This window comes from Enhydra lutris, unplaced genomic scaffold, assembly GCF_002288905.1.
Source record: "Enhydra lutris kenyoni isolate GAN:26980312 unplaced genomic scaffold, ASM228890v2 scaffoldscaffold23, whole genome shotgun sequence".
Lineage (NCBI taxonomy): Eukaryota > Metazoa > Chordata > Mammalia > Carnivora > Mustelidae > Enhydra > Enhydra lutris.
The window spans coordinates 22,546,555-22,615,841 of record NW_019154107.1 but is presented as its reverse complement, the minus strand read 5'-3'; the positions used below and the strand labels follow the sequence as shown (position 1 = coordinate 22,615,841).

The 69,287-nt window shown below is 44.0% G+C and overlaps 1 protein-coding gene across 5 annotated transcripts; it reads right to left on the bottom strand.

Annotated features, from left to right (window-relative positions):
* Positions 1–16,009: 16,009 nt before the first annotated feature.
* On the bottom strand, positions 16,010–45,626 carry LOC111150416 (DEAD-box helicase 3, X-linked). 5 transcript variants are annotated; one of them, XM_022507844.1, is made up of 17 exons: positions 45,107–45,231; positions 41,844–41,901; positions 40,255–40,302; positions 38,104–38,236; positions 36,995–37,153; positions 36,812–36,911; positions 36,266–36,401; positions 35,097–35,182; positions 34,521–34,619; positions 34,256–34,416; positions 33,714–33,858; positions 33,480–33,624; positions 33,101–33,282; positions 32,895–33,012; positions 32,530–32,683; positions 32,069–32,208; positions 16,010–16,205 (listed from the first exon to the last, which is right to left on the bottom strand). In XM_022507844.1, exons 1-17 carry the CDS (start codon positions 45,149–45,151, stop codon positions 16,150–16,152), a joined length of 1,965 nt encoding a protein of 654 aa, XP_022363552.1. In that variant the 5' UTR covers positions 45,152–45,231; the 3' UTR covers positions 16,010–16,149. The 5 variants fall into 5 exon arrangements, with proteins under 5 accessions (XP_022363552.1, XP_022363550.1, XP_022363551.1 ...); XM_022507842.1 differs by lacking the exon at positions 16,010–16,205 and adding an exon at positions 29,219–31,862 and having other exon boundaries at positions 45,107–45,626; XM_022507843.1 differs by lacking the exon at positions 16,010–16,205 and adding an exon at positions 29,219–31,862 and having other exon boundaries at positions 32,069–32,205.
* Positions 45,627–69,287: the final 23,661 nt, after the last annotated feature.

The window sequence follows — 69,287 nt, the reverse complement described above, 5'->3', positions numbered from 1 at the left end:
AAGAAAGAAAGAAAGAAAGAAAGAAAGAAAGAAAGAAAGAAAGAAAAAGACCAAGAACCCAGTAGGAAAAGGGGCAAAGAATATAAGCAGATAGCATTCACCAAAAAAAAAAAAAATAGAAGTGAATCTTAAATATATGAAAATATTTGTGGGGCACCTGGGTGGCTCAAACATCAAATCTTGATTTCAGCTCAGGTCATGATCTCAGGGTCATGAGATCGAGCCCTCTCTGTCCCCTGGTCAGGCTCCATACTGAGCATGGAGCCTACTTAAGATTCTCTCTCTAGGAGATGTCTGGGTGTCTCAGTTAAGCATCTGTCTTCGGCTCAGGTCATGATCCCAGGGTCCTGGGACTGAGTGCCCTATCTGGCTCCTTGCTGGGCAGGGAGCCTGCTTCTCCCTCTACCTGCCACACCCCCCTGCTTCGGCTTGCTCGCTCTCTCTCTCTCTGAAAAAGAAATAAATAAAATCTTTAAAAAAAAAAGATTCTCTCTCTCCCTCTTCCTCTGCCCTTCCCCCAACTTGCATGTGTGTTCGTGCACGTGCGCTCTCTCCCTCTAAAAAAAAAAAAAGCAAAAAAAAAAACCCAAAACCATAAAAAAAATATTCACCAGCATAGTAAGAGAAATATCCAATAATTCCATTCTCATCACTCACATTGACGAAGATCAAAAACGTTCATAACACTGTGTGTGGCAGGCAGAATTCTAAGATGATCCCCCAAATTCCCACCCCCTGGTGTACAGACAACTTCTCCCCATTCAATCCTCCAACTGTAAGGAACTGAAATTCACCGAAAACAAGCTTAGAAGCAGGTATCTCCCTGGAGTCTCCGGACAAGAAGTCAGTCAGGCCAACACCTTGACTTTAACCTTGTAATACCCTGAGCAGGGAGAATCCAGCCATGCTGGGCCAGACTTCTAATCTACAGAACTGTGCGCTAATAAATGAGTGTTGTGTTAACTCACCGAGTTTGAGGTAATTTGTTAGGCAGCCATAAAAAATTAATACACTGTGTTTAAAAGGGCTGCGTGCATGTATTTCTGCTTGGCATGTAAATTCGCATAACCTCTATGGAGGGCAAATTGGCAATATCTATGAAAATTAAAATTTGCTCATCCCTTTGACTCAGCAGCTCCTTTAAGAAGTCATCCTACAGAGACACTCATACCTGCGCAAGATGATCTGTAAACAAATATATGCATTGCAGCATTGTTTGTAACAGCTGTCTGCAACCTACATATCTACCAATAGTAGGCGAGCCAAATACAGGATGGTACGGCCCCCCAAATGAGGCCCCTCCAGTTACCCTGGTACTGAAAGACCTCCAGGAATGATTTTCAAGGTAAAAATAGAAGGTTTAGATGGTGTAGAGAATACTACTATTTCTATGTAGACAAAAAAAGACAGAACTATATTTAAAACCATACGTCAACATGTATGTTGATAAATGCGTAGGGTACTTCTGGAAGGTACACAAGAAACTGGTCACAGGGGTTAGGTTTGGGGAGGTGATCCATTCACTAAAGGGCAGAAGGAGGACGACGACTGTATCCGTGTTACCTTGTTCTCTCTTTACAGAACAGAGGTGTATTACCAGTTCAGAAAAACAGACACAAACAAAAGAACAAGAATTAGCTCTGCCCTTGTGGGTTCTTGAAGAGAATAAAAATACACTGTTTTAAAGGAAGGAAGGAGAAGGAAAGAAGGGAGGGAGAAAACTAGAAAGAGCTAAGGCGAGCCTTCCTGTTGCTCGCCTTCTGCTCAACCGATTCTATCTCATGGTATCAACGCTATGGTTCACTTTGAAGGCAAAGGTCCACTGGCAAGTGGGAACAGAGACGTGCTCCGTGACAAGGACGCCCTGCCATTTCCTTGTGTTGACTGGACACCCATCTGGCTCCCAGTAGGTGCCCCATAAACACTCACTTCGGGATTAAGGGAATGCCTGATTGCTGCTTTATCTATGTTCTTTCCTTGGAATGTCAGGGTGCCAATGTGGTTTTGTTCCTACGTTCGGCGACGATTTCTTTTTTTTTAAAGATTTTATTTATTTATTTGACAGATGGAGATCAAAGAGAAGCAAGCAGAGAGAGAGGAGGAAGCAGGCTCCCCGCTGAGCAGAGAGCCCGATGCGGGGCTCGATGCCAGGACCCCAGGATCACGACCTGAGCCGAAGGCAGAGGCTTTAACCCACTGAGCCACCCAGGCGCCCCTCTTTTTTTTTTTTTTTTAATTAAAGATTTTATTTTTAAGTCATCTTTACACCCAACGTGGGGCTCTAGCTCACAGTCCCGAGATCAAGAGCCACAGGGTCTACGGACTGAGGTGACCTGAAGCTCCCCCATCGAAGGCTTCTAACCTCTTGCTAAAATGTTGGCTTTTCAGTAGTAGATGTTGTCTTTTTTTTCTTTTTTCCAGGGGGCGCCAGCGAGGTTAGAAGGCTGGGTAGAGGGTTTGCTCACCGCCAACCCGTGAACCCATTCGGAGGTGGCATTGAGTCTCCGGAAGCGCAGGAAGCCCACCCCAAGCCCGGCTGCGCGGGAGATCTGGCCCCGCCCACCTGGCAACTTGCACTTGCGCCCCCTGCAGGCTGGAGGTTCTACTTGCAACTCTCCGTGATTTCTCACACCTACAACCCTTCCCACCTGTTGGCCCCTCCTCGTGGAGCCCAAGCCCTTCTCTGTCTTCTTCACCTAATCAACTCAGGCTTCTCATCTGACTCTGTTCAAGGCTTTTTGTCTGTAGAAATTTGTATGGTTTCTGGTTTGGGGGTCCCTCCTCTGGGCTCCCCCAATTCACAACCCTGTTGTCTTAGTTTGCCCTCCCCACAAAGCAAACCCTCAGAGGAGGATTTAGAGACAAGTAGCTTATTTGACAGGTGACCCCAGGAATCAAAACTGATTTCCATCCTTCAAAGAATTGGTTTTAGGGGCGCCTGGGTGGCTCGGTAGGTTAAGCATCCAACTCTTGATTTTGGCTCAGGTCATCTCAGAGTCTTGAGATCAAGCCCCGCCTCAGGGTTCATGCTCAAGAAGGAGTCAGCTTCTCCCCCTCTCTTTCTTCTTTATCCCCACTCCCCCTCCCCCTCTCCCTGCTTGCTCTCTCCTGAGTGCTCTCTCTCTCTCCGTCTCTGAAATAAATAAATAGATCTTTTCTTAAAAAGAATTATGGTTTTATTCTTTTCAAGTAGGGAAAGTGAGACATGGAGGGAAGCCAATAAAGGTTGTGTTTATGGGTTGATTAGCACCCTGTGCACCTGGGACTCAGGCCTGCTAGGGATCATCTGAGAAGTCGGGGACAGGCCTCCAAACTATTGCACTGGAGGACCGGGAGGCTGGGACATTTCTCTACCAACTTCCCATGCCCTTTTGCTAACCCCCACCCACAATTCCTGTTGTACCTACAGTTTCTCAAGCTGAGAGGCTGAGAAGCAGGCCTCAAGGTAGAGTGCTCACCTGCCTACCACAGCTACAGGTGAGCTCAGGGGCCCAGGGGAGAAGGGACGGGCCATCACAGCACCCTGCAGTCCCAAGCCTAACACTTTCACATGGAATGGTAAACTGTTTTTTATTTTCTCTCTCTTGAACCCTGTAGACTGTATTTTTCATCTCTGCACCTCAAGCTTCAAGCAGCACATAGCTATGCATTTCATGCTCAAAAACTGTGTCTTGAATGAATGAATGAATGAATACATGGATGGATGAATGAATAAATAAATGAGTGAATAAGCTTGAAGTTGATGTCAGTGAGTACTGAGGGAGAAGACTGATTTTCATCATGCTAGGATCAAAGTACAGCGGCTTTGAATGCCAGAATGTTGTCTACGTTAACAGTTTAAGGGAACAACTTTCACACACAAACTCTGGCAGAAAACATAGGAGGTTCAAATCATTCAAAATTTCAAAACAACTTTGGGCGCCTGGGTGGCTCAGTCAGTTAAATGTCAGACTCTTGATTTCGGCTCAGGTCACGATCTCAGGGTTCTGGGATTGATTCCCAAGTCAGGGTCCACCTTCAGCATAGAGTGTACTTGTCCCTCTCCCTTTGCCCCTCCCCCTGCTTACAAGCACACATGCGCTCTCTCTTTCTCTCTAATAAATAAATCTTTTCAAAAAATCTCGAAACACTTGGTAAATGAGACTGTGTCCATATCCACCTTTTGTCACAACGATGAATATATCCCATGAAAAAGTTTGTCGTTTCCGTAATTTCCCGTAGTGACTGAGAATCTCAGGAAGTGATGTCCCCATTATTCCCTCCTCAACCAGGGCCTTAAAAATCCATCCCCAACATTAAGGAGGGCACATGATGTAATGAGCACTGGGTATTATATAAGACTGATGAATCACTGACCTCTACCTCTGAAACCAATAATACAGTATATGTTAATTAATTGAATTTATTTTTTTTTGTTTTTTGTTTTTTTAAGATTTTATTTGTTTATTTGACAGAGAGAGATCACAAGTAGACAGAGAGGCAGGCAGAGAGAGAGAGAGAGAGAGAGGGAGGGAAGCAGGCTCCCTGCTGAGCAGAGAGCCCGATGTGGGACTCGATCCCAGGACCCTGAGATCATGACCTGAGCCGAAGGCAGCAGCCTAACCCACTGAGCCACCCAGGCGCCCTAATTAATTGAATTTAAATTTAAAAAATATTTTTAAAATGTAAATGAATGAATAAATAAATAAATGCCTCTACTGAAAGGAAGGAAGGAAGGAAGGAACGAAGGAAAGAGAAAAAAGAAAATCCATCCCGAAACTTCTCTCTGGGTCCAAATGGAGGGGCTATTTTTTTCATCTCCTTTTTCAGACCAAGTGCTATAGAAAGAAAGTAAGAACTGGGGTGCCTGGGTGTCTCAGTCGGTTAAGTGTCCAACTCTTGATTTCAGCTCAGGTCATGATCTCAGGGTCATGAGATCGAGCCCCTCATGGAGCTCCCCGCTCAGCATGGAGTTGACTTGAGATTCTCTCTCCCTCCCTCTCCTGTCCCTCCCCACCTCAAATAAATAAATAAATCTTTAAAAGAAAAAAAGAAAGTAACAACCAAGACAAAAACTAAAATTACCCCAGACAGGAAGAACAAGAAGAAGCAAGTCATGTGGAAATCAGGGGTTGTGTGCCCAGCCACGGTCGCCCTCGGTTAATTGCCTGACACACCCTCCTGGCCCAGTTCAGGGATCTGGACCGGGCAGGCCTGACCACGCAAGTGACTTGCCCACCCAAGTGACCTGCCCACCCGCCTTTGGGCACTCCCATGGCCTCTGCCACTCTGGCACTCAGAATTGGCCACCATGCCCAGGGTGCAACCTGAGAAGGAAACTGAGTTGCTCCCTTGCCCTCTGGCCAAGAGCCAGGACTGAGGCTCCCTGATGACAGGGAGTACTCCCCTGGGCTACTTAAGGCCCTGACTCACCTCTCCCCTGGCGATAGGTGTGGCACCAGCAGGAACTCTACCAGTAAGGGCCTGGGTGGCCTCCCAAACGGGGACCTGCTCTCCTGTCAGCCTGGGATCCAACAGGAGTATAGTCCTCTCTGCAAAGAGCACATTCAAGGCCTAGAGAATTCGGCCTCCCCATCCTGAAATGTCAGGCGAGTAGAAAGGCTCAGAGGCACACGAGGGACCCAGCTCTTAACACTCGGATTAGCCCAACTTGGCCGCGCCCGGTCAGTGGGCCTGTACCAAGCACTTCCAGAACTGAGCATCTGTCATTGAAGCCGTGGCCTCCCCCCGATTCCTTGACACAGCACTTTGACAGGTTTCCCGCCACACTTCCAGTCAGGGACGGTCTTTGGAACTTCCCTTGGCTGGGGGTGTGTGCAAGCTTCTGACTGAGTCTTCCCTAATTTATGGGTCTCCTCACCCTGTTCGTAAGTGAGCTCACCAAGCTTGGATTCAAGGATCTTTCCTTGAGAGATCAAACTCTAGGTCACCTTTGCGCCACTCTTTCTATATTCCCCAGGGCAGAACATTCTAGGGGCTCAATTTACGTTGACTGCTACATTTCTGCATATAGCCTGACTCCCTCTTCTTGGCCTAAATCCAACCAGAACAGAAACTTCTTTCCAAGCCGTGCAGTGCAGGAAGGAAATCCTGGGCAGCTACACACTCCTCCCCGCTGTATCTCTATTTCATGCTGCATTGCCGAGACTGGCCCATGTGGCCCCCAGTGTGTGTTTGGCAGCAGGGGACAGTGCAGGACACGATCTCCTCTCAGGGTCCTAAATGTGACTATGACGAAAGGCCTTCTGCTTCTTCCCGTTCAACTTCTCCCAGCTTTTCACCCTTTCTCTGGCCATATGCCCAGAAAAGCAACCTTGGGACCCACTGCCACGCCTCTCCTGGCCCCGCCTCCATGTTTCTTCCCACAATTCCCAGGAACCAGATGGGACCAATATTGAGCTTTCACTTCCTCTAGGTCATATCTTCCTCCTCAAAAGAAACAGCCTGACCAATATTGATAGAAGGGGCATTGTCTCTCCATCACGGGGGAACTATTGTGATCTGAATTCTCCAGAATCGATTTTTTTTGTATCAAGGTATAATTGACATACATTACATTAGTTTCAGGTGTGCAACATAACGATTTGGTATTCGTATATGTTATGAAATGATCACCACAGTAAGTCTCGTTAACATCCATCACCATACAGTTACAAAAATTTTCTTGTTCTTAAGAACGTTTAAGATCTACTTTCTTGGCAACTTTCAAATATGCAAGACAGTATTATTAACTATAGTCATTATGCTGTACGTTACATCCCCATGACCTATTTATTTTATAACTGGAAAATTGTACCATTTCAGCCACCCACCCCCACTTCTGGCAAACACCCATCTATTCTCTGCATCTGTGAGCTTGGATTTTTTGTGTGTGTTTTGTTTTGTTTTTTAGATGCCACATATAAGTAAGATAATACGGTATTTGCCTTTCTCTGACTTATTTCACTTAGCATAATGCCCTTGATCCATCCATGTGGTGGTCGACAATGGCAAGATTTCACTCTTATTCCCTTGTATATATGAACATCACATTTTCTTTGTCCCTTCACCCATTGATGGACACTTGAGTTGCTTCCACATCTTGGCTGTTATAAATAATGCTGCAATAAACACGTAGGTTCATGTATCTTTTCCAATCGGGGTTTTGATTTTCTTCAGATAAATACCCAGAAGTGGAATTGATGGATCCTGTGGCAGCTCTGGTTTTCATTTTCTGAGGATCCTCCACACCATTTTCCAGAGTAGCCACACCAATTTACATTCCTAACAAGGCACGAGGGTTCCTTTTTCTCCACATCCTCCCCAACACTTGTTATTTCTTGTCTTTTTAAAAAGATTTTATTTGTTTATTTGAGATAGAGCGAGCGTGAGCAAGAGAAAGAGAGAGAGAGCACGAGGGGGGCAGGGGCAGAGGGAGAGGGGAAAGCAGGCTCCCCTCTGAGCAGGGATTCCCAAGGTGGGGCTCCATCCCAGGACCCTGGGATCATGACCTGAGCCAAAGGCAGATGCTTAACCGACTGAGCCACCCAGGTGCCCCTATTTCTTATCTCTTTGATAATAGTCATCCTATCAGGAGTGAGGTGATATCCCACTGTGGTTTTCATTTGCATTTCCCTGATGATTAATGACATTGAGCACCTTCTCATGTTCCTTTTGGCCATCTATATGCTTTCTTTGGAAAAATGTCTATTCAGATCCCCTGCCCATTTTTTAACTGGATTGCCTGAGGGGGTTGCTATTGAGTTGTATGAATTCTTTGTTTATTTTGGATACTAGCCCCTTATAAGATACATGATTTGCAAATATTTTCCCCATTCAGTAGGGCGCCTTTTCATTTTGTTGACAGTTTCCTTTGTGGTGCGGAAGCTTCTTAGTGCAATATAGTCCCCCTTGTTTATTTTTACAGAGGATTAATTTTTAATTCACTCAAGAAATGCGGAAAAATCCTTTCCTGCTGCCAACCAAATGGTCCTCAGATTGCCCAAGGAGAAGGTGACCTATACAGAAACGCAAGACGGAAAAGCCCACTTGAATTCTCCAAAATGTTCCTCTGTTTCATCTGGATTTTCTCAGTTACTCATGAGGACAACCTCTGGGGTAGTTACAATGGTTCTTTGACTTTTCCCGTTAGAAGAGTAAAACATAGAGAGGTCACGTGACTTGCCCCCCTGTCCCAGAGCCAATAGTGGGAGAGCTGGGATTGAAACCAGGTCTGACTGGGGAAGCAGCCATGGTTCCTCCTTTTGTGTGAACGAGCTTGTAGGCTTCTCTCTGATTCTACTCTTTCCCTCATTCTCCATCTCATGCCAATTTCCTCTTTGAACCCCAAGTTTGATCTTTCATCTCTAACACCTTGTCAAGCCCCTGGTGCAGACCCTCACGATTCTATTTCTTGATTCCTGCCCTAGCTTTTCAATCAGCCTTTGACAGCCAGTCCTTGGCTATAATATGTTTTTTTTTAAAGATTTTATTTATTTATTTGACTGACAAAGATCACAAGTAGGCAGAGAGGCAGGCAGAGAGAGAGAGGAGGAAGCAGGCTCCCCACTGAGCAGGGAGCCCAATGCAGGGCTCGATCCCAGGACCCTGGGATCATGACCTGAGCCAAAGGCAGAGGCTTTAACCCACTGAGCCACCCAGGCGCCCTTCAATATGTTCTTACATAGATGGCAGATTATTCTTCCTAAAACTCTGCTTCTTTTTATCCTTAGATTCCTCTTTGGCTCCACATCTCCTACCCCAGTGCTTCCTGCCTGGCACTCAGGGAGGATCCCAGCCTACTCCTCCAAGCCTGTCTTCCCCAACACCCCCCAAGTTCACCCTCAAGGTCAGTTCAAACAGACCCCAAACCACGCCATGCTCATTCCCACCCCGAGATCTGTGCCAGCAGATCCTGTCTGTGTAAATCTGTCCATCCTCCAAGGATCAATCCCCCCTCCCCACCCACAATCCACCTTGACCCAAACTGCCCTCTATCTCCTGAACTTCTTATGCACTTTCCTCTGGGATCACACGGAATGACACTGAAATTGTCCCTTAAGAGGCTCCCATGTTTCCCCAGCATGACGATGAGCTAGCACTTTGGGGACAGGCGTGATGCCATACACTTTGCCAACCGCTCCCTCAGCAACAGTTAGGGCACTTGATAAAAAGGCAGGTGCCCAGGTCCCATCTCAGACCGGCTAAACCAGAATCTCTGCAGATGGGCCCAGGCATCTGTATTATTTTCGGTAATAACTTAACCAAGGTGTAATTTACATACCATGAAATTCGCCTTTCTACACTGTACCAGCCAGTGGTTTGTGGCATATTCACAGAGTTTTGCGACCGTCACCACTATCTAATTTTAGAGCGTTCTCATCGCCCCAAAAGGAAATTCCAAACCCTTTAGCAGTCACTCCTCATTCTCCACCCCCCACATTCCTCCAGCCTCTGGCAACCACTAATCTACTTTCTGTCTCTGTGCATTTGCCTGTTCTGGACATCGCTTGTCCATGGAATCGTACAACACGTGGCCTTGTGTGTCTGGCTACTTTCACTCGGCCTCACGTTTTCAAGGTCCATCCGTGATGTAGCAGGTGTCAAGCCTTCCTTCCTTTCAATGGCCGAATCACATTTCCCTATGCAGGCCAACCCCATTTTGTTTATCCAAGCACCCATTCATGGACATTTGGGTCTTTTCCTCGTTGGGGCTGTTGTGTTTAATGCCGCTGTGAACGTCTGTGTGCAAGTTCTTGTGTGAACGTGCGTTCTCACTTCCCTTGGCGAGGTACGTAGAAGTGGAACTGCTGGGTCATAGGTTAGCTCTCTGCTTAATCCTTTGAGGCTCTGCCAAACCGTTTTCTACAGCAGCCGCACCATGTAACAATCCCGCCAGCAACGGAGGAGGGTTCCGGTTTCCCCATGTCCTTGGCCCGTGGGTCTCTATCACGTTGCACAGGTGCAACTAAGTTTGAGCACCCTGCTCTGAACTCCAGAAGTCCGACTTGTTTACCCCTCTGAGGTGTGGGGTGGCCCGGGGTTGGATCCCCTTGCACAGAGAGCCCCAGGGTTGGGGACAGCGGGGATGGCATGCTGACGAGGGGAAACGTTACTGAGGAAATGATGGCTCTTGGCAGCCCGGGCGCTGAAATTCGAGGCCCAAGAAACCGAGTGCTTAGAGCGATTTAGGAGCAAGTAGCTGGGGTAGAGGGAGGACAGAGACCGAGCTAGGTCCTGACTCAGACTTTGAGTTGCTGTTTGACCGTGATTGGGTCAGTCAGCCTCCCCCAGCCGGGCTGTGATCGGTCAAGAGAACGAGGATGGTGTCTGCTTCTCACCCCCACCCCCCAAAGGGTGCCATGAGGTTAAAATTAGCTCATTGAAAGCATCTGGTGCAAGTTCATGGTAACTCCTATGCATTATCATGGTATTATCTCGGTCTTGTCCTTGGCTGGGAACAGGAGGGAGTGGTTGATGGGACAAGCGACGCCACAGTTTTCCGGACTGATGCAGCAGCTCTGATTCTTTTCAAGCCCAACAGCCCTGGTTTAAATCCCTGCCCCCCTCCCCCCATGGCTCAGATGGACTAAAATAAACAGGAAGTTTCCATTTCACACAGACCTCACTGAGGCTTGGGTGGCATGTGACTCCTGCTGCCCAGTTCCTTCTCTCTGTGGGAGGATCTTTCGGGCTGGGGTGTGGCTACATTTGTATGCACAACAAAGATACATTCTTCTTCTTCTTCTTCTTCTTCTTCTTCTTTTTTTTTGCCTCTATAACTTCCTGTCCCGCACTGATTCTAGTACCCCCCCATACACACTTTTACAACATCAAGCGGACATATGCCGAAATAAAAGGGCTGGAATTCATATCAAAGTCCCACACCAAGGAGTTTGTTGCAAATCCAGATGAAGCTATCTGTGGGGGCAGAGGCTGACAGTTGTTACTCAGAAGCTCAGTCCCCAGGAACAGGAACAGGAAGAGGGTTGTGTTTGTGGGGTTTTTTTGTTTGTTTGTTTTGTTTGTTTGTTTGTTTGTTTGTTTTGTTGAACCAAGTGAAACCTTAGTCCCTTGAGCAACATGAGGCTGTTTGTTTTCTTGCCTTGCCCCCGCACTTGCTCCCTGTGTTGTAGGGGGGAGGAGAGACCTGGCTTTTCTTGGACCCTGGGCAGAGGTGGGGGGTCTGTTTCCTTTCTGCCGCGCAAAGAACGGCAAATCCCCAAAATGGGCCTACATGGAAATAGTCACTGAGGATAAGCAGCTGTTCCCATCCGACGGTCCTCACATGACAGCAGCTTTCTCCTGCTTCCTGGAATTGTGTTCCTAAGCTGGGGGATAAGCAGATGGTATAAGTTCATTTGTGGGTTTGGAATGTTAAGGCGTGTGTGTGTGTGTGTGTGTGTGTGTGTGTGTGTTTCATAGAAAAATAGAAGAGACAAAATTTTGTCACGCCTTTGTATATTTCTCACGTCACCTTGTCATCCAGACCTGCAGTCATCTGCCTTCAGACAACCGAGTTCCAACCCCTGGAGCCAGTGGAGGAGCTCTGTTTCTGACTGAAAGAGTCCAGAATATTCTCGTAAGAGGACTGAGAACTTCCCAGAACTCTGAGAAACCATGAGCAAGGGTATCCTCGCCCCGTGGAGCCTACTGTGCTACCCTCAAAGAACAGAGGTCACGTAGATGTCTGGACTGTGTCCCCAGGGCTGTGACCTGGGGATAGGTTTGAGGGAGGACTTTGAACTGAATGGCGAAATCCCCAGGAAAGATCACGGGGCACCTGCTCTTTGCTCTAGTGTGCCTATGGTCAGCCCTCAAACCTCACCCAGCCCCAGGTGGGGATGGAGGAACAGTGAAAATTGGACTCCAAGAGCATCCAGAAGCTTCTGCCTGAGGCCCGTTCCAGGCCCCGCTCCTTTGAAGCACGAATGGGTTAGAGGTACCTGTCGTCACTAGGCACCCTGCCCACCCAGTTTCACGGGTTGGGGGCCACTCCCTCCCCAGCGGCAGTTTCTAGCCTGGCTCCAGCATCCCTGGCAACCCTCAGACTCCAGGGCATTGTCCAGAATGTTGATGGTTGGAAGATGACTCTGGAAAATAACCAGAGCTGAAAAATAACTAACTGGTGCCTCCCACGTGGGCCACCCCAACTTCTCTGCCCGGCTGTGTGGAAAGGGGGACGGAGCTTTATTTTCCAGGGAGTCAGCTCATGGGCTAATGATGGAAGCTCCAGAGAGGGAGTGCTGAGAAGGCTGCCCAGAGTTCTGTCAGTCATCCTCTGGTACAAAAGGCAGCAGGATCCTGACCCGGGGGCGGGGGGAGGCAAGGCCCGGCGCCAGGAGTCCATCTCTGAGGCTGTTTCTCAGTGCTGAGGGGAGCAAATAACAGCTCTGCTGTCCTGCGATTGTCATGAAGATAAAAGGAGATGATGTGGGAGAAGCCTCAGGAGTGCTGGAATGTTCTGTAGCCTGATCTAGGTGTGGGTTACCCAGGTGTATATATGGGGCAAAATTCATTGAGCTGGTCACTTCAGATTTATGCATTTGGCTATCTCTAAATAATATCAATAAAGTACCATAGGCAGGAAAAAGAGGGAAGAATGAGGTAACTGATGGGCTCCGGCACTTCATACCTGGTCAAACATTTGTCAGCGCGGATTTAAAAACTTTCAGTGAAGGGATGCCTGGCCTGCTCCATCGGTGGCGTATGCGACTCTTGATCTTGGGGTCGTGAGTTAAAGCCCCACATTGGGCATAAAGATTACTTAATAAAAAAATAAATAATAAATAACCTTTAAAAAAATAAAATAAATTTTAAAAATAAATAAAAATAGGGGTGCCTGGGTGGCTCAGTCGTTAAGCATTTGCCTTCAGCCCCCGCATTGGGCTCCCTGCTCGGCAGGAAGCCTGCTTCTCCCTCTCCTACTCCCCCTGCTTGTGTTCTCTGTCTCTCTGTCAAATAAATAAAGTCTTTTAAAAATATTATTAATAATAATAAATAAATATTAAAAACTTTTAGTGGAACATAACCACTCCCCTGATTTCTAATATCACGGGTTCATTTTGCCTTGTTTTTGAACTTCCTGTAAATGGAATCATACAGTACAGATGTGGGCTTGTTTGCTTTTTTTTGGTCAACATTAGGAGATGCATGCGCCTTGTCTCAAGAGATTCATTCACGTGGCTTATGGTATTCCACTGTCTGACGACATCATTTATTGCTCTGTTCCACGTCAGTGGCATTGGGGTAGTTTCCGGTTTAGGGTTATTAAGAGGAATGCTACCATGAACATTTTTGTCTGGTGGCAAATGTATATTTGCATTTCCCTCGGGGATCTACTCAGGAGTGGGAGTGCTGGGTCAGGGAAAGCATCTGTTCACTTTGGGTAGATACATACAAAACTCTAAGGAGCTCATACATCTTCCCCCCTCTCCAAGACCCCTGAATATAGAGCCTTTACCATGGTTCTCCTGAAGCATACCCCTAGAACTGGGGCGGTGGGGACAGTTGTCACCTCAAGGGAGGCTCTCAGTCAGCATGGGGCTGCCATTACAAAATACCACGGACCACGTGGCTTCAACACTAAAAATGTTCTCACAGTTCTGGAGGCTGGAAATTGGAGCTCAGGGTGCTGGCTTGGTCCGGTTCTGGTGAGAGCCCCCCTCCTGGTTTGCCGCCTTCTCACGGTGTCCTCACATGATGGAGAGAGAGGGAGCTCTCTGGTGTCTCTTCTTCTTTTTTTATAACTAGAGTGCCTAGTTGTGTTTTTATTTTGTGTTTATCCTTTTTTAAGATTTTATTTATTGAGAGAGAGAAAGAGAGAGAGAGAGCGAGCAAGCAAGTGAGCGAGGGGCAGAGGAAGACAGAGACTCTTAAGCAGACTCTGCTCTGAGCCCGGGAGCCCGATGCAGGGCTTGATCTCATGATCCTGAGATCATGACCTGAGCTGAAATCAGGAGTATCAGATAAAAATAGTATCTTTTTTTTTAAAGATTTTATTTATTTATTTGACAGAGAGATCACAAGCAGGCAGAGAGGCAGGCAGAGAGAGGAGGAAGCAGGCCCCCTGCTGAGCAGAGAGCCCGATGCGGGGCTCGATCCCAGGACTCTGAGATCATGACCCGAGCCGAAGGCAGCAGCTTAACCCACTGAGCCACCCAGGAGCCCCAAAAATAGTATCTTTTTTAAGTAAGCTTCTACACCTGGGTGGCTCCCTCAGTTAAGCATCTACCTTCGGCTCAGGTCATGATCTCAGGGTTCTGGGATGGAGTCCTGCATCAGGCGGGAGCCTGCTTCCTCCTCCTGCCTGTTGCTCCCCATGCTTGTGCTCTCTTTTTCTGACGAATAAATAAAATCTTAAAAAAAAAGTATCAGAGACTGGAAGACACCAGGTGACATAATAGCCACATACAATGTGGAATCTTGGGTTGGGTCCTGAAACAGATCAGAAACATTTGTGGAAACACTGGTGACACTGGGATTAGGTCCATAATTTGGTGAATAGCGACATAACTAAATGCAGTTTAGGGGACCCCTGGGATCTCCAGGGATTGAGCTAGAACCCCTGTGTTTAGCAAAGGTGCCCCCAGAGATTCTATTGTTGCATTAAAAAGACTTGCATAGACTTGATAATAGTTGAAGCTTCTTGTGACTCCACGGGGGTTCATCCTATCACTCCTTCTCTACTTTTGTGTTCTTTCGAAAATGCTAGAACCCCAAAGCTCGCTCGGCAGTTGTTTTCAAGAGCCAAATACTAGAAAATGGCCCGAATGTCCAGCAATGACAGAATTCAGTACATTGTGCTATTCACGAATATTACAGAGCAAAGAAAGCTCAAAACCAGGCAAAACCAATATTTAAGGGGCGCCTGGGTGGTTCAGTTAATTAAGCATCTGCCTTCAGCTCAGGTCATGATCCTGGGGTCCTGGGATCAAGCCCGGTGCTGGGCTCCTTGCTCAGTGAGGAGTCTGCTTCACCCTCTCCCTCTGCTTGTGTTCTCTGTCAAGTAAATAAGTAAATAAAATGTTAGGGGGAAAAAAAAAAACCAACTCATAAATGAGCCCATCCTCTGACCCCTAACCCCAGTCCTGGGAATTTATCCTAACGGAATATATTTTTTTAAAGATTTTATTTATTTATTTGACAGAAAGAGATCACAAGTAGGCAGAGAGGCAGAGTGGGGGAAGCAGGCTCCCTGCTGAGCAGAGAGCCCAATGCGGGACTCGATTCCAGGTCCCTGGGATCATGACCCGAGCCAAAGGCAGAGGCTTTAACCCACTGAGCCACCCAGGCGCCCCCTCAGGGAATATTTTTTAAAAGACTTACCCACCATCCAACTTCACAACTGTCAACTGATTGGGTGATCTCGTTTTGTCTGTACCCTGCCCCACTTCTGCCCCTTGGATTATTCGGAAGCAGATGCCAGACATTGTTTCCTTTCACTGATAAACATGTATCTCTGAAAGGTCAGAAGCCCCCTCACAAAAAGTAATTGCACTACCATTGTCACACCTCAGGAAAAAAACTCCCACAATTCCTCAACATCCGGGTGCTTGTGAGAACTCGTGAGACCAATGTCTGACTCACAGAGAAAACCTAAAATCAAGAGCAGTGGTAGTTACTGGTGAGTCACTAGTTATCGGTGTTTCTGTGCAACGGGCTCACCTCCATCGTAGTGTTGCTATAACAACACAGTGTCACCCCAGCCACATGCTCTCCATATTCCTGAGAGAGAGAGAGAGAGAGAGAGAGTGTGTGTGTGTGTGTGTGTGTGTGTGTTGTCTTTTTTAACAGTAAAAATAAAATATACAGTTAAAGCCGTAAAACAAGAAATTTTGTATTTGCCAAGGGGTCATGCAGATCTCTCATATGATAGAAAATATATGTAAAAATATTTATGTAACATGATTGATTGGAGCTGCCCTTTCCCTCTAGTTTTATAGGTTCATTTGCTTCCCAATATTTTATCTAGAAAAAAATTTAAACCTGCCAAAGAGTTATAAGAATAAACAGCCCAAAGGAAGGAAACTGAGATGCACAGGGATTTATTTTTCTTATGGAAGAAGAGGCATCAGGGAAGACAGCTCAGGCTGGGGTACTGGCATCACTGGGTCATCCGTGATGTAGGTTTGCTCAATCTTTCTACTCCACTATGGTCAGCATATGGTTTTAGTCTTTCTGGTCACAGAACACTTCCTGCGCCCCTGGGTGTGAGGCTCCAAGTTCTAGGAGAGAAAAAAAATAGCAGATCTGAAAGGTTTTTTATGAGGTTTCCCTTGGAAAGGGCCACCCGTCCATCCCAGAGACTTCTACCTACACCTCATTGACCAGAATTGAAAGACAAGGCTGCCCTAGAGGAAAGGGCGTTAAGGAGCCAAGGACTCTTAGAGAAGCATGTCCATCCTGAACCCAAGTGGGGCTCTGTTAGGAACGGAGATGGGAAAGGAGTATCTGTCACAGACAGGGAGAGAATAAAGGCAGAGAGGCAGCCACGTCGGGGGTCCAGGCGGAAGGCAGCAGGAAGGGAAGGAAGAGCAGACAGGAGCCATGTTCAGAAACGACGAGCCAATCTCAGATCACGGTAGGAGAGATGTTACAATCCTGCCCTGGTGGACAAGTGGAAGGATTGGGAGGCAGGGGCAAGGCGTTATTTTTCATGCCTGTCGTGACAGTTTACTATTGGTGATATGTCCAGTGAAACTATGGAATCATACAATGGCCCTTTAAATAGACAGCATCTTACTTTCAGGGAGTAAATGTGGTTTGGTGCTACAGATCCTTCCATGGCAGGAAGACAGTAGGGGAGGGCGGCCCTTGGTACAGGAGCATCAAGGGAACCACATTTAGTGGCCAGGAGAGAGCGGAAACCCAGCCCTCTGGAAGCTGACCCTCAGAAGCTGGAAAGGAGGGGGCCGAGGAAGAGTCATCAGCCTCAGCAGCTCCTGTTCTCCCTTTCATAGGCAAGAGACTGGCTCGGGGCCCTGTCAGAAGTGGCATGTCTTTCCCTGCGGGCGTCCCTGGTACTTTAATTAGAGCCCTTAGCTAAGAATGTCAGGGAGGGCCTCTCTGAAGAGGCGACATTTGGGTGAGACCTGAATGAGCAGGAGACTGCTGTGAGGAGAAAGGAAGTTGGAGCAGAAAGGAGGAACTTGGCACAGCTAAGGGAGGGAAAGGAGGTTGGTATGAGGGGGACACGTGGCTGCAGGGAGGAACCAAGTCAGGTGGTCTTATAAGGCATAATGGAGGCAGGAAGGTCAGGTGAGGAGACTGTTAGAATAGTTCCAGAAAGAAAGGAAGTTAACTTGGACTTTAGCAGTGGGGGTGGTGAAGTGGCCAGGTTTGGAAGCAGAGCATCTGAGATTTGCAGATGAAGGGAAGGAGAAAAAGAGAAAAAAAAAGAATGACTTCCAAGCCTTTGACCTGAATGGATGAACGATCTAGCCATTTAAGGAAATGGGGAAAGGACCCAGAAGAGGTCAGGGAAAGGGAAGGAGAAGGTACAAGTATCTACTGTTATCCACCACCTTTCAGTTCTTTAGTTCAGATGGTGGCGAGTACCCCCTTATTTGAATATTATAAAATCTCTTAAAATTTATGTATATTTAGGGGCGCCTGGGTGGCTCAGTGGGTTAAGCCTCTGCCTTCGGCTCAGGTCATGATCTCAGGGTCCTGGGATCGAGCCCCGCATCGGGCTCTCTGCTCAGCACTGAGCCTGCTTCCTCCTCTCTCTACCTGCCTCTCTGCCTACTTGTGATCTCTCTCTTTAGGTTTTAAATAAAATCTTTAAAAAAAAATTATGTATATTTATAGTAATTTATATTTAATATAAATTTAGATATATTAATAGAGCTAAGGAGATTAATAAATCTAGAGAGTATGCTTAAGTATATTAATATATTAAGTATATTAATGAATCTAGGGAGAAAAATACATGTAATCATTTCTGCGGAGGCTGAAAAGGCATGTGACAAGCTCAACACCCATTCTCAATAAAAATTCAAAATTTGAACAGACTGATACCCTTAGTTAATATTATTCTAGCATCATGCTTAATGGCAAACACCCAAAGAATTCACAATTCTTATATTAACATTCTAGTGGAGACACTAACTGAGGCAACTGGACAAGAAAAATGGATTAGAGGTCAATAGTATAGTTTTAAGGAACAGATAGAATTACTTTATGTATTATTTGAGTGATTTCAGTATATCTTTAATAGGGTATATCTTTAATATAGTGTATCTTTTTTATAGTATATACTATAGTTTGTCTTTCATAAATAGTACCATTTCTGCAATGAAAAAAAGAAAAGAAAGAAACATATCTGGGTAGTGCCGCCCTCCCCCAATTTGAGGTCTAATAATTGGAAAGGAGAAAGTAAAACTATTATTATTTGTACATGTATACCTCGAAAAACCAGGAGACTCAACCGAGAAACTACTATAAAAAATGTGAGAATTCAGTAAGGTAGCAGAAAATAAAATATGCAAAAATCAACAGCTTTCCTATATATAATTACCAGCTAGAAAATCTAATGAAAGAAGATACCTCATTTATAATAGCAACAAATAACATAAAACACATAGGAATAAATTTCACATGAAATGTGCAAAAATTATACAAAGAAAACTCTAAAAACATTACTGAAGTTACAAAAAGACAACCTGACCAGAGTCATCATATATGTCAATTATCCCTAAGTCACTTTGTAAATCAACACCATTCCAAAAGAACCTGAAAAATTTTTAGAGCTAAACAGATGGACTGTAAATGTTGTTTTTAAGAAATAAAAAAGCCAGGGGTGCCTGGCTGGCTCAGTCAGTGCAGCATATGATTCTTGATCTGGGGGTTGTGAGTTCAACCCCAATACTGGTCGTAGAGGCTACCTAATAAAAAACAACTTTTAAAAACCCTCTGTATTGGGGCACCTGGGTGGCTCAGTCATTAAGCGTCTGCCCTCAGCTCAGGTTATAATCCCAGGGTCCTGGGATCGAACCCTGCATCTTCTCCCTCTCACAGTCCAGCTGCTTGTGTTCCCTCTCTCGCTGTCTCTCTCTCTGTCAAATAAATTAATAAAACAAATTTTTTAAATCCTCTGTATTGTCAAAAACCAAAACACCATAAACAACATGAAAACACAAATGGCCAAATGTAAAACAAAAACAAAAACAAAAACTATTTGGCTACTACTATAACAAAGATCTAATCTTCCTCATATAGAGCTTCTACAAATCAAACACAAGAAATTGACCAATAATGCAAAAGAAAAATCGCCCAAAGATCATTGGGAATGGACAGTTAACAGAAAAAGAAATACAAATAGTCTTTTAAATAATGGGAAGGTGTTTGAGCTCATTCAGAAGAGAACTATAAAACTATCCAGGTTAAAAAAAAAAAAAAGGATCAATTACATTAGCCAACATACAAGTTTGCCAACACACTCAAATACGAAACTATGGAAAAAGAAGCACTCTTGTACCTTGTCGATGGCAGTGCAAATTGATACAACTCCTGTGGGGAACTTGACCATATGTGCCCAAATTTCAAAGAATATACTTATGTGTATGAAGTTAATCATTCATTGCAGTTATTACTGGAAATAACAAATGACAGAAAACAACTGATCAATAGGATAGTTGCATAATTACGGTATAGCCACACAATAAGACCATTCTGAGTACACAACTGTAAAAAGGAATGGACTCTATGTAGTGACATGCAAAATTTTCCATTATATATTGTTGAGTAGAAAAAAGGTATGGAACCACATACTGTGATATTTTTTCCTAAGCGAGTTCTATGCCCAGCATGGGGCTTGAACTCACAACCCTGAGATCAAGACTCACACGCTCTGCCAACTGCCAACTGAGCCAGCCAGGCGCCTTGTAGCACGCTACCTTTTATGAAAAATTAGGAGAAAATATATTCGTAGATGCTTCCCTTTGCATAAAGACCCTCTAGAAGGATAGACAAGTAAGTAATACGTGGTTACTGGTTGGGATGGGGGCAAGGTGGGAATAAGACTTCATTGCATAACTTCACATATCGTGTGATTCTAAAATAAGTCAATGTATTCTCTAGGTAAAATATTAATTAAAAGACATGGTACCAGGAAAAAAAAAAAAAAGACATGGTACCGAAAGCTATGAACATGGATGGAAGCGCAAGCTGGAGAAAGACATGAGATCAAGCCAGGGCTTCGAGATCGGTGACATTAAGGGAATGATCCAGAAGAGAGGGAAATACAGATAATACATTCATAGGTGAGAGGCCACCACAGAACTAAGTGGTCGAGAAAAGCAGAGCTAGATGGTCTAAACAAGAGCACGCCATACTTCCTCCATGAGGAGGTAACAGAAGAAAGCATCGAAGGGAACACAAAGTATGAATCTGGCCAGGGGTGATGCCGGTTCCTCTCTTTACTTAGGGTTTTCAACAGAGCTGTTAGCAAATACATCCTGATCTTCTGGAACTAAATGCCTTTAAAAAACACCTTTCCTTTGGCTACTTGATCACTATAACATGTAAGGTATGGCTGTGACCACCGACTGACACTACCATTCACAACAGAGTTGACTCTGTCCCAGTAGAGAACACAATTATAAGGGCCATCCAGTGTTTTTTAAGCTAGTTTTTGGAAAGCCACAGACGGGAATATAAACCCAGCTTCCCTATAGAATTAGATAAAACCTGAGTTGTATCCCACCCAACTCCAAAGCTGGAAATCAATAGGATTACCCACGTTGCTGTGCTGTCAAAATTGAATCATGCCCCCCCCTTTTTTTTTTTTAATTATCATTGTTAAAGCTGAATTCCCATCTCCAGATATTCCTTCCTGTGGTAACACACCAAAACAACAGACTTAAAAAAGAGTGTTAAGTTTCACTTTATGTGTTTATACCTTATCTCCAAAACATATAGGCAAGTTTCAGATGTCTGCGCAAGAAAATGAAAGAAGTCGAGAAAGAGAAATGAGTACGCTGAGATTCAACCAGGGGTGTCGTTAATAAATGCCCCAGACCTCATTCCTAGGAGTGGGCCCAAGTAAAAACACGTCCTTAGAACCAAAGCCTGTCTGTGACACTGATATCCAAAATAAATCTACCCCACAGGTTCTATCACAAGAAATACTGTTAACATTGTAGATCTCTTAGAAATCCACGGAATAAACAGACTCACAAACTGCACACGGCAGTTTCCATGCCCCTTGTAGGAAAGACGGCTTTGCCTAAGTGTATGCCAATTAAAGAAGCTTCTACAGGAAGTCACCACAGGACAATCCAAGGACACAGTTCCCTGATGAAAACTGACATTAAAATCTTGTTATTAAAATTCTGGGACATTATGGTCATTAAGGTTCAGTGCCTGCTGAGAATTAATATGAAAGTAAGACTCCCAAGTACTCTCCCAATGATGAGTTTTAAGAAGATGAAACTGAAAAGATGTAAGTTTCTTTTCTTTTCTTTTTTTTAGATTTTATTTATGTATTTGACAGAGAGAGAGAGAGACAGTGAGAGAGGGAACACAATCAGGCAGAGTGGGAGAGGGAGAATCAGGCTCCTCAGCAAAAAGCCTGATGCAGGGCTTGATCCCAGGACTCTGGGATCGTCACCTGAGCCAAAGGCAGACCCTTAACAACTGAGCCATCCAGGCGCCCCAGGGTGTAAGGTTTCTAACAAGTTTCAGATAAACTGAATATTGCACACTTTCTGCACAGGCAGTTCCTAACTTGACTTTCGGGAAGCCTCTCTGTTCCTAACAGGAACCCTTCCAGAAGGTGCTTACTGGATAAGAAGGGGAATGCCTGCATTAAATTTACGTCCATTTTTATGGTTGCCTTCAGCAGGAGTGTTGCTCTTAAATATCTAGACTGTCACGAGAACCAGCTGGACTCCTTCATCTATATATTCCTACGTAAACTTCCTTCACAAAATGTGGCATTTCATGGAGACTCCTGCTCCATGGACATGCTCCAAACCAAGAGCATGATCTTGTGCTCCAGGAGCATGAATAAATAGAAGTGCTCCAGATAGAAGTAGCAGATGATTTTTCCTGTTGGCTGGATATTCTGAGTTCACAATTTAAAAATGTGTTTTAGATTTAACATAATAAAGATGTCAATTCTCCTCCAAATTGATCTATAGGTTCAGCACAATTACCATCAAAATCCCAGCAAGATTTTTTTTGTAAGGAAAAGCTTACATTCTAGGGCTGCCTAGCTGGCTCAGTTAGTAGAGCGTACAATTGATCTCGGCATCATGAGTTCAAGCCCCACGTTGGGCATAGAGATTACTTAAAAAAAAAAAAAAAAAAAAGGAAGGAAGGAAGGGAGGGAGAAAGGAAGGAAACTTTTTCTAAAATGTATGTGGGGGTACCTGGGTGGTTCAGTGGGTTAAGGCCTCTGCCTTCGGCTCAGGTCATGATCCCAGGGTCCTGGGATCAAGCCCCACATCGGGCTCTCTGCTCAGCAGGGAACCTGCTTCGCCCGTCTCTCTCTGCCTACTTAATAAATAAATAAATAAATCTTTAAAAAATAAAATAAAATAAAATGTATGTGAAAAGACAAAGGAACTAGACTAGCTGAAACAAATTTGAAAAAGAACAAAGTGGGAAGAATCATTCTACCCAGTTTTCAGACTCACTCTATAGCTAGAAGTAATGGAAACAGTGTGGTGTCAGGAGAGGGATAGACACATAAATCAATGAAAGAGAAGACAACCCAAAATAGGCCCACACAAGGATGGTCAACTGAGCTTTGACAAAGTTGCATCGGCATTTCAACAGAGGAAGGAGGGGCTTTTCAACCAACAGTGCTAGAGCAGTTGAACATCCATAGATTAAAAAGATTCAAGATTAAAAAAAAATCCATAGATGGGGGCGCCTGGGTGGCTCAGTGGGTTAAGCTGCTGCCTTCGGCTCAGGTCATGATCCTAGGGTCCTGGGATCGAGTCCTGCATAGTGCTCTCTGCTCAGCAGGGAGCCTGCTTCCCTCTCCCTCTCTCTCTGCCTGCCTCTCTGCCTACTTGTGATCTCTGTCAAATAAATAAATAACCTTTTAAAAAAATGTTTAAAATAAAAAATAAAATTAAAAAAAATCCATAGATGAATATCCATAGATTAAACCTCACACCTTAAAAATGGGCTCAAAATGGATCATGTACTTAAATGTAAAATTATAAATTAGAAAAAATAGGAAATCTTTAGGACCTAGGGCTAGGTGAAGTGTTCTTAGATGTGATGCCAAGAGCACAATCTGCTAAAGGAAATACTGATAATTGGGCTGCATCAAAATTGGAAATGTTTTTAAAAGACTAAAAATATTTGCTCTGCAAAAGACCCTGCTAAGAAGAAAAATAAGCAGCCTTCGTGTCCGTTGATGGATGAGAGATCCAAAAACAAATACCATATGATTTCATTCATATGTGGAATTTAAAAAACAAAACAAACAAATGAAAAAGAGAGAGAGAGACACAAACCAAATAACAAACTTTTTTTTTTTTTTTTTTAAGAAGGCCCCACACCCAGCATGGAGCCCAACATAGGGCTTGAACTCACAACTCTGAGATCAAGACCTGAGCTGAGATTAAGAGTCAGCCACCCAACTGACTGAGCCACACAGGTGCCCCTCAAATAAGAGACTCTTAACTATGGAGAACAGAGGATTACCAGAGAGGAGGTGGGTAGGGGGATGGGTGAAATAGGTGATGGGGATTAAGAGTACACTTATCAGGGCGCCTGGGTGGCTCAGTGGGTTAAAGCCTCTGCCTTCGGCTCAGGTCATGATCTCAGGGTCCTGGGATCGAGCCCTGCATCGGGCTCTCTGCTCGACAGGTAACCTGCTTCCTCCTCTCTCTGCCTGCTTCTCTGCCTACTTGTGATCTCTGTCTGTCAAATAAATAAATAAATAATCTTAAAAAAAAAAAAAAAAAAGAGTACACTTATCTTGGGGCGCCTGGGTGGCCCAAGCAGTTAAGCATTTGCCTTTGGCCCAGGTCATGGTGGAATCGAGCTCTGCATCAGGCTCCCCACTCAGTGGGGAATCTGCTTCTCCCTCTGCCCTGGCCCTGCTTGTGTTCTCGCATTCTTGCTCTGTGCTCTCTCTCAAATAAATTAATTTTTAAAAAAGAAAAAAGAATACACTTATCTTTTTTTTTAAGTAATCTCTACATACAACATGGAGCTCAAACTCAAAACCCTGAGATCAAGAGTCACAGGACCTTCTTACTGAACCAGCCAGGCTCCTTAAGAGTATACTTATCTTACTGAGCACTGAAATTGCTGAATTGCCATATTATACACCCGAAACTAATAGAACACTGTATGTTAACTACACTGGAATTAAAATAATAATAAAAAGACAAGCTATAGACTAGGAAAAGTTACTTGTAAATCATAGATCTTAACAAAGGACTAGTACCTAGTATAAAGAACTCTCAAAACTCAAGAGTACAAAACCAATGAGTAAACAGAAACAGACTCACTCATACATACAGAGAACAAACTGGTGGTTTCCAGAGGGGAGGGAGTTTGGTGGGGGGGGGGTGGCAATATGTGATGGGGCTTAAGATATACAAATTTACAGCTATGAAATAAATCATGGGGATGAAAAGTATAGCATAGGGAATATAGCCAATAATGTTTCAACAACTTTGTATGGTGACAGATGGTGGCTACACTTATCATGGTAAGCCCCATGTCATGTATAGAATTATCAAATCCCTGAAACTAATGTAACATCATCTGTTAACTACACTTCAATAATTTTTTTTAAACCTCAGCATTGCAAAACTATCAACTATTTTAAAATGAGCAAAAGACACACACATATATTTTACCAGAGACTACAGAGATGGCAAATAAGCACCTGAAAAGATGTTCAACATCACTAGCCATTAGGGAATGCAAATTAAGACCCCGAGGAGACATCAGCTCGCGCCGATCAGAACAGCCAGAAAAAAATGTGCCGACACCGAGAGCTGTGAGGATGCAGAGAAACTGGATCTCTCGTGCATTGCTGATGGGCATCTGGAAAATGGTTTGGCAGGTTCTTAAACTAAACATACACTTACCATATGATCCCACAATTGCGTTTCTGCCAGAAAAACAAAAATCCATGTCCACACAAAAGCTGTACACAAGCGTTTAATGTTTGTAGCAACCTTGATCTGTCATCGTCACAAACTGGCAACAAGCCAAATACCCTTCACAGGCTGGATAAACAAATCAGGGAACGTCCATACCACTCAGCAATAAAGAAACCAACTCTTTGCGACAACTTGAATGGCTCTTGAGGACATTGTGCGGAGTGACAGAAAAGCCAATCTCAAAAGGTCACACACTGCACAAATCCATTTATGTTAACAATTCTGAGATGATATTTTAGAGATGGAAAACAAACAAGTGGTTGCCAGGGGTGACAGGGTGGGGAAGCAGGAAGGGAGGCAGGTGTGGCTCTAAAGGGGTAGCACTAGGGAGATCTTGGTAGCAGAACAGTTCTGTGGAGGTGGTTATACGAATCAACATGTGATAAAACCGCATAGGAGTACACACACACACACACACAGACACGCGCGCACGCACATAAAACTGGTGAGAAATGAAGGAGGTCTGTGGATTGTACCAACGTCAATTTCCTGGTTTTGATGTATTAGTTATGCCAGAGGTTACCAACAGGGTAAACTGTGAAAAGTACAAATGACCCAAATGACCTCTTTGTACTACTTCACAACTTCCTGTGAATTTATCATTTCAGACTAAAAAACATAAACTTAAGTTTTATCGAAAATATAATTGTATAAAACCTGTTTAGTACAGGGAAAGTGTGAAGCAGCAGAAAATCTTTGTTTCAACCGGAAGCAGGAACTGCCTCTATTTTGGCAGATTTCCTTCTAGTTTTCTACATACTCTCCAAAGAGTTGAGCTCGTTATGCACACTCCAGTTGAAACCTACTCTTTCCTCAACCCTCCCTCAACACAAACAATTATTTTCTCTACATCGCTAATAATTGTAAATAGCGGCTTAATATTCTTAGCACAATATATAAAATTAAACATTCAGCTCAAATTCCACTCAGAAGGAACAGGGTGAACAAAAACTCTGGCCGAGTACAGGATTGTCCGCACAAGAGCATCATATTCAGCTACAATATAAGGCAGGGGGATCTTAAGAGCTACCAAGGGAGACTGGTGCCATACTATTGGACCAACTTAATAGAACGCCATTAATTTGGTTGCAGTATCTACTGTAATTTGGAATATAGAGATCTTCTGCCATGAAGTACCTTCAAGTACCTGAAACATGATCATGGCCATTGGAAGTTTTGGAACACATGATAAAGGGTAGAGAACAGCAGACTCCATACCTAAGTTTGCTGCATCAGAATTGCCTGGGGAAATTAAAAGCAGAAGCAAAAAGCAAAAGAGATTATGGAGTGAATCCCCAGGGATAGGTTTTATTAGGAGTTGCCATAGAATCATTTCCCAGATTCCCTTGTTGCAACATCAAGTTGGGGAACCACAAAAGAAAAACTAGGTTCTAAGGGGACAAGGACTCCATTTGAAATCAACACTACACATTCCCTAACACTCAAGCAGACCCCAAATCAGCTTTTGAATGAGCCATTTTTGGATTTGACCATCCAAATGTTTACTAGATAACCCACTAGGATCCTACCAGGTGACTGGGTCAGGAGTGGAGGTTCAGAGACCATTCCGCATCCAACTAACCAACCGATGTCAGGTAAATGCGACAGGCTGTTGAAAATTTAGGTGAGTATAGAATGGAGTTAAGAGTGGAAAAGGGAGAATGAGGATTTCCACTTTCTTCCGAAGATGGGAGGCATTTTTACTTCACTTGGCTCAAAAGGAAAATGTCATGGTGCCACACTTGATCTCAAGATTAGGGTTAGGTATAACCCTAAGTTCAAGGCCCTACTTAAAAAAAAAGTAAAATGTCATCCTCAGTGTAACAAGGAAAACAGGAACCCTCAAATTATAAACCATGACTAGATCTGCTAACACAATAAAATCAGGACTGAAACCAGACATCCACAGAAAACCTTAAGTCAGAATAGACATGTGTCACAGTACTAACAGGCCCTCTTAATGATCCTTTGAAGGGAAAGGAAATTAGGGATGTGGTCATGTCCCTAGAGGATAGAGATAGCATCAGTACTTCCTTCTTTTTAAGGCCAAACAGCATTCCATTCCATGTATACACATTTTGTTTGTCCATCCGCCAACTGATTGGCATTTGGGTGGCTTCCACTTTTTGATTATTTTGAATGCTATGAACTTTCGCATGCAAACATAAGCTTTAAGCTTGTTTTCGTTTCTCCTGGGTAGAATTCTCCTGGGAGTAAAATTGCTGAGTCATAATGTAATTCTATGCTTAACACCTGTTTTGAGACTGCCGCTCCTCTTACAGTAAATGTGTTCATCTGTTTTATGGTGTTTTCTCCCATAATAAGCATCTTTGCAGGTCATGAAATATTCTTCCACATTATAATTAAACCTAGTGCCTTGTGTCAAAATATTCCTATTTCAGAATTACCCTGAAGACAACCCAGTCAGGTAGAGATAGGAAAAACCTGGGGGTGGGGGTGGGGTGGGGGATGGACAATGAAAATGAAAGTGGAGAAGAGTCATTATAGAGGAAACCATATTACAAACAGACTGGAAAGTGGATCAACTGAAAGGAGGACGAGATCTGAAGCAGAGCAGGTTTAAACCTATCTGGAATCGTGTTCAATGAAAACAGAAGAGAAAAAAACCCCGAGATACTCCTAAAATGCAGTGAACGTTTGGAGCCTCTGCATTCCAGTGGGAAGGCACGATAAGACCTGTGTCAACACCTAGATAGCTTAGTTACTGAGCTTCAAGAACAAGCCTGTGACCATTCAACCAGGTCACTTAGCATTGGGGAAAGGGAAACAGCTACCCAGAATAGGAAAAAAACATTTATATAATTTTAAGCAAAGACACTGGAAACATTTTCAAACATGGCCCCTGTAAGTCATTTTCGAAAAAAAGTATCTGGTTTTGAAATTCAGCCGAGACGGTTAAGAAAAAACTCAGGAAACTGTTAACACTGGGTAGAGGGGGAGAATGATTAGTATTTTATATTTAAACGTTATCATTTAAATTATAAAAATTAAACTACAAGAATTAATAGTATGCAAGTAAACCTGAGTTATTATAATCTTAGCCCTGCTAGACTAGAAATAATTCTCAATTCAGAACTACAGTCCCCCCAGATAGCTTGTGTTCACTCACAAAAGCGAACTGGAACCATTCTTAGAATCCAATTTCACTCTGTTTGTCACCTTCAGCCACTGTCTTGTTCCACACTTTTGACTAAACTCAGGATCCCCTTCCTCTTTCCCACCCCTAAAACCAATATGGTATGCTTCAAAATTCTGCCCTAAAAACTGTTTGCTGCTTTGAGATCATGACGAACTCTATCCAGAGGCAAGTACTTTTTTACAATGCTCGTGAAAAATTATTCTCATACTGCAAAGAACTCCAAGAGAAACAAGCTGAATTAAATATTTTCCCTAGGTTTAATCGTATCTGATTGCCAACACTTCACCACGTTTGACCCCCCAAACAGAATACTCCTTTTGTATGGTTTAACCTCACTTCTCAGAATGGGGCTTATCCAGACCATCCGTTCCTTGGTAGTGGAGGGGCCTGCAGCTACGTGGAGTAATGGACACCAGCAAGAATGCAGAGGAAGGGTGCCCATGCCATCTCTATCACCCTGACCCCAAATACATTTAGAAGTGAGCTCCATGCCCAACATGGGGCTTGAACTCCCAACTGAGACCAAAACACGTGATCTACTGACTGAACCACCCAGGAGTTCCCCTTGCTCCCCCACCCACCAAATACATTCTTGATCCCTAAGTGTTCACCATCACTTGGATTATTGGTACCTTTGCTTCTAACCCAACTTCTTCCACTGTTCAAATGACCTTCTCATTAAATGCTTCAAAGAACAAAGAGATTCCCACCCATATTAAGCTGCTCAAAGCACAAACCCATTTGCAATACATACTGTACATCACTAAGGACCTCTTAGATTCCCATCTAGTCCAACAACTCTTTTTGGGGCCAACTTCATCATTTATGACAAATACTTGTTATCAGAGTAATTCTGTCTCCAAAAGGCATCTCCACATTAGCACTGGACAGCAAACCAAAAAATATTAAAAAAAAAAATTACACCTTACAATTCTTCAGGCAAGAGCACAACTTTATTTTCACCTAGAATAATAAACCACAATTGACAACAACAAAGGAGACTGTGCAGTTCAACTTTTTATTTTAATAAAATCAGAATATGCACAGCACATGCAGTGCTAGCATCTAAACTAATACAGTAAGCAATTACTAAAGCTACAGTGACTTGAAGTTCAATCTTTACATTCAGCAAGTTTAAATCCATTCTTATGTGATTTTTGAAACCTTATTAACTGAAAATATTGCTTGCTGATAAAACTTGCTCAAACGCTACCGCTGAATGTACAAGTCACTGAATATGCCAATACAACAAAGATAACCACATGTTTGAGGATTGCAATGTGCCAGACATTCACTGAAAAAAAAAAATACACACAACTAAACAAAACTCACGCAACAAACATCTGAGAATCTGGACACTTCTTATCAGTGTTTTGAAGTGTATCATTAATATCTTAAGACAAGTGTATCAAAACCTTGGCATGATTTAGTTTCAAGTCGCCAATTTTGTTTTTACTAACATCAGAAAGTTATGGCTACACTGCCAAATGCCGGGTCTGCTTAATTTGACTTAAGAGTTTAATATGACTTAACATTAAAAGCTCACACTACCCCGAAATATATAATTTCACGCATACGGTGACATTCAACATTCAAGTGCCAGTGTTTTTGTACTGTCTTTTGGTCAAGTTTCTTTAAACTTTCAAAGAATCGCTTTTAGGCTTACAAAAATAAATATTTGTCAAAATGTTCAATAAATATTACATAAAACTAGCAGCAAAAAGTATCTAGAAATCTGTCGTGTGCAAATAGTTTTCTTCCCGACTATTATTCCCGTGGTCCCAAATAAATTTTAGAATCTAGTCCCATCCCCTTCCTAGACAAGCTGCGTTCAACAATCTCCAAGAGACAAAATAAGATTGGAAGTTTAAGGACACGCACACAAGACATATATATAAAATTCTCTGAATGTGCAATAAAAGAAGTACTTTGTAAAAAGTTATGGGCAAAATGTACAAGGGCCTAAACCTAGACTAATTGAAATAGCACCATAACAAATGACCTCAATACTGTCAAGTGCACCTACTTAATAAAAGTTTTAGAACAAGGCACAATACACTTGAAAATCTATTGCACTTTAGGAAATTTTTGCCGTCTTCCTATGCCACTGTAAAAAGATTGAGCGTTTTGATCACCGCATTCTGGCCACAAAATTAGCACAGAATTCAAAGTGGCAGAGGCATTTTAGTGGTGGACAATGCTCATCTTTGGCCAGATTTAGCATAAACAGACTATAAATACAATGGAAACCTATGCAACTAAAACTGACTACAACTGCACTGTAGAGCAGAATCGACACCTTGTGCAGTTATGTACATATTTCCAACCTGTGTGATCTCAAAAGATTTCAGTTTGTTACTCTTCTGGAGCCATTTTTACAAAGTCTATATAGTAAGCCAGTTTAACATCTCAACGCAGCTTGAACAGAGTAATGTGAATCGGCATTTAAAATAAAGCCTGCTGCATTAATTCTTCCTGTTCATACCCTCTTGACCAAAAAACATCAACACTAGCATGCGTTATTAGACCAAAAATCACCCAGGGCCCCGAGGAGGGCTGGTCATTGCTGTGGTCAGCCATTCTACCATTTCAATTTCATTTATGGCAGGCATTTAAAAAGTCTAAGTAGATGAATTCTCCTAAAAACCTATTTCAAGTTATCAGACCTTTAAACTTTCCCTGTAATAATATGCCCACATTTGGCTAGCTCATAGTTAATGATCTGCCTAAACGTTGAAAGAGGAATTGCTGTATTTACTTGCATTAACTTTGAAAACAGTGCTTTGAATGTATGCATGTATTCATACATCACCTCATCATGACTGGAATGGCTTGTTTAAAGACTATCAGGTTCTAAATACCTATCCAGGATAGAGTGAGCAAATCAGAACTTTAACTTAATACAGTTTGCCACATTAGAAACTAATTCCATTATTATGCTTCAAGACGTTTGTTGTTTTCCCCCAATCTGCAAGTATCAAAAAGCCCTAATGCAGGCTACCGCATAAGTTTTTTCCTTATAATATTTATGGATGAATCGATGATTCCTGTTAAGTTGTATCACACCTGTGTGCCAAGGTTTGATTTTAGCCCAAGTTCAGTAAATTTATTTTGTCAAAACAATTGATATCTTGAGCATTACTGAGCCAACAGGACATCAAAATAAAAAGTTGTCTAAAGTTAAAGGCACAGTACATTAACAAACAAATGATCCTCAGTCACAAAATTATAAATGCAGTTTGGGATGGGGGTTGGCGGGAGGGGAGTTAATCCAAACTACAGCAATGAAGTCTTCGAACCACCTTCTGAACAGGGCTGCTGATTGTTCCTTTCAATTCTTCATGTGACCTTGAGCTCCCTTAAAAAAAAAATTTCAGTGGAGAATCACAGCTGGTAATGTACTGCGAGTTCTTGAAGCTACACAAGGTATAGTCTGGCTAAGTTACATGTGGTTTCCATATTAGCTTGTTTGGCAGGGTGACCTACTGCAAAGCAGGTTCAGTTACCCCACCAGTCAACCCCCTGGGAGTTATAATTTCCTCCATATCCATCACTGTTGTAAAAGCCTCCATAGCCACCTAATGAGAGATTTAAAAAAAGAAAGAGACAAATTAATTAAGTCAGCCACCGTTAAATCTTTCCCTTCTTTAAATACTTTGATGTCACATTACTAAAAGCAATCTACAGGGCAGAACTTCCCCCAGTGTTTTTAATTATGCTCTGAAAAAGAGGACTACAAGGAAGAACCCCTTCCCAAAGACAGGTTAAAAAAAGTCACATTTACCTCCACCAAACCCTCTGCTGCTGCCGTGGCCACCGCCTCCACTGCGGCTGTTGCTTGCGCGGCTGCTGCTGAAGCTGGAACTGCTGGCACCGCTGCTTTGTCGATAGTCTCGGGCACCAAATCCTCCACTGAATCTGCTACTGCAACGACAAGGTGTGTTGGTGGTTCTCGGGAAGATGCAATTCCACCAAATAATCCGGTTCTTGTTAACACTTTCCCATGGTCAATTTCTGACTTTGCAGTACCAAAGTTTCCCTATCCAGCCCTCTTTTCCCTAACAGTGATCGTAAACGCTGTAGCGGCGAATGACTGGCTTTAACTCAGTGTCATCTCTTCTAATACCCCTCACCGGAAGGATCCAGGCAACCTAAGAAATATGAAGCCCACTCAACTGAACACTGGAAGAGTGAACTGTGGACACGGCACCATCCCTCTCTTTATGCACCACCCATACGCCTTACCTCTTCGATCGTCCACGACTGCTTCCCTTGTAGTGGTGTTCATAAGCCATGTTTTCTAACCAAGATGGCACTTCTTGTTTAGCTTCAACAAGAAGATCCAACAAATCCTTGGTAATGTTTATATTCCTCTCATTAAAGAACGAGGTGGCAAGGCCTAAACCAGTTCCAAAAAGTACATAAATTAAGGTCATCCAATGAAGCATAGTATTCTTTCCTATACAGCATCTTAAGTAGAATACCATGCAAAGACAGAACAAGTCATTTGTATTGCGGAGAGAGATTTTAACCACATTTCCTAGAGAGTTCTTGGCCGCACGTATCCTACTGAAAAACCACAGCAGACCATCAAGTAACTGAACACTTACCAAGGTTCCCTACACGTCCTGTACGGCCAATGCGATGTACGTATTCCTCAATATCACTTGGCAAGTCAAAATTGATAACATGTTTCACATTTGAAATATCCAGTCCTCTTGCTGCTACCTGGAAAATAACTTTTGTTATATATGGTGCACTTCAAGCCAAACACTGAACATGCTGAACTTGAAAATAAGAACGATCTTATACATACTGCTGTAGCCACTAGAATTGGGCTTTTTCCTGAGCGGAACTGGTGAAGGGCCTCTTCTCTATCTCTCTGAGATCGGTCTCCATGGATACTGGTACAAGCATATCCTTCACGGTACAAGAAATCTTCCAGAGAATCTGCACCCTTTTTGGTCTCCACGAACACTAAGGTCAGTGAATCCTTGCCTGATTGTGAAAAATTACCAGGTTTTTGTCACTAACGGTGACTTAGTTCTCTTTACATTTAGTAAACATGCAAAGACAGGCAAATTAAAAACAGATTTTTAACCAATGTTCTGTATGGGGAGGAAAAGCAGTAAAGGCAATCCAAATGGACTCTCATCACCTAAGCCACCAACGTGATGCTAACACTGTCATTTTACCTGTTGCATTTAGGAGATCAAGCAAAAATGACCGTTTGTCGGACTCTTCCACCCAAACGACTTTCTGTGTAATATTCTCAGAGGTAGAGCCAACTCTTCCTACAGCTAAAAAGATATACTCATCCAAGAAATCACGGGCCAGCATCTGAAAGAAAAAAAAAATGTTTATTATCTACTGAGATTCCCAAGTAGTACAAATTCCCAAGTAGTAAAAGCGGCAGCATCAAACAATACCTGTATTTCCTTAGGGAAAGTAGCACTAAACATCATAGTGTGGCGGACACCCTTTGGTGGCATAGTATCTTGTTCAACTATCCTACGTATCTGAGGTTCAAAACCCATATCCAACATCCTATCAGCTTCATCTAACACCAAGTATCTGCCAAAAAAAAAATTCAGTTTAGAATTTGAAAAAAGACAGTTTTAGTATAGCTGCTATCATAATAGTTTGAGATAAATTCCTCACACTGCATGATCTGACACGTGTACATGAGACCAAGCCCAGGATTTGTACCATCATTCACAAGCATACAGCAAAACTAGCTCTTACTACTTTTCACTCTCTCCCAATCTAGTTATTCTCAGCCTCTACTAAAAAAAGTTCCTTGATTTTTCAACATTAAAATTACAAACAGCCAACTTCTTATAAAAGTTAGAGGACTAAAAACCATTTCTCAATCTTAAAATGTCAACAATTACTACTTATTACTTCTACAAAACAAGTGGCCCATAATTTAAAAAATTATTACATCTTATGCACTTAAAAATCAACATACTTGCAGAAGTCTAATCCAATCTTTCCTCTTTCCATCATATCCACTAGACGACCTGGAGTAGCTACTAACAAGTGGCATCCACGCTCTAAGTCTCGGATCTGTTGACCAATATCAGCACCACCATAAACCACGCAAGGTCGAACTCTGGATCGGTATGAAAACTGTAAGCAAAGAAATTTTATCAACTTCAAGGCCAACACTTTCACAGGGTCTTAAAACATTAGAATCAACAGGAAAGCCAATAATCCCTCAAATGCATACTTACTTTCCTGGCTTCCTCATATATCTGTACTGCCAATTCTCTAGTTGGTGCTAATACCAAGGAGATTGGGTATTGCTTGCGACGCCCATACCTTCCGTTTTCCTAAGAAATAATTTAAGTTAAACTCTTAACATCCTTTTTGAAGACCCTTTACAACATAATTCCCTTCAGTAATTTATAGATTACACTTGAAAATTCTTTTTCATTCAGTAATTTGGAGTAAGTAGAAGTTTTTTATAAAGAGCTCTCATACAGAAAGTTCTCTCAACATCTACCTATAAAAGTTCTAACAGTAATGTCCCACTGGGGCTGCCTTCTGCTCAGGTCATGATCCTGGGTCCTAGAATCGAGCCCTGGGTAGGGCTCAGTGGTGAGCCTGCTTCTCCTCCTCCCCAGCTTGTGCTCTCTAGCGGTCTCTCAAATAAATAAAATCTTAAAAAACAGTAACGATGTTGTCCCATTTAGGGGCACCTGGCTGGCTCGGTAGAGCACACAATTCTTGACCTCAGGGTGGTGAGTTCAAGCCCCACACTGGGCAGAGCTTACTTTAAAATAAAGTCCCATTTAATAAATATTTACCTTCATGGCCCTCAAAGCCTCTCCTGGACCATCTGCATAAATCTGACTCAAGATGGGTAAGAGAAACGCTGCAGTTTTTCCAGACCCTGTTTAAGGGAAAGCATATTCTAATTCAACCACAGAAAAACCTGATTATTTTTTAATATTGGTCCCTGAGTTTAACTGCCCTATTACTAGTTAATTAGTAGTTTTACTTTATGCCCAAAGGAATTTTCTAAAAATTAACACCTAAGTTAAAAATACCAAGAAGTGACTTCTTTGAGCCATCTGTAACAAGAGTCAGCAAAAGACCCAGCCTATCTTTGTAAATAAAGTTCTACTAGAACACAGCCATGCCAAATTTACATACCATCTATAAATGCTTTTGCACTACACAGCAAAAATGAGTTGATTGGCAATGAAGACCATGTGGCCCATAAAACCAAAAATGTTTATTTTGTTCCCTTACTGAGAAAGTACACCACAAACATAAATAACAAAGTAGTATTCACTTCTTTGCACTTGTGTGTGTAAAGAGAACAGCAATTTTCACTCAGAAGTGATGTCAATTTCAATTTCTAACACTTCCTTATAGGTACTATAGATATTGATGGTATATAAAGGATGACATTCTCACTCTTCTATAGCGAAGAAAAAATACCAAATGATTAATATATTTTTAATGGGCGGGGGATTTGCCACCCTCTTTCATATTGGTCAAACTCACCAATATAACAAAGCTTGTATTCAATTCAGAGGCTCTACCCCCATTCCCAAAAGATGGGAGGTGCTCCTTTGCCATGAAGCCACTTCCCCTTGGCCATATTCCTATGGATCACAGACTATTCTAATCTTGTCCTCCTTATTCCACATATAATGTTACAGTGCTCATTTCCCACCAATGCATGGACAATAATCTATTCCTCTTGGAGCAGTATAGGGCTGAGGACTTTCTACAGGCCCTAAGGTGAACACTGGAGATAACAAAATCCAAAGATCTAAAACAAATACACCAGCCGGCTACTGCACACCTGTGTCAAACTATACTGATGAGTCCCAGTATACATCTGGGACTCAAGCTTCCCCATGAAACTTCTATACCCCATTGTGGTTTTTTGGTACTAGTTTCGTAAGAGCAAACCCAGTTACAGTATTCTTGATAATTTTTTACTTTTATCAAGTAAACTTACCTGTTTGAGCACAAGCCATCAAGTCTCTTTTCTCTTTGATAATAGGAATAGCATGCTTTTGCACTGGAGTTGGGCGAGTATAACGAGTAAGCTCAATGTTTCCCATAATAATTTCTCCCATCTCAACATCACTGAACTGTCAAAGAAATTCAATAGGGTTAAATAGCTAGAAATGTTATCTGGAGCCATTTTTGCTTTACATTAAATCGGGGGTGGGAGGGAACCCTAATAGCTAATTTGTACTATACAGCTGCTTTACGTGAAACGACATTACATTTTGAGAAAAATCAACTCCAGGTTTAATATACATTGGAGAAATCTGGGTTCTTCCTACATTTGACCCATTTTCTATTTCCAATTATTAGTAATGGAGACACTGAACTCAATCTTTCCACAAACCAAAGAGGCGGGTTTTTAATGTAACTAAAAACTTCCTGAAGTAGGTACAATAGGCATTTGCTTTTAGGAAGCCCACCTCATTTTGACGTGCTGTGAAAAAGTTTACACTTCCCTCTGTGTCTTAAAAGGTCAAACACAAATACTTACACTTTCAATATGTGGAGGACAGTTGTTGCCTGTTGCCTCAACTGGAATGTCGTCATATTTCTCAAAGTTAATCCCAGTGTTTCCTCCAGAAAAGAGTTCCCTGAAATCAAAAGATTGGTAAGTCTACTTGTTATCCTAGCTAATGTGGCTTTATCACAATTAACACACATTTCAAAAACTTACTGTTCCAAGCGTTCACTTGGTGGGAGTGGTTTTGACCAATCATCTTCATCTGATTTGTCACACCAACGACTATTTCCACCACGTTCAAATTTGCCAAAACCACTTCTGTCACCACGGCTGCCGATACCATCATAGTCACTCCGTCCACGATCGTCAAACCTGAACAGCATAAGCAACTAATCAGAATCGTATCATTTAACCACTATCAAATTCCTAGAACTACTCTAGAATCATACCTAGAGAGAAACTGAACTCCTCATTATGCTAACTTCAAGGATGTCAATTTTGCTTACTCTTAACTTGACAAATAAGGCCTTTAAACTAATCAGATTGTGTCATTTACATACATTAAGTATGTATCCTTCTTGAGTTCTGTAATATTATACAGCCTACACAGGCCTCATACATGCTGAAATCAAGAACCGAGTCTTAAATATTTGGTATCAACACATAACTTATACTTTTATTTACACTTCTCATCCAAATATATTTTAGTGGTAGGAAAAAGAAAATAGCATACCAAACCTCAATTGTCCCAGTTATATTAGGATGTCACTTATAAGGACAATCAATTCACCTGTGTGACAGACTTTGGATAAAAGGTAGAAAATAATCCTTACCTGAATTAAGATGTTTTTAGTTTTAGGCCTGTTTGCGAAAAATCAGGACACACAGGACTAACCACAGCTATTAGGCGCATGAGGTCAGTTCACCACTTGTGTAATCAAAAATATAAGGTGTTTAAAAATTGTCATATAGAATATCCACAAAAAAATCTCAACCATATTAGGCCATTCACTAGACAAACTTTACTCCTTTACATATAAATAAAACTAAAGAAATATAAAAGTAATTGATTTCAGTATGTCCAGGGACACATTCTTATTCTCATCCAGTTTCTATACAACAAGTTCAATTTAGTTAAGACCTCTTACATTTAGAAAAATAAGATTACACAAACTTAATGCTTAACATCCAAATAGGTGATCTATTAGGGGAAAAAAAACATGCTTAATGATCAGAGTACAAGAATGAGTACTTATCAAATTAAAGACCAATTCTTGAATTGCATACACATAAGACAAGAAGATCAGTAAAAAATCACTTACCTTCCCCTTGATCCACTTCCACGATCACTAAAGAAACTAGATTTCCCTCTGGAATCACTACGAGATCCAAAACTGCTGTATGCATCCTTATCTTTACTAGAACTCCACCCTGAACTGTCTTTGTCGTAGAATCCTTCAATACAAAAAAAAAGAAGCAAACCCATTTTATTTTATTAAATAGAAATTTACAATACCTAGGTCTCTGAATTCAAAGCCCTCTAACTTTATCTCTGTGAACTGGAAGGACAATGGAAATATTCCTATCGTGGTACTAGAAGTGAACCAAGATTCAGAGCTGGTTTATAATTGGCCCACAAAATTTTTTAATATTTTTAATACTACACAACACTGTGCACTAAATCAAGCAGTTTGACAGTCTAAAAAGTGTTCTAAATGAATAAAATACCACCGCTAAAAAGGTCAATTGCATTGCCTATAAAACAATTGTTGTATGACCGGCACAGGCACAATTTAATTTCCATTTTATACGTGTGAACCCAGTTTACTAGAATAGTTGCCTTTGTTTCAATGTTTCCTAGAGGTGCTCTTTATTTAAGACATTCCTAAAGGTGGGGCGCCTGGGTGGCTCAGTGGGTTAAGCCTCTGCCTTCAGCTCAGGTCATGATCTCAGGGTCCTGGGATCGAGCCCCACATCGGGCTCTCTGCACAGCAGGGAGCCTGCTTCCCCCTCTCTCTCTGCCTGCTTCTCTGCCTACTTGTGATCTCTCTCTCTCTGTTGAATAAATCAATAAAATCTTAAAAAAAAAAAAAAAAAGACATTCCTAAAGGTGTCAAATTTAATACATTATTTCCCAGATTCAATAGTAAAAAGTAGAACAATGCTCTGTTCACATGAAATGCATACTATCAGACAAGAATCAAGAATACCTAGAAAAAAGGAAAATCCTCATCCCTGCACACTGTTGGTGTGGACAAATTCTTAGGTACAACTATAAACATTCAATAACAGAGAATGAGAGAGGTATAAATTAGCCCAACAGGCAGAGGCTTTAAAGACAAGCAGTAGAGGATTTAAACTAGTTTCAGCAGCACTTTATTAAAGAGAGATCATTTACAAGTTACTTTCCTTCAGACTGGTGCCTCTACCATTAGAAAGCCAGGTGATCAACAGACTTAACTAGCAATAAAGAATTTTACATTTCTAATATCTCTTCCAATTCTAAAACCTCTATACTACCTCCTTCCTTTGATCTCTGTCACTGGGATGAAGAGGGAAAAGCACTGAATATACACAAGGCCAATTCCAACTAGAACACTCTTAAGAATGAGAGAACCCACGACAATAAAGACAATGTACAGTAACTAGAACAATGATATGCTAATGAAGAGATTATAATATGGATTTTATATCCATGTATTGCAGGGACAGTGCAGCTAATAAAAAGACTGCACATGCATATGGAAGAATGACAGTAAACCACAGGTTTCTGTGGACTTCACCCTTCTGATTCTGCCTTCATCATCTTCCTTCTTCTTAACCTCTAGTTTTCCAAACCTTCACTCTTCCTCTGAATCTCAGATCACCTATTTTATGGAATATACAGACCCAGACAACTGTCCCATAATGAAGTATCAGTCTATCTCTGTATTAACAAACACAATCAGAAAAGACCAGGTGTTGTTGACACATTAGACAAAACCTTTCAAACGAAGCAGTTAAGGGCAAGGAGATGAATGAGACCAGAGGATCACTCCCAACTTACTGCAAGCATGCCCAGGGCTATGATCTGTTTATAATCTGTTACCTATTCTGCAATAGCCCATCTATCTTTTTTGACAGCTCTGCAAAACAGAAATAACTGGGTTATCACTATGCAATTTGTTTTACATAGTAGGGTGCCTACTCACCCTTTTCAAATTGAAATCATGATGTGAATGATTACAAACACAAATCACAAAGTACAACACTAGTAAGGTTGTACAAAACCATGTCCTTGACCACAGAAGAATATGACATAGGAAATAAAGAATTTTCCACTGCATGACTTTAGATGAGTTTTCCCAAAGAGTGTTAAGTCCTAATATCTGAACCAAGCACCATGTTTACGGACTTCCCAAAGTGCCTCATTTTTCCCTAGGCTCTGACTTCTTAAAAACAAGAATTAGGTCTACCCAAGTTGCTCAACTTACCTTTAGTAGCTTCTCTGTTCCTTAAGTGAGGAGGAATATAGCGTCCCTCTAAAAGAAAGAATACAAATTTAAATGCCAAAACTTCAAGTTAAAGCTTTTTACGAAAATTTGTGCAACTAAAAAATGGTCCTGGAACTAATTTTTTTAGTATCCAGCCACCCAGTCTCTTATTTGGAAATTGAGAAGGGAGAAAATGAATCTGCTTTTACTTTAAATGCATACTGCTTTTTAAGAACTTTAAGGGGGGGGGGGAGTTTGGTAAGTAAATATTTGACTTGCAACCTAATCACTGAAATCCAAAAATAAACATAATTTGTCTCTAGTGGTTAACATAACAACTTTTTTTAAGGGCCTGGTATTTCAGAGAAAGATCATAAACAGACACAGTTAACAACATGTAAGTATTACAACCTCACAGACTACTATGTAATAAATCATGCAATTAGACACTAAAATATTTTTATTTCCATCCTGGTTAAATTCCAAAAAATGGATGATATACGTTAAGGAAAAACAGCAAAGACAAAAAGGATTTCAAGAACTGGAGTTTTAACTTAGGGCTTGCTAAGCCTAGAGTCAACTTGTTCTGTCGGCAGGCAAGAATACAGCCTAGACAATAGAGAAGGAAAAGCAAATAATGTATACCTACCAGGTAAAGCAAAATCAACCTGCTTTATTTCTAAAGAACCTGCAACTTCCCTTTCTACTTTTGGGTTGAATTAAATATTAAGTATCTCTATTAGGTAGGATGATCAACTCTCTAAAGATCTTTACCTTGGCAAATAAAGTAGAATATAAAAAATACCAAGTAACTTTGTCCTCAGCAAGGCCCTTCTTGCCTAAAAATGAGGCCACGTCCTTTACCACCTAACATAGTGCTTGAAAATAATAATAATAATAATGCTTTCACACCCTACAGCCTATACTCCTTTCCCCCCTCCTTTTTGGGGGCAGGGGAGTTAATAGGAAGAAACCGGACCAGAAGGAACTTGAAGCTGTCCGAGTGCCAAATAATAAACCAGTAATAAGCCACCTACACCTTAATACTAATCTGTAACAAGTCTCAAAAAAGGAGAAACAAAAACTCTGAAAAAATGAAATAAAGCTTTTACATCTAATTTTTTTTCAAACAAATGATGCAATTTAGCATTTAAAATCCTAACCACCACTCAAGATTCTTATAGCCTGTTAAGTCTCATGTTCTCCACAGGAAAGAGTTAACTGTAGCTGATGAATGTGAATGTTCCCTTTACCGAATTTAATTCTGGTAAATAGGGATAAACACATTCCCACCACCTCTAAGCTTGGCTCAAGATTCATAATGAACACAAACACTTCCAAGGATAGTGTGTGTTCTACCAAGTTCTTTTTCTAATGACTTTTTACTAAAGAAAATGAGTCCCTTTTATTACCAAAAGGCCACAACGTTATGATTATTAATTACACTACATAATTCTACAAACACTGACTATATAATTCTTTCCACAGCAAAAAGTGGAGGGGACATTCTTAAGCTTTAAATAAGTCCAAGGAAACATTAAGTTATTAATGCTCTAATATTCAAGAAATTCATAAAACAGTTTACTTACTGCTTGCTGTACTTCCTCCACTCTGATTATCAGAAGAGTTCAGGTCTAGGCCAGCAAACTAGGAAAAGAGAGTTGAATGGTTAGCAGCCTGTATGTTAAACTATTACACGAAGAAAAAACTAGTCCTGCCTCCAGCACTACGCAGCACTAGCTGCCCGGCCTGCTTCGTGCGGCTGATGGGAAGCTCTTAATGAGAATATGAACTAAGAATGTGCTTTGAAGACTGAAAAATTCTAAGCAAACCCAAAATAACACTGTTTATACTACAGAAAACAGCGCACTAGGAGGCTGGTGTTATCCGGTACAAACTGGGTCCAAACTTAAGTCATTCAATTAAAAATGGATTTCTCCCTAACATCTTCCACAGTAAAAGCCCCCAGAAATTATTTTAAATTGTCAAATAGACAATGGATTCATCTTTACTCCAATCATATTTGACAAATGTTTCCAATGCCACCAACTTCCTACTTGAAATTATTTTAAGCCTACAGAGCACACCTGAAAAATAAACTAAAATTTTAACTATTTCTTAGTTCTTTTATCCCTAAATGTTGCACAATTGTTTTTAATTAGGGTAGCACTCCTGGGTGGCTCAGCTGGTTCGTCGGGTGTCTGCCTTCCGCTCAGGTCATGATTCCGTGGTCCTGCCACAGAGCTCCTCACTGGGCTCCCTGCTGGGCCAGAAGCCAGCTTCTCCCTCTCCCACCCCTCCTACTTGTGTTCCCTCTCTCACTGTCCCTCTGCACCCCCCCCAAAAAAATTCTTAAAAAAAAAAAAAAAAAAAAAACAAAAAAAAACAAACTCTGAGGTAGGTTCTACCTATTTATTTTCCCATTTTCAAGATCTAGATTAAGTTCAGAAGACTTTGAACATAAATAGCACAAGTGACATTCAACACTTTTTTTAAAAGAACACATTTCACTACACTTAATCTCCACTTCTACTCATCCCCTTACACTGAACGCAAAACCTCAACATTCTACAAAAGACCTGCTATGTTTTCTCATTCTTTTACGACTCAACAGAAACTACATGCAAGCAAGGGGGGGGGGACTACATGCAAGCAAGGGGGGGGACAGGACTACATGCGTCTAAAGGAACAGCTTAATTTAAGAAAGCCACAAAAGACCAAATCACACAATACTGATACCACCTGTCTGCAAACGTGACATTAGTCTTCTGTTAAAAGTTCCAGATCGATACTGTCAAATTGCAAGCATTATCAATGGAGTCATTGAAAATTGGAAGATTATTTTTTAAGATTTTATTTGACAGATACAGAGAGAGATCACGAGTGGGGGGGGCTCCCTGATGAGCAGAGCGCAAGACCCTACGATCACAACCTGAGCAAAGGCAGATGCTAAATCTTAAAAAGAAACTAAGTATGGTAAGACTTTTAGGCACCTGGCTTCCATAGTTTGCATCAGCAAAAACGCTGACATGCTTTCTGTTAACAGATACCTTAAAGTCCAAAAGAAGAGAAAGTCTTTTTGCACTTGTGTTTCAAGTTTTAATTTTACACTGAGCAACAGGAACAGAAAGTCCTTTTGCACCTGTGTTACAAGTTTTGTTCATTTTACACTGGGCAACAGGAACGATAAAGATCACGTTAAAGACTACTACAAACTCTCAGGATTACACTGCTTCATTCCTGCCTCTAATCTTTTTAAAAGGGCACCACCGATATAGAAAATGTTAAAATTGGGGATAGCCTGTGCTCTTGACAAGATATTCTATGTGCTTCACTCAACAAAGGACGTTGTCAGCAATTTGGAGAATGTAATTGATTCATTAAAGGGGGAAAAATGTTCCCAAAGAAACAGCATTAAATCTCTAAAAATATTACACAGGACTACGTTAAAACCTACTATCAATTTGTGTCACTAAACTTCATTTCAGGATTTCTCTGGCGTCCGTAGGTAAACAGTTTACTTCAAGGATCCAAACATCCCAACTAAAAGCTTATCGGAAACACGGTGCTTCTGTTGCAGAGGGATGCAGACTTCCTGCCACCAAAGCCCATAACCCCTCCTCCTCGCTCAGATCACACGTCCTCCTCTAATCTATCCCCAAAGCCTTAGAAGAGGAGATTCCGGTTAAGATGATAGACCCGGAGATCTGACCTATTTCACAATTTCACTGCACAGGCAGCAACAAGTCAACAACAAAGTGTTTATTTCCCTCAAGCTACATTCCGGGTATTTTTCCTCCGGCCGATTCCTGGATCAAACGTCACTAACACGGGAATGGTCATACAACCCGTGGTACCACCCAAAACAATGCCCGGCCCTCGCTAAATTGCCACGCACAGACTATCTGGAGCGAGTAAGAAAAAGGGGCCACTCCAGGTCCCTAACCTCCCTGAGGTCTCCCCGCCGTGTTCAATCTCTATCTAGAGCCCAGCGCCACCGCGCACGCAGGGACCCATTACTCCCTCCCCTTCCCCCCACTCCTCCCCGAATCTTCTGCGTCACAAAACTTTCCACTCCGGAAACGCGGCCTCGGCGGCCGCGGAACCCTCCGTCCGATGGCCCCTGCGGAAACCTGGCTGAAGCGAAAAAGCCTAAGGAAGGAAGCCCGGGAGGAACAAGATGTCCATTCCATCCTCCTTTCCAGGCCCCTCGCCTGCCCGCGGCCCGCTCTCCCGCTAGTGGGCCCCAGCACCGCCCAGCCCCACACAAAGAAGGCCGCCGCCATTACCCCGAGCGAAGGCCACCCCCCGCGCCGCCCCCTCCCACATTCCAGGGCTGCGTCCCTCCTGCTCTCACACTCACACACAAATGCCGCTGCGCGGGTGCGCGCGCACACACACCCCAACGCCACCGGGTCTCTGGGACAGGAATCCAGGCCGCGCGCGCAGAGTCAAAAGCCCTAGAGACTAAAGGGGTCCCCAATCGCACACTGCCGCGCCGCGCACCACCCCCCCACCACCACCCACGGGTCACTAACCAGTCGGGGTTCGCGCGTGCGCGTCCCCGTGAAGGCGCTCGCACCCCCCTCCCCCTCCTCCCGCCTGCGCACGCACACACAAAAGCCGCCATTGTGCTCGGCCGGGGGACAATACCGCGGGCCAAGCCGGGGCCCCGGCCCGAGCGACGGCCATAAACAGCATTCCTGCCCGCTCCCCGTTCTTTCACAGCCCCGAAGCACGGACACTGGCCAGCTCGAGGCACCCAGGATATGGGAACTAAGAGTGCCAGTTAGCGCTGCGCCATAAGCCAAGTCAGGTCAGCAACCATCCCGGCAGACTCCTTGCAGCTCACCTGCTGGTCCAGCCCGAGCGCATTTTCCACCGCCACATGACTCATCCCTGAAGAGTACCGAGAACTCGGAGTCTTCCTCTGCTGAGCGACTGTGTTTGACTCACCGCGAAGGCCCTCTCACGGGAGAACTGCGGCTCTGGAGCTCACGGCGCGGCCACGGATCTAATATACTCACTCGAAAGGCTGTACGTCAGCACGTAAGACGTAGGCCCTCCCTCTCACACCCGCACTCCTCCTGCCGCTGTGACTTCTGCCTAGCTACTGCGAGCTCATTTAGTCCAAACCTCGCGTGATTTTCTAATCAGTCCCGTCCCTGGCTTGGCGTCCTACCTTGGACCTCCGAGCGCCAAAAGCTGTCCTAGTTCGCTTGAGCTTCAGTTGCCCTGTTCTCCGCTAATACCCTAGCTTGTCTTTGAGTTTTTGAAATCTCGCGATAACTCGTGTCCCGTTTTCCGCCTCCGAGGAGGACTTTAAAATTTAACCTAGGCCTCTTCTTTTTCTCCCTATGCTCTCAGTTTTTTTCTATTCTTTACAGCCGAGCACTCGTTCTTGTTTCTGTCAGTCCTCCGACTTGGGAATTTCGGTAGATTTCTTCGAACTAACCAGCCCTTGTTCTTCCGCGGGCAGCCTCTCCGAAAACGGAGTTAGGCAGAAAGAAGCCCGAAGCCGGGAGGACGGCGGGTCACGTGACCGCAGGTGTTTATCGCGGTGGCCATTTTGTGGAGCTGGAAACCTTGGCCTTAATTGAGTGCTCGGAGGGCAGGGGGTTGGGGGAAGAGGGGACAGGAAAGGGAAGAGAGGCAGAGGAGGGAAGAAGGGGAAGAGGAGGAGGGGGGAAAGGAGGAGGAAGGAGGGAGGAATGGTGACCGGGGAGGGGTGGGTAGCGGAGGGGATCTGGGGACAAGTGCTGGTGGCCGGACACTTTAACTGTGCGGTTGCCTAGGCGGCGGGGGTGCCGCCTAGAAACGCAATAACCCCCTTCTGTTTCATCCCGCGACGCGAGCGCGCTAATGCGCGCGCCCCCGCCCCCAGCGGTGAGGAAACAATGAGACCATCAGGCTCTGAAGCTGAGCCGGTGTTTGTGGATCCTCCCGGGACCCCGGCCCTCCGTAGAAGCAAAGACTACATTAGGCCCTTAGTTTCCTCCCTCGGGGCGCTCAGCGACTCAGGGCCGGTGGCCTCCGGTGGCTCTGCTGCTTCTCTCAAAGCTAGGGAACCCTGAGGCTTGCGAACGGCTCTCCCAGAGAGTCGGCAGTGTTTGCGGCTGGGCGCAGTCCGGGCCTGCCTAAGACAGTGCTACGGCGTTATCGGCTTGGGGTAGGGGTGACCCTCAGGCCACTGCAGTGGATGAGGAGTGGGAGGAAATGGGTTTCTGCCGTTGGAAGAACCCCTACTTGTGGCCCCCTCCGAAGCAGGCCACCCTTAGGTTCTTGCTTCAGTGTCACAGGCCCTTAAATAGAAGAAAAGGTATTGACTGGTAGATGTCTGGTTTTAAGCGAGCAGCCGCGCAAACGTCGTTCTTATAAACGCTTCCCCCCGCCCGTCTAACCTTCAGACTAACAGAATTAAATAACACACAGGGTTTTCCACCATCCCTCAAAAGGTCTTTTGCAGCCAGAATTCAAACAGCTAGTGTTCATCACATAAATTACCACGTTGCTTCTCTCCCTATCGGATTCTTAAAATTGAAACCGAAATTCTGAGATGGGAGATAATATAACCCTTGTGTCCAGGCAAGTTGCTTAACTGCTTTGGTTCTCCATTTCCTCATCTATAGGAGTTGAGTGGACTACATAACCCTGTAAAAAGACTCAGTTCCTTTTTATGACAACCGTTTGCTAACGCCCCGTTTAACCGCGCTGAAATAACAAATCATAGCTAATATAACCTAAATACGACGACACACAATTTCCAAAAACGTGACTTAACTGTAGGATAAAAACAAAACGATTATAATAAAACAATGTACTTTAATATGTGAATCCTCCTGCGCAAGGACACTAAGTGGTGATAGACACCTGCCCAGTGCAGTCAACAAATGCAACTCAAGTAAGGGGTTCTAACAGCAGTGTTGCCATCAGTGACCTTTTCTAAAATGATGAACTCTTGGTAATGTTTGAAACAAAGCACTATTATCTTCTCTCAACTGTTGCAGTATTACCATTCGTGGAGAATTCAGTATACATCGAAACTGGGCAAAAGGGGTGCCTGGGTGGCTCAGTCCTAAAGCTCAAATCATGATCCTGGGGTTCTGGGATCAAGCCCCGCATCAGGCTCCCTGCTCAGTGGGAACCCTTTCCCCCTCTCCTACTCCCCCTGCTTGTGTCCCCTCTCTCACTCTCTCCCTCTCTCTGTCAAATAAAATCTACAAAAAAAAAAAAAAGGCAAAAATACTCTTGTTTATATGTAGTGTTCCAGGCTTTATATCATGATGAACTCATTTTTCACTTATATGAGTGTCCAGGGGATCAATTCCTAGCTGTATAGGACTGACCAACATTGTAAAACATCTAGCTTGCCTGGCTCACTAAAATGCCAGTAGCCATGCTGGTCATTGTGACATCCAAAAATACAGATAACCACAATGCCCCCTTGAGAGTCATTAAGCTTAATGACCATTAGGGTCCCTTTCAGCCCTGAGATTCATGAATTCTCACAGAGCATTGGTGAGGTGTTTCTGCTTCATCTGGCTTCAGTTTCCTTTTATTTATTCTTATTATTTTTTAAGGTTTCGTTTATTTATTTTTGAGAGAGAGAGAGAGCGCCCGCAAGAGAGTGCATGAGCTGGGGGAGAGGCAGATGGAGAGGGAGAGGTAGACTCCCAGGACGCTGGGATCATGACCTAAGCCAAAGGCAGACGCTTAACTAATTGAGCCACCCAGGCGCCCCTCAGTTTCCTTTTAATATACAACAGGCTAAACATTCAAAAGTAATGGTTCTGAGAGTTCAAACTGCATGTAGCAACAATAGGATGTACTGATATCCCTGGCTCCGGGCTTTATTTTACTTTCCAGTAGCGCCAAGGTACAGGCTACTACCCTGGGAGTACCTAAAAGAATTAAAATATACAGCACTTTCCTACTTTCAATTAACCCCTGCTCATAGGCATACTCAGTTCAAACCACCAGGGGTTTTTGTTAATCAATATGTTATAATTGGAATATCAAATTGGAAAGGAAGCAGGGAAACATACAAAGCTTTGTCTTCAAACACATTCCCTCTGAAAAAGAATGACGTGCACACTTGGGGTATCTAAAAGAACCAACTTTCGCAGCATTCCAAAGGACTTTTCCACTAAGCAGTCATTTGCATATCTTCTCCACAGGGCAGTCATTTGCAAATTTTATCTGAAGTGACCTAAAAACGGTTAGGAAAAGCTGAAACCAGGGAAACTTTTTTGCATTCTCACTTCCTTACATTCCCAGACAATCTTAAGCGGATGGCCCCTATTGAAGCAAATACACCTTTTGCACCACCCCATCCCCCAATCCCTGGAGGCGGCCGAGGAGACAAAACCCTAGAACTGCAGCTCCTGGAATCAACAGTTCAGACTGGGGGCCACGTACTTGACAGCTCAGGGCCTCAGTTTCCTTGTCTGTAAGGATAGAATGAAAATAGTTCATGTCTCGCGGTACCTGGGTGGCTCAGTCGGGAGAGCGTGCGACTCTTGATCTTGGGCTCATGGCTTTGAGCCCCATGTTGGGTGTAGTGATTACTAAATAAATAAATAAATTTAAAACAATAGTTTCTGTCTCAAAAGGTGGTTGGGGGCGCCTGGGTGGTTCAGTGGGTTAAAGCCTTTGCCTGCAGCTCAGGTCCTGATCTCAGGGTCCTAGAATCGAGCCCCGCATCCGGCTCTCTGCGCAGCAGGGAGTCTGCTTCCTCCTCCCTCTCTGCCTGACTCTCTGCCTACTTGTGATCTAAATAAATAAATAAAATCTTTAAAAAAAAAAGGGGGGGGCCTGGGTGGCTCAGTGGGTTAAGCCGCTGCCTTCAGCTCGGGTCATGATCCCAGGGTCCTGGGATCGAGTCCCGCGTCGGGCTCTCTGCTCAGCAGGGAGCCTGCTTCCCTTCCTCTCTCTCTGCCTGCCTCTCTGCCTATTGTGATCTCTGTCTGTCAAATAAATAAATTTAAAAAAAAAAAAAAGGTGGTTGGGATTCAAGGGCTGGTACGTGAAAATGCTTTGCAGGGAGGGAGAGATTAGTACATGGTAGATTCGTGTCCACATACACTTGGCTCGCTCCCCATTGTCTCAGCTCCTTAGAGAGTTCCTGTAGCACCCGGCTGCTTAAGCCAATTACATTCACCGCGGTTGCGTCTGAACCCACAGACAAGAGGGAACTCGTCACACCCTAGGACTGCCCCATAGATGTTTGATGATGAGTAATTAGTGCAAATGCCCGCCTTGGGCAAGTTGTAATGTGGGGCACGTTAAGGGGTCTAAATCCATTATTTTGCTTCCACAAATCGTTTTAAGTAAATTTCATCACCATTCTCAAAGACGGAGATAAACTGAAATCACATTTATTGGGGTGCAAAGAAACAATGTGGCCAAGTAACCTAAAACCTTGCAGAAAGATAATCAGACTATTTTGCAGCTTGAAGAAAAGCGGTAGGGAAAGGGGTGCTAAGAGCTAGAAACCTCAGAGCCTTTAGTGAACCTTATAATTCCCAGTAGTTTTTCTGCAAGGTCCAGAGGAAAGGTCTGCCGGGTCCAACTGACCCACACTCCCCTTTAGTGTGGACAGGGAATAAAGTTCGAAGAGGGCGGGACTCCCCTGTAATCAGGATAATTACCAGGTATGGAGGTAAAAGCAGTGCCCACGGAGTCTCCTTTTATGTTTGAAAGTGTAATAGCCTTTTTGAGTTTCTGTTTGTTTCGGGCTCCCAATAAAGCAGGTTAGCTTCCCCTGCCAGCTAATTTACAGTACAGTTAACCCTTGAACAACAGGGGTTTGAATTGCACGGGCCATTTATTCTTGGGATTTTTACTGTACAGTACCATAAACGTATTTTCTTTTCCTTATAATTTTTTTTTTTAAGTAAGCTCTATGCCTAGCATGGGGCTGGACCTCACGACCCCGAGATCGAGTCACATGCTCTACTGACTGAGCCAGCCAGGCGTCCCTTTATGATTTTCTTAATAACATTTTCTTTTCTCTAGCTTGCTTTATTGTAAGAATACCATATGTAATACATAAAACCTGTAAAATGTGTTAATCAAGTGTTTATGTAATCGGAAAGGACTCCAGTCAAAAGTAAGCTATTAGTAGTCAAGTTTGGGGGGAGTCGAAAGTTGCACGCGGATTTTCAGCTGGTCAGGAATCGGCGTCGCTAATCCCCACATTGTTCCAGGGTCAACTGTGATTAGGAAGATGTTACTATGGAGGCTGATAAAAGTTCTAGAAGGAAGAGGAGTCTTAGACTTTGGAAATTGCTGTACACCCTTATTCTCCAAGGGTGAGAGCTGGTACATTCAAAACCAGGTATGTTTTAGGCAATTACTATATTCCCAAATAGCTAACCTGGCCTGGAATCCACTTTCCTCCCACAAAGATGGCAAGACGAAAAACCAAGTTACAGTGGAGGGTATCTTCGCTACCGCTAACATTACTAAAAATATTTTCAAACAGAAAAACCCAGTGCACTCCTGCCTTCATTCATGCAAGGTGACTAGGCAGTACAAGGGGTAAATAATAGGGAAGCCTTGGGTAGAGGCTCTGAGCCAGAGGGAACGGGATGGGGGTGGGGGGCGGGGCGGGCAACAAGGTGGCCTTGCCTTGGGAGAGAAGAGGAGGACTCGGAAATAAACGAAAGGGGTCACATGCCTTCGAGATTCCACCCCACGACTTAGGTGGTGGCATCTTTAGCAGTCTTGCTCTCTCGGGTGATCCAGAGCTTGGCCATACTCTCGCAGTCAGCAGTCCTGTGCTGGAAATACACACTAGGTGCATTGTAAAACTCATTAATTCTTTCCCATACCCCTTCCTACTTGGAGATTATTGCTGTCGTCTTACAGACCTTGGTGGGTGCTGGGTTTAATCATTTTTAAAGTGTTTTAGACCTTTTCAACATTTGAATTTTGATTTCTTTTAAAGACCTCTTGCTAGGGTGATCTATGAGATTGTGATTTAGAGTAAGAAATAAATACTTGGTCTTTGACCCCCATTCCAGGCTCTGAGCTCTTAAAAAAACCCTAGGCATTTCCTGGGAAGGGAGTGTGTGATAAAGGTCTTTTGTTACGTTAATGAGGTGACTTTTGGAAAGTGCCTAAGGATGGGGGCTGGTTGGCGGATTGGACCTATCAGTCCCACCCCGGCGACCTGGGAGGGGGCGGGGAGCTGGAGGTTAAACTCAATCCCAATGGCCAATGATTTAATCGTGCCTGTGTAACAAGCTTCCGTAAACACCCAGAAAGACTGGTTCAGAGAGCTTCCGGGTTGGTGAGCACGTGGTGATGCGGGGAGAGTGGTGGGGCCTGGAGGGGGTGTGGAAGCTCCCTGCCCTTTCTCCCCTACCTTGTCCTGTGCATCTCTTCCATCTGGCTATTCTGAGTTATGTCCTTTTATAATAAACCGGCGATCTGTTAAGTGAAATCCTTCTCTGACTTCTGTGAGCCGCTACCGCAAATTAATCGAACCAGAGGTGGGGGTTGTTGGAATCTCTGATATGTAGCCAGTTGATAATCTGGATTTGTGGCATCTGAAGTGGGGGAAGGGGGCAATCTTGTAGGCCTGAGCCCTTACTCTATGGCATCTACCTGGAGACAGCATCAGAAAGGATTTGAATGTAGGGCTCCCAGCTGGTGTCAGAATTGCTTGGTGGTATAGAAAAAAATACACATTGTGAGTGGAATCAAAATCCTACTGTCCAACCCTTTGTACTCTGTGAACGCAGAATTGTGCACTTAGGCAGAACTCCGGACCCTCTTCTGCGGAGTCCTCCCTCATGTTGGCCATCCAAACGTTATGAACCAAAAGGCAGGAAAGCTTCGTCATGGAAATTCAGTTTAATCACAGACCGTCTGTGTGGCCACCCACCCAGGGCAGATGAGCCCTCCTGGAATGCAGAGACCAGGAAAAGTGCTTTGGAACTCTTCTTTTACGTCTTCTGGGAAGATGGAGCTGCATTTTCCATGGTCTGGTTCTCTGTGTCTGTTCAGAAGCACTGTTCTAAATGCCTCACAGGCATTATTAGCTCATCTAATCCTCGCACAGCCCTAGAAGGGAGGAACTGCCCCCCACCACCACACACACACACACACACACACTCCAGGGCACAGACTGAAGGCACAAGGACTCCCTGTCACTGGCAGGCCTGGTGACTGGTGGACACCACCAGAGGTCAAACCGCGCCCTTGAAGCCGGGGCCCATTAACCAGGCCCTCCACACACCTCAAACTCAGCAAGGCCTAAACACGATTCCCCGTCGCCTCTCAAACCACTGTGTCTCTGGCCTTTATCTCACATGCTAGCATCATCGTTTCCCACACCCAGACTTAAAACCTCAGCGATTTTTTTTGGACTCCATTTCCCTCCTAGACTACCTGCCACCCATTAACAGACCCTCCCTCTTCCTTCCCACCTTATGCCTCTCCAGCTGGTCTCCTTGTCCCACTGCCTTGGTCAGGCCTTTATTTACCTTCACATCAGTAGTGAGCAATCTCTCTCTCGCATGAGTGCCAATTTAAAAGCAATATGCATGTTTACAAGAATTCTCCCCGATAGTTCAGGCTTTGTTCAAGCCTGCTGTTGATTATTCCAGAAACTTCCTCACTGCTTTTCCTGCCTCACTCCTTCCTCTCTACCCAACCCTGTACAGGTCTGTCCAAGGTTTTCTTTTTTGTTTTTTTAAAGATTTTATTTATTTGACAGACAGAGATCACAAGTGGGCAGAGAGGCAGGCAGAGAGAGAGAGGAGGAAGCAGGCTCCCTGCTGAGCAGAGAGCCCAATGTGGGGCTTGATCCCAGGATACTGGGATCATGACCTGAGCTGAAGGCAGAGGCTTTAACCCACTGAGCCCCCCAGGTGCCCCTGTCCAAGGTTTTTAAAGACTTCATTTCAAGCAGGGGAGCAGGGGCAGAAGCAGAGGGAGAAGCAGACCCCCCACTGAACAGGGAACCCAACACAGGGCTCCATCCGAGGACCCAGAGATCATGACCTGAGCACAAGGTGGCAGACGCTTAACCAACTGAGCCACCCAGGTGCTTCGTGTCCAAGGTTTTCTTAAAACAGTCCTATGGTGCCACTTCCCTGCTCAAAACACTTCGATGCCTCCCACTGATTGCATCCAAAACCCAATCCCATTTTCTTCTGTCCCCCAACCCTCCTGTCTCCAACCCCTCTTGGTCCACCTTGCCTCCCACCACACCCCCAGGGCCATCCTCGCACTTAGTCCTCCTCCACTGCACTGCTCCTTGTTCTCTGAATGTACTCAGCACTAACCCCGCCTCTGTTCCTTGGTTCACAACATTCCCTCCACACAAAATGTTCTCCCCCGCTGTTCCCGCCTCTTAAATTCCTACCTGAACCTTGCACGCGCGCGCATCGCCCCCCACACACCCACCCACACACACACACACGCACGCACGCACGCACGCACCCACACCCTCTGTGAGGGTGAATTTTAATATGCCAGTTTGGCCAGACCATGGTACCCAAATATTTGGCCAAACTCACCCTAGGTGTTGCTGTGAAGGTTTTTTCAGATAAGATTAACATTCAAGTCAGTAGGGTGCCTGGGTGGCTCACTAGGTTAAAGCCTCTGCCTTCGGCTCAGGTCATGATCCCAGGGTCCTGAGATCGAGCCTCGAGTCGGGCTCTCTGCTTCCTCTCTCTCTGCCTGCCTCTCTACCTACCTGTGATCTCTGTCTGTCAAACAAATAAATAAAAGCTTAAAAAAAAAAATTCAAGTCAATAGAGTTTGAATAAAGCAGATAGATGACCCACCCTAGTGTAGGTGAGTCATATCCAAGCAGTTGAAGGCCTTAAGAGGAAAAAGACTGATGCTCCCCAGGGAAGAGGGAATTCTGTTAGCTGATAGACTTTGGACACAAGCTTCCACATCAACTCTTCCCTGGGGCTCTAGCCTATCAGCCTCGCCTGCAGATTTCAGACTTGCCAGCCCTACAGTCTCGTGAGCCCATTTCTTAAAACCAGTCTCCGGATGGACTGATGGGTCGATCAGTCCCCTTGGTTCTATTTCTCTGGAGAACCCTGACTAACACAGTTTCTGCCTGCTTTGTGTTCCTACATCCTTTCTCCATTCCCATTGTTGCCTGTCTTATATAATATGCGATCGTACACAGGTCACTAGGACGTACGCGGCTCACATCCACTGAGGGTTGAGACAGTTTCTTCTCATCTGTGCATCTCCGTGGAGCCTAGTGCCTTTGAAAGGTCCCACACAACCCAGAAAAGAGGTGCCCCGAAGCAGAAGCAGGAGAACTAGGGAAATGGATGTCTTGAACCAGGTCAGAAGAGAGAAAGCCAACCCACAGAGGAAACACACATGCCAGGGGGTGCGAACTCAGATACCTCGGGGCCAGACAGGTCATGGGATCAAGGAAGGTAGCCAGATAGCAGACACAGGGTGGGATGTGCTGAGCTGGAGGGTGACCCAACCCAATATTTCCCTACAGGAATGCAGGCCCCCAGACGCGCCAGGTTTTTCAAGAGATATCCGGGTGTTTACGTGAAATGTCCTGATTTTTTAATGGTTGGCAGCTCATCCCTATTATTTCTAGGTACTGAGTGTGACTTGAATGCTTCAGGGCTGTTGGTACTGTTCTGGTTGTTAAGCTGGCTTGATGGGTATATGAGGGTTTGTTGCCTCATAGAGAGGTGGTAAACATCCTTGTATACTAGTCCAAATCCCAACTGTAAACCTTTTATGTGAATTCCGGTTTGCAGCAGACCATCCGTTTGCATCCTCTACTGTATATCAGTTTTGTAAAACTTGCCGATGAAGGTTTGCAGCTAGCTATACACCTTCACTTGAATAATAATTAGATTAGTTAAGTGTTACTTTCCGCCGAAAATAGAAAAAGGCAGCAATGCTGTTTCTTCCACCAGAATTGTTCTATGAAAAGAAAAATGTTGCCGTTCACCAGCTGCCACCCACTCTTTCCTCTCTGGAATGTCTTGGAATCTATCATATGTTACCTTTCGTACAACTTGATCTTGAATGTAAGAACAGTCATTATTCTGAAAAAATATATATATTCATTATTCTGCACAAACCAAACTCTGACTTCAAGCATACACATGTTCCTCTTTGTGATTTTTGGTGAAGTCTCTGTGCGTGGAATAGGGCACAATTTATACTCAGCGTCTAAGAGAGAAAGCTACATACAGGCATCATAGAAATAGAGCTGTCTTTGGTTCCAAAATTGTTCAACCTCTATTTTGAATGAAGCAACCATGACTCACTTGCAGTCTGGAGCAGTTAACTTCACCATTCTGTGTTTCAGTTTCCTCATTGATAAAATAAGGGTAATGAGAGCCATCCCTTAAGTACTGCGAATGGGTAATAGGACATTATTTTTCTCTGGGTGAAGCGAGAAAACTACAGAGGAGGAAAATAGCAAGTCAAATCATTATTTCAGTCATTCAGAAGATGTTCATCGAGGGGCACCCGAGTGGCTCAGTCGATTGTCTGACTCTTGACTTCGGCTCAGGTCATGGTCTCAGGGTTGTGAGATCGAGCACCACATCCGGCTCCATGCTCAACGGGCAGTCTGCTTCTCTCCCTCTCCCCCTTCCTCTGCCCTCCCCCAACTTACACGCACGCATGCTCTCTCTCTCTCTCTCAAAATAGATAAATCTTAAAAAAAAAAAAAAGATGTTTAGTGAACACCATGCTTAGGGCTGGGTATGGGGGGGTAGGAGACAAATAAGTTTAAAACATGGCTTCCACCATCACAGAACTGGGGAGATCAGACATACACACAAAAAGATCATTAATCCAACATGAGGTAATATGTAGTAAATTGGACTATGAGACTATGAGCTCCTCCACTATAGGGCCCACCTTCTGTCCCTCTTAGTAAATCTGGAGTAAATGAATGAGTGCTACCAAAAGTGCAGTAGCTCTTCCAAGGAGGAAGATATGGTGGACTAGAAAGTTCTGGAAGCCTTTACATTTGGAACTTGAGTCAAACCTAGAGACATGGATAGGAGTCCGATAATCAGAGAAGAGGGGGAAAGGCTGCTTTTGGCTGTGGGAATGAGGGAGAAGACACCTAGTATGTGGGTACATAGGGGCTAAGGGGTAGGAATGGCCAAGGAGCTTTTGGAAGCAGTGAATTTAGGAAACAATGGTTGGAGAGGATGGTTCATTTTTACATTCAGGAAAGCCCACAACGCAGAGATACAATGGTGAATGAGCAAGACACCAGAACTTGATGTCATGGGACTGCCCGTCTGTTGACCATGGTGTTTAAATGTGTGTTTAGAAAAGCAGTGGAGGGAGGCCTGGGTGGCTCAGTGGGTTGAGCCTCTGCCTTCAGCTCAGGTCATGATCCCAGGGTCCTGGGATCGAGCCCCGCATCGCATCGGGCTCTCTGCTCAGCAGGGAGCCTGCTTCCTCCTCTCTCTCTGCCTGCCTCTCTGCCTACTTGTGATCTCTCTCTTTGTCAAATAAATAAATAAAATCTTAAAAAAAAAAAAGAAAGAAAGAAAAAGAAAAGTAGAATGGAGCACCTGGGTGGCTCAGTTGGTTAAACATCTGCCTTCAGCTCAGCTCATGATCTCAGGGTCCTGGGGTCAAGCCCCACATCAGGCTCTCTGCTTAGCAGTAAATCTGCTTCTTCCTCTCCCTCTGTGATTTCTGTCACTTTCACTCTCTCTCTCAAATAAATAGTCTTTAAAAAGTAAAAAAAAAAAAAAAGAAAAAAAAAAAAAAAAGTAGGGGAAAAAAAAAAAAGTAGTGAAAAAGGTCTATGGGGACCGATCATGGAAAATGAAACATTTGGACTTTATTTTGTAAGCACTGAGGAGCAACTAAAGATTTCTTAGCAGGGAAGTGACAAGAGGAAACGCTATATTTGGGATATAAATCTGTCCTTGCTGCTGTCTTAGCTCAGGCTACTATATCAGAATACCATGGACTGGAGAGCTTATAAAAAACAGGCATATATTTCTCACAGTATTGCGAGGCTGGAAATCTAAGATCAAGATTGCTGGCCGATTTGGTGTCTGGTGAGAGCCCACTTCCTGGTTCCTAGACGATGGCCTCTTGCTGTGTATTCACATGCGGGAACGGGCTAGATTGTTATTTGGGCCTCTTTTATAAGGGCACTGGCCCAATTCATGAGAGCGCCCCCCTCGGGACCTACTTACCTCCTCCAAATACCATCACTTTGGGGATTAGGGTTCAACATGTGAATGGGAGGGGGGCACAAACATTTAATCTATAACAGTTATGTTCAGTTATGCGTCGGGGCACAAAGAAACTGAGGCTGGACAGCTGAATGTCAACTGTCTCCGGGCCAAACTGTAGTAGGACTAGGAAGGAAGGAGAATGGAAGGAGGGGAGGGGCGCATCACCCAGGGAGAGCTGACAAGATGAATATTGGTTAGACATAAACACAAACAACACTCGAGTTTTGAGCCTCCATCATTTGTTATAATTTGTTCAGTTCTGTATAAGCAAGATCAGGCCTTACACTTTAAAAAGAATTCTTGGAGCAGAACCATGGCCTAAACCAATGGTTCGATTCTCTCTTCTCATGGAAGGATCTCTAGGTTCCTCCTGAATGAGTCACAGGACATACTTTTCCATTTACCTGGGTAGAGAACATCATACTCTATTTGGAATATAGGCCACTGTGTAATAAATCTTGTCTTGCCTTCCTCAAAGAGTCAGTGCAAAATGAGGCAGCTTGTCATGTGAGTCAAGTCCTTTAAGCTTCTCAGATGAACGTTGCTATATTAGGACCAAGGACTGTTATGCAACAAGTCCCGGCTACACGTTTCCTTGATGCTTGTGCTTCATGGCGAAGACCACCCATTGAACTAACAGGTGTCATTTTATTTTTGTAAAATGAACACAGTCAGGGGTGAATTCTCAGCTAATCTCACAGGATCTCAGTTTTGGTATTAGTCATTCGGGGATGTGGAAAGAATGTTCTAGAAAATGAACCAGCAGTAATTTTGATGAAAAGAATGGATGGAAATGTTTTTCCATGATACACTATGACCTATATAGAGCTAGAAAAATGCTAGGATTTCAACTGGTTCCTAACTGACAGTCCCTCAGAAGCTGTGTGAAGGAGAAAAGCAAGGAGCAGCCTTCCCCACCTCCCCAGGCCAGAGCAAATGCTCTGTCCTGTGCTCCCACAGCCTACTTTACATCCCTTACCAAACTCTGGTGGAACTCATGCCTTCCCATGAAAATATGAACCCTTGGAGGCAACCATATTTTATTCCTTTTCAGATTACTAGTACCTGAAACATAGTAGGTGCTCAACAGACATTGCCTGGATGGACTGATGGCTGGATGAACTATGTATTTGCCCTTATTTGGCTTGGAATACAGGGCAGGCTAGATCAATCTTATTTTTTTTAACTTTAAAGTAAAACCACATCATGAGGCACCTGGGTGGCTCAGTGGGTTAAGCCTCTGCCTTCAGCTCGGGTCATGATCTCAGAGTCCTGAGATCGAGCCCCACATTGAGCTCTCTGCTCAGCGGGGAGCCTGCTTCCCCCTCTCTCTCTCTGCCTGACTCTCTGCCTACTTGTGATCTCTGTCTCTGTGTCAAATAAATAAAGTCTTTAAAAAAAAAAAAAAACACATCAAACTTAAAAACTTTGCCCTGCCAAAGACCCTGCGAATGACTGAGAAAAAATATTTGCAAATCGCACATCTAACAAAGGACTTATATCTAAAATACATGAAGAACTTTCAAAACTCAATGGTAATGATCCAGGTAGAAAATGGGCAAAAGATATCAACAGATACTTCACTGAAGAAGATATACAGATGGCCAAAAAACATATGAAAGAATTTCAATGTCATCAGTCATTACAGAGATACAAACTGAAGCCACAATGAGAAAACACCACACACCTGTCACAATGGCCGAAGTAAAAAATACCAATAGTACCAAATGCTGGAGAGGATGTAGAGACACTAGATCTGTCATACATTGCTGATGGGAATGTAAAATTATATAGCCACTCTAGCAAACAGTTGGGCAGGTCCTTTTATTTTATTTTTTATTTTTTTAAAAGATTTTATTTATTTATTTGAGAGAGAGAGAACAAGTGGAAGAGGGGGTACAGAGGAAGTAGCAAACTCCCCACTGAGAGGGGAGCCCAACGCAGGGGCTCCATCCCAGGACCCTGAGATCATGACGTGAGCCAAAGGCAGATGCTTAACCGACTGAGCCACCCAGGTGTCCCTGGGCAAGTCCTTTTAAAACAAAAAATGGATTTACTGTATGACCCAGCACTTGCACTCAGGTCATTTATCCCAGAGAAATGAAAATTTATTTTCTCGTGTAAACTTCTACACAAACGTTCATAGCAGCTTTATTTGTAATAGCAAAGATTGAAAGCTATCCAAAATGTCCTTCGGTGGGTAACTGGTTAACCTATGGCACATCCGTACCATGGAATAGGACTCAACAATAAAAAGGAACGAGAGGCACCTGGCTGACTGAGTCAGCAGAGCATGTGACTCTTGATCTCAGAGTTGCTAGTTCAAGCCCCATATTGGGCATAGAGATTACTTAAAACCTTTCTTTTTTAATTAAAAAAGGAATGAACGGGGCGCCTGGGTGGCTCAGTGGGTTAAAGCCTCTGCCTTCAGCTCAGGTCATGATCCCAGGGTCTTGGGATCGAGCCCTGCATCAGGCTCTCTGCTCAGCAGGAAGCCTGCTTCCTCCTTTCTCTCTGCCTGCCTCTCTGCCTACTTGTGATCTCCATCTGTCAAATAAATTAAAAAAATATATTTAAATAAATAAGTAAATAAAAATAAAAAAGGAATGAGCAATTGTTATGCACTGAACATTTGTGACCTCCCGCCAAAGTTCATGTGTTGAAGCCTTAACCCCCAATGTAATGGTATTTGGAGATGGAGGGCCCTTGGGAGGTCATTGGGTTCAGAGGAGGTTATGAGGGTGGGGCCCTGATAATGGCATTGGTGTCCTTAATAAGAAGAGACACCAGGGGTACCTGACTGGCTCAGTCAGTATATCATGCAAGTCTTGAGTTCGAGTCCCATGCTAAGTGTAGCGATTACTAAAAAATAAGTAAGTAAACTTGTTTTAAAAAGCCAATCTTGGGGGGCGCCTGAGTGGCTCAGTGGGTTAAGCCTCTGCCTTCAGCTCAGGTCATGATCTTAGGGTCCTGGGATCGAGTCCCACATTGGGCTCTCTGCTCAGCAGGGAGCCTGCCCCCCCGCCTGCCTCTCTGCCTACTTGTGATCGATCTCTCTCTCTCTCTGTCAAAGAAATAAATAAAATCTTAAAAAAAAAAAAAAAGCTAATCTTGGAGCGCCTGGGTGGCTCAGTTGGTTAAGGGTCCAACTCCTGATTTTGGCTCAGGTCATGATCTCAGGGTCATGAGATCGAGCCCCATGTTGGGCTCCACACTGAGCAGGGAGTCTGCTTGAGATTCTTCCCATCCCCGCATACTCTTTCTCTCTCAAGTAAATAAATAAAATCTTTTTAAAAAAAACCCTTATTTTAAAAAAGCCAACCTCAACAGTTTATACACTACATGGTCTCATTTGTATGACATTCACAAAATAACCTGATTCTGGAGGTGGAGAACAGTGTACTATTGCCAGGGGAAGGGGAAGGGAGTGGGTATGGCTATAAAGGGATAATCCAAAGGACCATCGTGGAGGTGGGAGAGCTCAGTGTCTCGGTGCTTACACAAAGCTACAGATGTGATAGCATTACGTGGAGCTACACACAGAGACACGCACAACTGAGTGCTTGCAAAACTGGTAAAATCTGAGTGAGGTCTGTGCATTGCACACTTCCTCGCTTTCATTTTGTACTAGAGTTATGCAACCCCTGTGAATCTATAATATTTCAAAATTAGAAGTGTTTTTTTAACCAGAAACCAGTCAGCACTTCTGACTTGCAGCGTGGTGTTTTTCTATCTGGGCGCCCTCTCTTTGAAGTGCCTGCTTCTTGGGGTGCCTGGGTGGCTCAGTTGTTAGGCCTCTGGCTTCGGGCTCCGCTCAGGTCAGGATCCCAGGCTGTGGTGGGCTCCCTGCTCAGTGGGGGAGGAGGGGGGGCTGCTTCTCCCTCTCCCACTCCCCCTGCTTGTGTTCCCTCTCTTGTTGTGCGTCTCTCTCTGTCAAATAAATAAGTAAAATCTTTTTAAAAATAAATAAATAAATCTATACCTGCTTCTTACATCCTGATCTGTGAGAACTTGAGGCCATTAAACCATATCCCTGAGCCTTCAAAGGTGTCTTTTTTTTTTTTTAAGATTTTATTTATTTATTTGACAGAGATCACAAGTAGGCAGAGAAGCAGGCAGAGAGAGATAGGAGGAAGCAGACTCTCTGCTGAGCAGAGAGCCGGATGCGGGGCTCGATCCCAGGATCCTGGGATCGTGACCTGAGCCGAAGGCAGAGGCCAAACCCACTGAGCCACCCAGGCGCCCCCAAAGTGTCTTTAAAGTCACAGTTCTCGGGACGCCTGGGTGGCTCAGTTGGTTGGGCAGCTGCCTTCGGCTCAGGTCATGATCCCGGCATCCTGGGATCGAGTCCCGCATCGGGCTCCTTGCTCAGCGGGAGCCTGCTTCTCCATCTGCCTCTGCCTGCCACTCTGTCTGCCTGTGCTCACTCTGACAAATAAATAAAATCTTTAAAAAAAAAAAAAATAAAATAAAAAATAAAAAATAAAGTCACAGTTCTCTTGTTACTGTTTTGTGGTGCTAACAGCAGGGGCAGATTTCGCATAAAAGCCCAGTCTCACTTCCTTTCCTCTCTGTCAGGTCATCTTCTCTCCCTGTCATCGCCTTCTTCTTTGGTAAATTCTTCCGACAAATGTTGAATGAAGTACTTTCGGAGGATCCTGGAAGATTTAGTGTCCAGAAATGTAAACTAGTCAGCAGCGAACATGCTGAACTTTCCTTTTGTCCTTTCCCCCCAAAGGTTTATTGGATAATTATGCTTTTCAATTAACCTAACTTTAATAGCAGGCAGGGATCTTTCATTGGCAGTTAATTAACCATCACAACCTCCTTATTATATCATGACCTCATCACAGGGACAACTGGAGAGCCATCTTAGTCCATTCAGGCTGCCACAGATGGGTGGTTTATGAATAACGTAAATGTATTTCTCACGGTGCTGGAGGCCGGCCATGCAAGGTCAAGGCTCTGGCAGATTCGGTGTCTGGTGAGGTTCCACTTTCTGGTTCCTAGATGATCATCTTGGTGTGTCCTCACAGAGTGGAAGGGGGCTAGGGACCTCTCTGGAGTCACTTTTATAAGGTCCCTAGTCCCGTCATGAGGTCCCAGGGCTCAGTGACCTAACCACCCTCATGACCTAACCACCTTCCAAAGGCCAAGCCTCCCAGCGTCACCACACAGGAGCACAGGGTTTCAATATACAGTAAAAACATGTCTCCTACATCCGCCAGTTTGAGGGGACCCAACCCCAGTTGGCTGGGAAAGCAGAGCGAAAATAAAGGCAAGTCCCTTTAGCAGAAATGTTTCTGAAGAAAGACCCGAGAGCTGGTAGCTCTGAAAATGGGATCAGGCCCCTTCTCGTTCTGTTCCTGCCTTCCCCACGGTCGCTGTCCCCGTTATTGCTTCCGACCAACCATTGGTTCTCCAGTTGGGCACTGCCGGGGAAGGACTGGAGTGAGGCAAACCACTGTTGCCTTCTCCTGCCTTCTCTTACGTCTTCTCGATGCCCTTCAGGAGCCCAAGAGAAACCAGCTGCCACAGCCCAGCTCACAGACACCTTTGTCCCTTCTGACACCCCCTCCCCCGCGCGACGCCCCTTGGCAGTGCTGACAACGGGGCTTGTGCCACACAGGGTTCCGACCAAAGCCTTCCAAAACAAGAAAGTCTTGTTACATCCTCTGGGATTTAACTGGTAAAAGATCAGAAATGTTTGATGTTAACATACACGGTGTCCATGAAGTCTAGAAACCTAGGTACTCTTTTTTTTTCCTCCCCCTGAAGATGTCCTTGATGACATTCTATAGTTTGGCCTGTTTCCAGCCTGGACAAAACCTTGTATAGTTAGCAAGGGTGTAACTCAATTACAGCATGAGTGGGGCTTTCAGTCTGGCGATTTATAGCATCCCCTGTGGGCTACCTGACTCTAAGCTATTCCGTTTCAGGACTTCTAAGTCGTAGATTCATTCATCGGGCAGACGTTTTCGAGTGCCATCTGTTTCAAAGCAGCATTCCAGGTAGGAGGAGGGAAGCAAGTCCTGTTGATTTTCTGCCTTGGAAGCGGAACTGAGCCCTCAGACCAGTTCTCTATGTCGTATCGGCTCCTCCAACATGACCACATACTTTGTCCTTGCGAGGGGAAGGAACTGGTGAAACTGGGATCTCAAAGCCAGCTCGATGACTCTGTCGTCCTGATTGCCTTAATCTGTGTAATTCTTCAACGAAGGGTGTACCAGCCTCATAAACAACCACCCAGGGAAAACTCACCAAGAAAGTGAGTGCTCTGTTAAAGTCATTTCAACAGCACGAGGAATCTCAAGCAGTGTGTGCAAATGGTCTTCCTTTACTCAATTCTCTAAGCCAGTCTCTGCAAAACACCCTAACTCTTCTGTCTCCAGAAGGACCCAGATCTTTGAGAGCGTAGAGAAATCCGTAAGAGATTTAACGTATAGCAGTGAAATTGTAGAGATGGGAAGCTGCTTTTCCAGTAAGCTGTGGGACACTGGCCCAGAGATACTTCTGGGGTTCCACGAAGGCCGCCCACCAGAATGCTCCAGAGAGCTAATGTTACCTTTATTCATTCAAGAAGTTAATTTCTTTTCCTTAATTGTAGTCACTAGACTTCTAACCTAGCAAAGGGCCCAAGAGTGAGACTGAGAAAGAAATGAATTGAGGTCTAAAAGCTGAGCATGCTGGGAAATAATAATAATAATACCAATTATTATTTCAAAGATTTTATTTATTTATTTGACAGAGAGAGAGTGACAGCAAGAGCAGGAACACAAGGAGGGGAAGTGGGAGAGGGAGAAGCAGGCTCCCTGCTCTGCAGGAATGCGGGGCTCAATCCCAGGACCCCGGGACCATGACCCAAGCCGAAAGCAGACACCTCATAACTGAGCCACCCAGGCGCCCCTCCCTCTGTCCTCCTCATGCTCAAACTCTCTCTCTCTCTCAAAATAAATAAATAAATAAATAAATAATAAATAAAATCTTAAAGAAAAAAACAACCATGCATTTATTATTCCTCAGAGTTCTGGGAGATGACCGACTCAGAGGTACAGTTCTTTCTTGAGGTTCTGAGTTTGGTTGCAGTCAGATGGTGGGGAAGGCTGCTCTTGGCTGAATCTTCCTCAATCACATGTCTGCACCTGGGCTGGAGTGGCTGGAAAGCAGCTGTGGGCCTCCTTAATACGCCCTAGCAGTGGGAGCAAGTGGGCTTCTCGAAGCCGGCAGCGCGTCCGGCTTCCCCCAGAGCACATGTTCCAGGAGTCCCAGGTGGTAGCTACCAGACTTATTAGGATCTTGCCCTAGGAGTCACATAGGGTCATTCCACCGTTTTCTATTAGCCAAAAAGCAAGTCTCAGGGTCAGCCAGGATCCAAGGGCATGAACACCAGTGCCCTGGGAGGGGGGCATCTTTGGCAACGAGCTCCAAGAGCCTGGCACTACAGAGCAGACCTGCGCTTCGTTTCAAACAGCGGGTATTAAAACAGGTCTCGTAAGTAAATGGCCGGACACACATGGTACCTTCCATCCGTATCCAATACTCCAGATACAGCCACCAGGCTCTCCGGTGCTGACGGAACCACTCCGCAGGCCCAGGACACTGGTGAACCCAAGTCTTCTCTACACTCACCGTTCTTTTTTTTTTTTTTTTTTAAGATTTTATTTATTTATTTGACAGACAGAGATCACAAGTAGGCAGAGAGGCAGGCAGAGAGAGAGGAGGAAGCAGGCTCCCCGCTGAGCAGAGAGCCTGATGCGGGGCTCGATCCCAGGACTGGGATCATGACCTGAGCCGAAGGCAGAGGCTTTAACCCACTGAGCCACCCAGGCGCCCCAACCCTCACCATTCTTTTCTCTCACTGCCATCTGTCACCTTGCCGGGCGAAGTTCGGTTCTGTCCTCTTTCATCTTGAACCTTATCTCCTCGAGCCTCTCTCTAGTACACAAGTCACTTCAGTAAAATCTTTCCCCCTTTTAATTCCACTTTCAAGCCCAGACATCCTCTCCCCACCAGGCACGGCTGTTGTTAAACTGGAGTGGTTTTAGTGCTATGACTGTATTTAAAAAAAGAAAGAAGAGAGAAAGAAAGAAAGAAAAGAAATAAAGAAAAGCTTTCAGTTGTGAGGTAAAATTACGGATAAGAACCTGCGACTTCAAGTCTGAAGCCCTTTGAGAGTTCCCAGAAGTACCTGTTAAAATCTTCTCCGAAGTGAACTGCTGTTTCCCTACTTTCTAGTAAGTCTGTTTTGTTTTGTTTTGTTTTTTTAAAGGCTAGTGCTTCAGATGAACAAAACCTGTTTTATTTTCTGTTTCTGAAATTGTTTTTCCTTCATGTTTTTATTTTTTACTTTTTAAAAAGATTTATTTATTTATTTATTTATTCATTTATTTTAGAAAGAGAAAGAGAGGGCAGGGGGAGGGGCAGAGCGAGAGGGAAAAGCAGGCTCCCCACTGAGCAGGGGGCCCAAAGCAGGGTCAGTCCCAGGACCCGGAGATAGTGACCTGAGCAGAAGGCAGTAGATGCTTAACCAACTGAGCCACCTAGGTGCCCCTACTTTGTGTTGTTATTTATTTATTTATTTATTTATCCATTTACTTATTTTTTAAGATTTTATTTATTTTACAGAGAGGGAAACAATGAGAGAGGAAGTACAAGCAGGGGGAGTGGGAGAGGGAGAAGCAGGCTTCCCGCTGAGCAGGGAGTCCAATGCAGGGCTGGATCCCAGAACCCTGGGATCATGACCTGAGCCGAAGGCAGACACTTAACGACTGAGCCACACAGGCGCCCCCCAATTTGTGTTGGTTTTTTTTTTTTAAGATTTTATTTATTTATTTGACAGAGAGAGATCACAAGTAGGCGGAGAGGCAGGCAGAGAGAGAGAGAGAGGGAAGCAGGCACCCTGCTGAGCAGAGAGCCCGACGTAGGACTCGATCCCAGGACCCTGAGATCATGACCTGAGCCGAAGGCAGCGGCTTAATCCACTGAGCCACCCAGGTGCCCCCCAATTTGTGTTTTTAAAATATTATTGCAAAATCACATTTTGTTTCCTACTAATTTTTAATGATAAGGAATGGGTATTTCAGCCATAGTATGAATTATATAGAATTTTGAGGTCTAGCCTAGGATTCTAATGACCACTTTAAACACTGCTCTAGTTTTCGCGGGGAAAAAGCATTCCAAGCTCCAGACCACAAACTACAAAATGGCATTTTGTGGACACGTCTCATTTGTATCTAACTCCTGCTCATTTGCTTCTTTCTTCCATGGAGTTATATCATGAACTTGGAGTTGGTTGCATTGCATTAAGGTATTGAAAAGCAAAGTTGAGGGGCGCCTGGGTGGCTCAGTGGGTTAAAGCCTCTGCCTTCGGATCTGGTCATGATCTCGGGGTCCTGGGATCGAGCCCCACATCGGGCTCTCTGCTCTGCAGGGAGGCTGCTTCCCCCTCTCTCTCTGCCTGCCTCTCGGCCTACTTGTGATCTCTGTCTGTCAAATAAATAAAATAAATAAATAAATAAAATCTTTAAAAAAAAAAAAGGAAAAAAAAGCAAAGTTGATGGGGGATTTAAGGAACATTCTGTGTTGGTTCAGGACCAAGTTGCTTGTGTCCATTCCATGCTATCTCTATCTGTCAAAACCTTTAGCCTTACTGTAAACCAGAGAAGGGCAGGAATTTCCCTGGAGGAACAATTTTCAATTTAAACAGAAACTGTTGGGGCACGTGGGTGGCTCAGTCAGTTAAGCATCTGCCTTCGGCTCAGGTCATGATCCCAGGGTCCTGGGATCAATCCCCAGGGGCAGGCTCCCTGCTCAGCAGGAATTCTGCTTCTCTCTCTCTCTCTGCCGCTCCCCCTGCTTGTGCTCTCTCTCACTTTCTCTCTCAAAATAAATAAATACAATCTTAAAAATTTTTTTTAAAAGATTTTTTTTATTTATTTTGTCAGAAAAAGAGAGAGAGAGCACAAGCAGGCAGAGCGGCAGGCAGAGGCAGAGAGAGAAGCAGGCTCCCAGCTGAGCAAGGAGCCCAATGTGGGACTTGATCCCAGGACCCTGGGATCACGAACTGAGCTGAAAGCAGTTGCTTAACCAACTGAGCCACCCAGGCGTCCCAAACACTTAAAAAATTAAAAAAAAAAAAAACAAAAAAAAACAGAAACTGCCAGTTAACATTAGTGGCCAGTTTGGGGACACTACTGTGGGGGTTGGTGATCTCTGGGGTCATTTTCCATATTTATCTGCTTTTCCTCAGCTGTGCCCTTCCAGCTGCTGGTATCCAAAGGCTGAGGAGATAGTGGGAACAGTTGTGACAGCAACGGGGCCCCCAGCAGGAAGGAGGAACAGTAGTAGACCCAGCCTGTCGGGGACTCTGCCACACTCCTCAGTAAAGCCCCGAGGGACAGGACTGAGACCCAAGACTAAAACCCATCCCTCCCACAGCTCCGAGTACAATGTTTTCACATTAGGCTCCCAGGAAGCCAACTAAGTGACTGTCAGTGCTCCAGCTGGACCAAAATGGAGATTTACAACAGATGTTACTTCCTTTACAAACAGAATCACCTCGGGTTAATCCTAGAGAAATTAGAAATAGGGTTTCAGTTACTCACAACTTTCTGGAATCCCTAACATGTCTGTTACATAAAACCAGAAACACCTTTATGCCGATGTTTGTTAATTACGAATGGTTTTCATTCAGACATGCTCATTTTCTCCTCAAATTATCCAGAAAATTGGGGGATGCTGGGGTGGGGGCAGACTTTGTGATGAGCTACAATTCTTAAACGTTCACAGGACATTGAAATTTTGACTTAAGCTGGGGACGAGATGGAATCTTTGGAAAGAGACACCAAATATTTTATCCTGCTGTCTTTCAGCTGCACGGACTCTCATCACTGCCTGGAAATTAAGCTGTCACCATGTGTCAGGCAAAGAGCAGAGTCATCTTCTGTCAAATAGCACCTGTCAGAGGGTTGCCAAAATCTGGAGAAAATTCTCAGGCAATGTTGACTGCAACCCATAGCTAGAGCACAGACCAGCTTCCGCGTGAGACTCGGGAAAGTCTGAGATGCAGTATTCCATCTAGCAAATCGCAAATATCCCCCTCCTAGTCTCCCCAAAAGATAACACCCAATGAGTACTGATCACAAGAGGCTGCAAGGGAATAAGTGTTCTCACAAGCTGCTGTGGAAGAATAAATTGCGACCAACCTTTATGGAGAATAATGTGTCAATATTCAAAATCTTTATATACAAGTGTTTATGGGTGCCTGAGTGGCTCAGTGGGTTAAGCCGCTGCCTTTGGCTCAGGTCATGATCTCAGGATCCTGGGATCGAGCCCCGCATCGGGCTCTCTGCTCAGCAGGGAGCCTGCTTCCCTTCCTCTCTCTCTGCCTGCCTCTCTGCCTACTTGTGATCTCTGTCTGTCAAATAAATAATTAAATAAAATCTTTTAAAAAATAAAAAATAAAAATTCCACCTCTAAGGGGTGCCTGGATGGCTCAGTCGAAAGAACCTGTGACTCTTGATCTTGGGGTCATGAGTTTGAGCCCCACGTTGGGTGTAGAGATTACTTAAGTAAAAAATTCCACTTCTGCAGAGAAAGACAATTATCATATGATCTCACTCATATGTGGAATTTAAGAAACAAAACAGAAGATCATAGTGGAAGGGGGGAAAACAAAACAAGACAAAATCAGAGAGGGAGACAAGCCATAAGAGACTCTTAATCATAGGGAACAAACTGAGGGTTGGTGGAGAGGAGTTGGGGGGATGGGGAAACTGGGTGATGGATGTCAAGAAG

What these genes read in the sequence shown, in the direction of transcription:
- LOC111150416 (XM_022507842.1), bottom strand. Translation starts at nt 45,151, where the DNA reads ATGAGTCATGTGGCGGTGGAAAATGCGCTCGGGCTGGACCAGCAG. An exon ending in ATTGGATTAGACTTCTGCAA is followed by an intron (nt 33,859 to 34,255) that starts GTATGTTGATTT and finishes TTTTTTTGGCAG; the next exon opens with ATACTTGGTGTTAGATGAAG. An exon ending in AGTCGTGGACGATCGAAGAG is followed by an intron (nt 32,209 to 32,529) that starts GTAAGGCGTATG and finishes TTGTCGTTGCAG; the next exon opens with TAGCAGATTCAGTGGAGGAT.